The following is a 72089-nucleotide window of genomic DNA, read 5'->3' on the forward strand; positions in this document are numbered from 1 at the left end:
TAAACTCAAAGCGAGAAGTTGCTTTGCCCACCAACACTTTAAAAAAAAATCTGTTGGCTGCTGTTTTGTTGATAAAGTTTCCCTAATGATGATGTAATTACATTTTGTAACGAACCTCTGATAATGCAAGATGCATAATACTCAAAAAGCCAATGTAACAAAGCAAATATAATTAAGAAATTAAGAAAAGCAAAACAAATATATTTCACACAGTCTATTTTGGTCTGAGGGAGGTTAACCTATTAGTACTTTTGTTGCAATCACTTTTATGCCCATTAGAACCATGCAATATTGCAACATTAATTCATTTTTAAGATACACAAAGAAAGTTATGTAAAATTATTTTATGTGATGGAATCCAAAGTTACAGTATAGTATTTTACATTGATAGCAAAAGAGTCCACAAATCATATTCTCCTTCCAGTTTCTGCATATACTTTACATGACTATAATGATATTCAAGAAAGCTGAATATTTACTACAGAAATTAGACATTGTTTTACAACAGAAACTACAAAGAATAATTGAATTAATGCAATGTTAAAATATTGTATTTGAAGAGTTTAACTAAATATGATTTCTGCACCATTTTAAGTATTAGCTTAAAATATAAAACTTAAGTTTTCTGAAATAATACAAGAAACTAAAGCAAATTAGAAAGCAGAATATTAAATACTAATATTTTAATGTAAAAAGTATAACTTTCAGGCTACTTGTAGTTGTTAGATGGCTAAGGTGAGAGCTGGGGAGAATGGCTGGCTTCTGTCTCCCAAACACAAATATCCTCGTCTTTTTGAAAGTGATCCTGGTTACAGGCCACATCCACAAGAAGATGAAGATCTAATTGAAACAAGATCTAATTATTAAACTGTTTAGAATTGTCAAAATACTGTATGAAGCTTGTACATCTATTTTTAATACACTATTTTTACATTGGTTTATAAACAGTTTAGTTGTATAATTTACTTTCACAGCAATTATATTATTGTAGCGGCACACCACATTGTTATATTATGATGAAATAACTTTTTAGCATAGTTAAATACTCGAGTACAATAACCCATTTTCTTAACTTTGGTCATGGATAGAGAAGCATTATAGCAATAATTGAATTATATCTGCTTGTTAAGTTTGTATTTCTTGTAGTGTCTTAGACTGAGATGAATGATACATCCATTTTGGCACTCCTTCATAGTTAAGTGATATTTAACTATATTATAGGTCTCCTGGAATCAAATGTTGCTGGCTTTCTGGGGAGATATGTAGTCTCTTGAGCTAAGCATGCTCAAGCCTGGTCAATACTTGGTCAACTACAAGGACAAATGAGTGTTGTAGAACTTCTACCAGGAAAAACTAAAAATCCAATTGCAAAGTAAATTCAAAAAACATTTCAACATATTGTGGTCATTAAATAAAATGGCTTTTTCAATATTTTAGCAAACAGATAGATGGGAAGGGAAAGGGAAAGGGAGCGGAAGGGAAAATGCATCTCTCAATTTAGCTTTCTTAATCCATTTTAGGGTTTTATATATAATAAAGAAAAGTCTGCTGATAGGGAAAGGATTTAAGCAGATAAATATACTTCATAGATGATAATCCAAAATTCTAAACAATTTGAGGAAATGCTAGAGATTTGTCTAAGCCATTTTTCTGGTGTTAATATTGAATAGATTGCTAGTACCATTTTGTTTCAAATAGTTTCAAAGAAAATGTTCCTTCAGTGCAATGTCCTATGCTCAACTAGTTTCAGCAGCTTCATCAATGAACATCACTAAGGGAAAGAGGATAACTGGAGTGAAAATAGTGTTGCTTAGAAACCAAAGCAGTTTTCTATGTGTGGAGCTGCAGGAAATGGGTAAGGTCCCCAATATTTCTCCTCTGATTTTACTGTGGAGAAAAACATGAAGGCTAGGAAAGTTGGTACAGTTAATGGAAATGTCTTGATGACAGATCGTAGGAGACCTGGTTTTCCTAGGGTGTACGCAGGTTGATATTCAAGGGCGCTGTGGGAAGTTAGAGAAGTAATTGTGGGAGTCCTGGCTCAGATATATGAATCATCATTAGACACGGGTGAGCTGCCAGATGACTGGAGTGTGGCAAATGGTCAGCGTCTATATAAGAACGGCTATAAGGTAAAGCCATGGAACTAGACCATTGAGCCTAAAATATGTGGTACGTAAGTTACAAGAGAGGATTCCGAGGGTTAAAAAAAATATATATATATATGCATTCAGATCGTCAGCACTGTACTGTAGGTGCTAAGTAGGTGGTATCTTAGATAGTAAAGATTGTTATCAACAATTACAGCAGGCTCTTGACATGCTGGGTAAGTTGGCTGAGGAATAGCTAATGGAGTGTTGATCAAAGATCCTATAGCGAGCAAGATAGTCCACTCGACGAAAAAGATGTAGTACGGTTATGGGCAGATTTATGGATAAATTTCGGCCCCATTTCCGTAACCGACTTCCGTCTCCGCCATCTTTGTCCGCCATAGCGGAGCAAAGATACTAGTGTGGAGACAGAAGCCGGTTACGGAAACATCCTCGTAAAATCAAACATCATTGGTAAAAATCTTCTCCTCATTTTCTTTCTGCCCCTCGGCCTCACAATAAAAAGCAAAAAGATGCCTATGTTCCTTCCACAGCGTTTGGGAAGTCTGGCCCGGATCAGCATGGCTGGGACGCCAAGGTAAAGTTGCGGGGAGGTTTGCAATGTATTTTTATGTAATGTTGTCCCTTGTCTGGGCCTTGTGTCCGAAATAAAGTTATCATTATATATAAAAATCTGGAGAAATATATATGTGTGTGTTATATGATTATATACATCTATATCACATTCATATATGTGTGTATGTGTGTTCTTTCCTACACAATCTAATCAGTTGCATGGTCGCTGAATAAAACCATCCTTAAGTTATACATCGTTTTTTAATCTAGCTCAAAAAAATTATTTTCTTAAATACTTCATTTAGATAACCCCACCATTACAGACAGATCTCATTCCACTCTCTGGCTATTGGGCCAGACCCATTTTATTGTTGAAAAATAATTCCATAGACACAAAAAAACATTAAGGAACATTAAGTAACATTCCAAGATTCCAAGAGTAGAGCAACTGGAATCTTCATATTGCTATTATTTTTCCAAATACCGCAGTTGTGAACAGTGTGATTAGATGAATTACAGAGTGCAAGAGTAATACAAAAATCAACTCAAACACAGCGCATGAGCCATTTAAAAGGAAAAGCTTTTAAAAAAAACATTAAAAAAGACAATTAACAGAATCATAATTTGTTAACATATTAATCTTTAACAAAATTTAACAGAATTATGATTGAATAGAATTATGAATCTAACCCTATATCACACACGCAAACTGTTCCCCCGCAACGCTGATTACACTGCGAGAGGGATATACAAAGTCGGGTCGGGTTACTTAAACGGACGAAGAAATGGCCCACGTTCTGCTCTGTTGCGTACTACACGTCAGTCCATTGCATTTAGCAGGAGTATACTATCTTGCTCGCTATAAATCTTTGATGCAGATAAGTGTGAGGTGTTGTGTTTTGGGAAATCAAAAAAGGGCAGGATCTTCATAGTGAAAGATAGGCCCCTGGGAACTGTGTACTTGTACTCTAGGAGTACAAGTACACAGTTCCCTGAAAGAGGCATAATGGGTGGATAGGGTGGTGCAACATTGCCCATCATCAGTCAGGGTACTGAATATAAAAGTTAGGACAAGATGTTGGTGAGGCCACACGTTGTTTTGGTTATTTTGCAAGAGGAAGGAAATCATTAAGCTGGAAAGAGTGCAGAGAAAATGTATGTGGATGTTGCCAGGACTTGAGGGGCGGAGCTAAAGGTAGAGGTTGGACAGGCTAGGACTTTATCCCTTGGAGTTTAGGGGGCTAGGGAGTAATCTTGGAGAGGTGTATAACATTGATGAGTACTCTCTTGAACTTCTACACGTGTACGGTAGAGAACATATTGACTGGCTGCATCGTGGCCTGGTGTGGTAACTCGAGAACCCAGGAATGAAGGAGATTACAAAAAGTGGTAGACACTGTTCCATCCATCATTGGTACTGACCTCCTCACCATCTAAGGAATTCAGAGGAGGCATTGTCTCAAAGAGGCAGACAGCATCATCAAGGACCCACACCACCCTGGCCATGCTTTCATTTCACTTCTGCCATAGGGAAGAAGGTAGAGGACTCTAAAAAACCTGGATATGGGTGAAAGGTGGGCAAATAGGTCTAGCATAGATGGGGCATGTTCATTGGCATGGATGCGTTGGGCCGAAGAGCCTGTTTCCTAGCTGTAAACCCTATGTGATTAAAAGAACCAAATGTAATATTTCCAAAGTTGCTGTGAGAATATGAGTAGTGATGAAGATACAGGTAGGCTTCAAGGGGATATGTAAAAATTAAATGGATGCATGAGAACATGGAATATACAAACATATAAATTAGGAGGAATAGTTGATACAGCCCCTCAAGTCTGCTCTCGCATTTAATACAGCCTTAACTTTGCATACTTGTCTGCCCACAGTAACCTTTAATCCCTTACTCAAATATCTCTGTATATCTGCATAAAAAATATTTTAAGGCTCTGCTTACACTATTCTTTGAGGAAGACTTTTCCAAAGACCTAGGATCCTGTGAGAGAAAAAAAATGCATCATCTCTATTTTAAATGGGTGCCCATTATTCTTAAAAATTCAACACTAGTTTGAGATTCGCTGAAAAGAGGAAACATTCTTTCTACATCTGTCATGGACCCATCTGGATGTTCTATTTAAGGTTAGGTTCCTTTCATTTCTCTAACCTCCAGCAGCTAAAAGTTTAGAATGTCTAACCGTTCCTCATAAGTCAATCCACCCATTCCAGAAATTAAGCTTTTGAGTTTTGTAAATAACCCTTCTTCCGTATCATCCTTCTGTAAATAAAAAAGACTAATACTGCTGACAACAGTCAAGATGTTGACTCACTAATGGCCTTTGTACTTTTGTACTTAATCCCCCATTCAATAAACAACAACATTATGAGCGGTTTCTTAATCATTTGCTGTAGCTGCATATTAGCCTTTTGCAACCTATGCACTACAGTGTTGAAATCTTTATCATCTATATAAATGCTCCTTACTTTTTCTGCCAAAATGGACTATTCCTCATTGTTCTTCTTTATGCCTTATTTGCCAAACCTTGGGTCATTCACTTAATCTTCCAATATTTCTACATAGCCTCTTATGCCCTCTTCACAACATAGTTTTGTTCCTGTCTTTGTGACTTTAAATGTATCACCATTCTTTTAATGCTTTCATCCAAGTTATTTATACAAATTGTAAAAAGTTCAGGCCTTAGCACTGATCCCTGTAGTTATCTCTGGTCACATTCAGCCAATCAAAAAAAAGCGCACTATTGTCTACTCTCTTTTTCCTGTTTTCGTTTTGGAGATACAGCGCGGAAACACGCCCTTCAGCCCAGCGATCCCTGCACAATAACACTATCATACACCTACTAGGGACAATTTTTACATTTACCAAGCCAATTAACCGACATACCCGTATGCCTTTGGAGTGTGGGAAGAAACCAAAGATCTCGGAGAAATCCCCTGCAGGTCACGGGGAGAACGTACAAACTCTGTACAGACAGCACCCCATAGTCGGGATTCATCCTGGGTCTCCGGCGCTCAATTCGCTGTAAGGCAGAAACTCTACCGCTGTGCCACCGTGACCGTCCATGACTGTTAGATAGCCATTGCTAATTGTCATTGCAAAATTACTAATCATGCCTTCTACATTTTCATCCAAATTGTTGATATAAACCACAAACAGCAATGGACCCAACACCAATCCCTGAGGCACACCACTAGACACGGACCTCCAGTCCAAAAAACAACCTTCCACCATCACTCTCTGCTTCCTTCCATGAAACCAATTCTCTATCCAGTCAGTTAGCTCTCCCTGGATCCCATGCAATCTAACCTCCCAGAGCAGCCTACCACGTGGAACCTTATCAAATGCCTTGCTGAAGTCCACATAGACAATGTATACTGCTTTGCCCTCATCAACCTTTTTGATTACTTCTTCAAAAAACTCAACCAGATTTGTAAGACATGATCTCCCATGTACAAAACTATGCTGACTATCCCTAATCAGCTCCGTCTAACCAAATGTGTATATTATCTTACTCCTTACAATGGTCTCCAGCAACTTGCCTACCACAGATGTTCGGCTCATTGTTCTTAGTTCCCGGGCTTTACCTTGCTATCATGACAACAAAGAAAAAAATTGCCAGACTAGTTCCTGGGATAGCACATTTGTAATTTAAGGAGCAAACTAGACCAAGTGGGACCCGTTGGGCCCGGTCCCCCAACACGGGGGGCCGTCATTACATGGGAAGGCTGGTCCCCGAATGTAGTGTCAGCACTCACCCCCGGAGCCAATCACCCCCATCTCCCATTCCCCCAAAACAACCCGTTTCCACCACACCCATTCCCCCAACGCAACCCGTTTCCACCACTCACTCACTGTGCAAGTCCTTTTAAACTTGGTAGGGTGTTGTGACGTCATAACTGCCTAACTGCCAGTGCAATTTTGAAGAAATCCAACTTTTAAATGTCACTTTAAAACTTTAAAATCTACCTCACTATGTCCCTCTCCTTACAACAGAGATCAGCAACAGAGAGCAGCAGAGGTCACATTGTGATGTAATTTTCAGTTTTTGGAATGTTCACTGCAGCGTGTGCCTGAGATGCCATTATGATATCATTTTTGGTTTTCGGAATCTTCACGGCAGCTTGTGTAAATGAGATCCCATTGTGATTGGTGGGACTGTGTGGCATTGTGACATCATCACTGGAAGCTGCTAGAAAAGTCTCACTCTCAGAAGATGTTTTTGGCTTTTTTAAAAAACTTTAATCATCAATAACTTGTAAAATATAGCATTAATTTCAGAAGGGAACCTGATTATGGCGTTGACAGAAAAATGTGAGTAAGAATGTTGAAAATGTTCAGCACTACCGCGTAGCGTTTTGACGAAGATACAAAAAAACGCATACAGACATACACACATACAAGATGAGACTTTTAATAGTATATAGACTAAGTGCAGACCCGGTGTGCATTGGGGAGCTGATGAAGCTGTTTATGAAATGAGGCCCTTCCCTGACGTCACTGGAAGGTGGTGGAATATTCTGTTTCACTGTGTCGTTGCGGGTGTTACTAACCCTGTGAGGGGAAGGGGAGGGGCGGTGTGAATAACCCGTGGGGGGGACAGGGCGGTGAGTGTGAATAACCCGGGGGGGGGGGGGGGGGGGAGTGGCACTAGGCAGCTTGAGAGCCCAATGTGATTATCATCACTAGGAGCTCCTGGTAAAAAGACTCTCTGTGAGAAGCTGCGGTTACCGTTGGCAACGTCCCATTGTGATGTCATTGTGGCACTCGGCAGCTTGAGTGGGATTGTGACATCATCAGTGGAAAGTCCTGGAAAAAGGCTGTCTGTGAGAACCGCTTTTTGCCTTTTTTTAAACCTTGAATTGTCAATAACGTGAAATATAGCATGAAATGTGAAGGGAACCTGTTTATTGCATCGTCCGGGTTAATGTGAGTAATAATCTGTAAAGGTTCAAATGTAGCGCGTAGCGTTTTGACGAAGGTAGAAGAACATATACAGAAACAGGCACACACACACATAGAAGATGAGACTTTTAATAGTATACTAGACTAAGTGGGTGGGTCCCAGCTTCACATGGGAGGGCTGGTCCCCCAATGCAATATTCCACCTCTCCACCAATTCCAATATTGGTTTCCAGTGGGGTGGGGCAGGGGGGCTTTCTGGAGCACTAGTATGGGTGTTGTGAGCTGAAGGGACTGGTGTCCAGAGGGCTAGTATGGACATTGTGGGCCAAGTGGATTCTTGGGCTGGCAGCTCAGTCACTCAAGCCTGGTGTGCTGGCAGCTCACTCAAGGCTGGTGGGCTGGCAGTTGACTCACGGCTATTCCTAGAAATGCTACTTCAAGAAGGGTGCAAGGCCACCAAATTCAAGTGCAGTTTCATACTACTTCAAACAGGGTGCAAGGCCACCAAATTCAAGTGCAGTTTCCTGCCACTTCAAGCAGGGTGCAAGGCCACCAAATTCGAGTGCAGTGTCATACCACTTCAAGCAGGGTGCAAGGCCACCAAATTCGAGTGCAGTGTCAAACCACTTCAAGCAGGGTGCAAGGCCACCAAATTCAAGTGCTGTTTCCTACCATTTCCAGCAGGGTGCAAGGCAACCCAAATTCAAATGCAGTTTCATACCATTTCAAGCAGGGTGCAAGGCCACTAAAGACAGAGAGTCGTGACCTCTCCCTCACCCTTCTTGCAGAGACTGAGCCACACCCACACTTCCAGGTTGTATAGTCCCTCCCACCAGAAGGGGCGTGGCCTTCATGGCATGATTGACAGGAGAGAGAATCTCAACATGGTAGCGTTTTTCCTAAAATCAATATACAGCGCAAACAGGAAGTGGTCAAGATTAGACTTTTAATTATTTTGACGGCAAGGCAACTTTAGCATTCTCAAACCAACTTTTCCATTCGGCAAGGCAACTTTAGCATTCTCAAACCAACTTTTCAATTAGGCAAGGCAACTTTAGCATTCTCAAACCAACTTTTCAATTAGGCAAGGCAATTTCTGCATTCTCAAACCAACTTTTCAATTAGGCAAGGCAACTTTAGCATTCTCAAACCAACTTTTCAATTAGGCAAGGCACCTTTTGCATTCTGGCAAAGCAAGAATTTAATTGTCCTATCCGGGGCACATGACAATAAGCTCTCTTGAATCTTGGGGTCGGGGTCCGTGGCCGGGCTCGGGCGCTGTTGATTTGCTGCTTGGCCATATCCGTCCCCAACCCCGGGTGTCCCGTCTGTCTGGGGGTGTCGACCCAGGCTTGCAGCCGGCGTGGGCAGAACTGTCAGCTGCGCCTCTCTCTTTGTCCGGTGGCTGTCGTTTTGCCCCCTCGGTGCCTGCAGGGGCCGAGCACCAGTCATCAGCGGGGATGCTGATGACTGGGCGGATCAGGCAACATCTCTGGGGAAGGGTCTCGACCCGAAGCATCACCCATTCCTTTTCTCCAGGGATGCTACCTGTCCCGCTGAGTTGCTGCAGCATTTTGTGTGTGTCCCCGTAGATGGATGGTGTTCGGCCTTTTCTCGCACCGGGGGTTTGGCTGGCCATCAACCCCCCTCCAACGCCGTCGAAAGCCGAACAGCCACTGGACAAGGAAAACCGATAGCCACTGGACAATGAGCGAGGTTGCAGCTGACGGACCCCCCGCACCGGCTACAAGCCCGGGCTGACACCCTCGGCCGCCCCCGGACAGGGACGGGACACCCGGGAGGGGACGGGACGGGGATGGCCCAGTAGCAACTCAACAGCGCCACAGCGCCGGAGACCCCCGCCCGACCCCGACCTGGCGGGTTCCTCGGGAGTTGAAGTGGGATTGGGCTGGAGTTGGCGCTTCTTCTCTACACTGGCTGTGGGCCTGTGGGGATGGGACACTCCGGGGCGAACGGTCCAATGGTGGTTCGGCAACGCTTGCAGTGCCGGTGACCAGGGTTCGATCCTGGCTGCGGATGAGGCACGGGTTTGTGTGCGCGCTCTCCCCTGTCCTCCACTCGCATCTCCCCCCCCTCTCGCTCTCTGTTACAGCCCGCTCTCCCGCCTGCCACCCCCGTTCCTCAGATTAAATATATTTTTACAGATAAATTATGAATAAGGATAAGAATTCACACACAGTTTATTCAGCCAGCGCTTTGTTCGCTTTTTCTTTATGGTGAATGAGCTTTGACAAATCCCATGATTCCTTGCGTTTTGTTGGAAAACCAAACTTGCTCAGGGTTCTCATTCTTTGAGAAATGTTGTAAACTTGTTGGGCTGAACAGCCTCATTATATGCATTAAAGAAATATCAGTATGTGAACCATGGATGGTTGCTTATTGGCCAAATGTTTCATGGAAGAACTTCAAACGTTTGTGCCCATCCCAGGAAAGCACTGGCACTAACAGGAAACTAAGTATGTAGCCATATGCTTATCAGAGTTTAATGATGATCATTGTATAGTTGTGCTTGTCTTGGATGTCTATTTGATTAAAAAAAACATGCTTATTTTATAATAATCTAGTGAAGTCAGGAACTCTCCACTGTATGTATAACTTTTATAATCCAACATGTGCTCACCAACAGTAAACCAAATTATATTTTAACCCAATAGCAACATAATCAAATTTTGGACTTTTGTTGGAAGCATCTGTAACTTTTACCAAAAACATTTAAAAAATATTGAGAAAAGATTATGGACCCCAATACATAAATACAATAATAGTCAAACAACATGTTGTCTATCAATTGAGCAAAATGTATTAAAGCTGTAAATGTCTTTGCTATTTTAATGATAAATAGTTCTTCTTCCTATCCTTAATCCTAAAACTTACAGAAACAAGACTTTAGAAACAAGAATTCTGTAACAATATTTTTGAAGTCGTACTTAACCTTTTTTTTAAATTATGGAGAAGTAAAAAAGTACAGAGGCATGACATGCCCATGCATAGGTTCAAGCTTATATTTAATTTTGATTTTCTTACCAGGAGACTTAGCCTGCTGGCTACTGTTTTGTCGTCTTGATTTGATAGGAGTAGATGCAGTAGTGTTAGCTGCAACTGTGTCTTTTGGTATGTCAAAGTCAGAAAGCAGCGCTGAAATAATGGTTCTTGATCGATCAGTGGTCTGGATGGAATCCAAGGAGCCAGTTTGATAGTCAGTACCATGTACCGTCTGCAGGAATGAAGATTTACTTCAATTTAGAAAGCATAAACCAATTACATTGTTACAATTTAAAATAACTGAATTGATTTAAGGCCTTTGGTCTTGAAAGATGCAATGTAAAGCAAGTATTTTATTTGAAACAGTTTTCATCCACACTACTTTGGACTGATTTAGGAATACTAGTTCAGAGATTTCTTGGCATCTATACAAGTGTTTTAATCTGTCAAGAGCGGCACACCATTAAACAATTTATTTGTGGGTCCACTATTGAACATTTAGAAATGCCTGAGGTGCAAGGGGTCAGGCACCACTGACTGAAGATATTAAAATGCAACAGTACAATCTATTTGAAAGACGTATGTAAAAAAAGTTGCAGAAGAAAAATTGTAAAGGTTTTTCAATTATTTTCACGAATGCCAGATTAAAGGAATGTTCATTTATGCTACCTTTTTCATCATGGAATTGTATTATTCAAGTTGATTTCACTCTGCAGGTTATACAAATATTTCTCCCTCTTTTGTAAACAAGGCGATACACAAGCAGAGGAGACAACAACTAATTATGGGGTACAACCAATGTTACGTGATCTTACCTGGATGGAGTTGACAAAGCTAGCCATCATTGGAACAGCTATTGCCATAGACTGCAGAAGATGATGTTACATTTTATATATTTGTTTGCAGATTATGGGCGGCATTGGAATTATCAATATACATTGTGTGCTTCTAATTGCCATTGAGAAGATGGTGGTGTGTTGCCATTTTGAGTCATTTAAGTCCTATAGGTGAACCTAATTCTCCTTCTCATATCCCATCCCAAACACATAGTTTTTTATGGGATTCGCATGCTCTTCCATGAGAGTCAGCCTCAATGCCATGAGTGGGTCACCACCTGTTCGGAGGGATAGCCTGAAATCCCTGGAACTATAGTCTGTAGAAATGTATTTGTGTAAGTACGTGTTTGCAGTTACAATGCATAGCAACCCATAAACACCTAAGAGTTCAAGAAGGAACTGCAGATGCTGGAAAATCGAAGGTACACAAAAATGCTGGAGAAACTCAGCGGGTGCAGCAGCATCTATGGAGCGAAGGAAATAGGTAATGTTTCGGGCTGAAACCCTTCTTCAGACCTAAGAGCTGCCTGACGTTATATTCTGGTGATATTATATTCTGGGCCTGTAAATGTTAAAGAAACCCACCTAACTGAAGCAAGCACAAAGCTGGTTTTCTACTGTAAACTGTAGTTGTGGGTCTCTTGCAGAATCCCAGTATAAAATATAGTTAGAACCTTTTGGAGATACTTGACAATATGATTGAAATTTGCAGGAAGTTTATTACACTCTAACTGGAGATAGCCTTTATCAGGCGCATGTGCAAGTGCAATGTAGCTGTTAAAATCTAAATATACTTGTTTTTTTTGTATACAAGCATGGCTGTTTCAATGATAGATGGAATGATAATAGACCAAAATGTTTTTATGCTTAGATCACTCAAAGGAAGGTCTTCAACAGAAACAGAAAATTATTAGCAGCCACTGAAAGATACCTTAGAACAGAATAATTCATCTATAGCAACGGCAACTATCTCAAATGTATGACTCTAGTTCTCTAATTCCCAGTGACTTCATTTACAATTCCTCCTTCGAGCCACATAGATAAAATGCTTGAACAGGGTTGAGGGACTGAATAGACAGTTCTTCTTGCTCTTCAAAAGAAAACAATCCACGTACTCAATGGGATGTTCTGTGATTTCCTCTGCTTTGGAGTAACCTAATACAGATTTGGTGATGGCTTTGTGAAAAGCATGTATTCAGTTCAAATGAGTAACTCTGATCTTCCATCATGATCCTACTTTGATCTCGTTTATTTTGGCATTTTACAATGATCTAACAAGACATGTTGCAGTCATCAAATCTCAACTTTGAATTCAACAATATCAGATAATCAGCCTTTAGTTTGTCTCCGACCTGGCCAGCCCAATGAAAGATCATGATTTGTAATGTTAACTTAGTTTTTCTCTCCCAACAGACACTGCCTGTCTTGCTGCTATTTTCATAATTCTCTATTATTTCAAATTTCCAGCAATTACCTCACAGTTTCTTACAGCATCAGCCTGATTTCTGTTATGCTCCCACCTCTGTTTTCATTCATTTTCTTATATACGCATTCCTCTGTTTGCATTCCAGTCTCTTAGTTTCCACTTTTTCAACGAGATTCTCTTCTTCTTTCACCTTCTGTGAAACTTGAAATATGCTTCTTTTATAAATGATGATAAATTATCTATCTGAATATTAACTGTTTCTCTCTACACATATGCTGCCTGACCTGCTGAGTGCTACTCACACGTTCTGTTTTTATTTCAGATTTTCAGCATCTTTTTGTTTGTTTCCGTGCTGCACCTATTTATGGTTCTTTAAAATAAACTGGACAATTTCTATCAACAAACGGGATTGCATGCTATTGGAAATGCATTAGCAAATACCGCAATGGATAGACTAGATGGACTGAAGGATGTAACCATATTGCTCAGGTTATTGAGATACACTTGACTCTTGAATACAGTTAAGTGACACAGAATATCATGAATAACACAGCAAGGGATTCAACATCTGCAAGGTAAAGGACAATAAATGTTCTGGATTATTCTCTTTACTCATTTCCAATTTAGGTGGATACTTGTAATACTTGACGACCTTTTCACTTTAGCATTTGTACTATCTATATTTGTTCCAAATATTCGGCATTTGTCCTTTTTCCATTTTTTCGAGAAAGTATGATAGTAAATAAAAACAACACACTCTGTGCTCCATCTGCTAATTCAATAGAGATATTAACATTTTATTTTTTTAAATGGGAGATATTCATATCTGATCAGAAAATGAAAACAAAAATGTTTAAATTATAACTTTGTTTCTGTCTGAATTTCATTCATTTATGTGAGGTCAAAGCTAGTATCTACCACTATTACATACTAACAAATCCAGCTGAGTCATGGCCTTTCACACTTTAATAGAATGGTGAAAATAAATTCCTGTTGAAGAATTTCATAGAATTTTATCCAGACTTGATGTGCAGAATATATGTATTTCTTTACAGCTATTAAGCTGAATATTAATACAATTGGATATAGCATTGTAAAGCTTGTAAATCTGGCTTTCTTGTTTTTCTAGTGATGATATGGTCTATTATTGTAAGAATGATAACTGCTCCTAAACAAATACATTAATCGGTTTGCTTACAATATGTAACTTTTTCACATACTGTGTTAACAATGTTTCTATTATAACTTACTCTTTCAGTGCTGGATTCTGGTCCATCCTCAACAAACACTATTGGGTGCAGAGATGCATTATGGCACAGCTTAGACACCTTGCCTTGAGGTAGACACTGATCAGGAGGTATTGATTCTGGTACAATGCTTACAATGGTTGTATTCTCAGATGGCTGTGAAGTAGCTGTGTGCACGCTGTCAGCAACTACTGGCAGTGAACATGAGAGTGATTGGTCTGCTGTGGCTGCTACCACAAAAGACTTAATCTCTGAGACTGCAGAAGTGAGAGACTGAATTTTCATTGCTTGTACATTGGCTCCTGCATTGTCAGTAAATGTTGGAGTGCTTGAGGTCTGTAGGGTGTTCCGTGATTGTTGCATTGGTGATGAATTCTCAGTGGTATCCATTTTCACCAACTGAATCTTTGGAGAAGCTCTTAATTCATCCACTATCTGAAAGACAGTTTCCAAGTTAACTTCAGACTTTTTGGATTCGTCTGTAGCAGTGCAGTGCCAGGCTGCTGCATTGTTGTGTAGAACATCAACAGGATATGAAGACTGCATGGCAGCATTCTAAGGGTAAGAAAGTTGAAATTTCAATGTGCATATTGCAATATAAATTTGCCTTGAAAAAACTATTCTTGTATTTGTTTAAAATACTGAAGAATGTTTACATTGTCTATGCAGTACTCTATATAATTTAAATGTTAACAATTGTGTACTTCCTTTTTGTACAAATAGACATTTTGTTGATACCTCTCTGTTAATTTTATGTAAATATTATTCCATCAGAAATTCCAGATTCCTGAAATTCCAGGCCCTGGTTCATAATTCAGATGAAAGCCGGTGGGGCAGGGGTAAGTGGATGGTGTAGACAAAAAAAAGAGAGCAGAAAACTCAGCAGACAGGTGAGTATATTATAGGAGTAAAAGATTGAGTGTAAATTAGAAAATTCAATGTCCATACTGTTGGATTGTAAACTACTCAAGCAAAATATTCAATGTTGTTCTTCTAATTTGTATTTGGCCTGTCCATAGCAATGGAGAAGCTGAGCACAGACATATCAAGAAAGGGAATGAGAGTTAAAATGGCATGCACCCACAAGCTCAAGGAGTGCAAGTGCTTTACAGTAGTCGCTTATTCTACATTTGTTTTCTCCAGTATGTTCTTTTCATGTAAATAACAATCACGATTCCACCAGGTCTGGATTTTTCCTCCACAGACTTTGAAATTTTTTACATTAAATTCATCAGCAGAGAAATCTCTTTCAATGATCTTACATAACTTTCATAAACTTAAACTTATCCCCATCCAAATAATATTGTTCTGATAATGGTCATATTTCAAACAGAATGATCTTTAATACAACAGATACTGTATGTAACAAAATCTATCAATTCATGGACTTAAAACAAACAAGATTAAGAAGGTTCACCTAACTACTTGGAATAGAGTGGAGCAGCAAAATAGGTTGTCTATATAAAGACACACAGAATCGCATGGATATATCACATGAAGTGTAATTAAACTGTAGGCAAGGTGTATACCCATCGAGATTGGCTGCAGAGGTTTTGCAGTGCAATCGCTCTACAAAGCCTTGAATGCACTGGGCATCAACGGAATGGAGAGAAGAAGAGCCATCAAGAACACCACAGAGGCAGTGGAGAAAGCCTCGAGATGGCTCTGGATCAGGAGAGGAGTTCCATGGGGAGGAGCGAATGCCATCTGATCAACCACAGCTGGGTCGCCTGGGTGTGGGTGTCTGATGTTGAAAGACCTGAAACACCCAATGACCCCAGGTTACATCACTGATGATGTGTTCAGGAGCATCAATATATGTATTTTTATCAATGGAAGTTAAATTCCCAACAGTAGTAAACACAGCCAGGTTTAGTGGAGCTATTTCACCAACATGGGGGTATATTCTACTTTAATGCAAATATAGTTAGAGAGTGATGGAAGAATTAATGTAAAACTCTAAGAATAAAATAAATAAAAACAGGTGTAGAACATTTATCTCTTCTGTGTTTGCTGTGATAATTAATAAGACCATGCCTGATCTTTTACATTAACATCATTGCCTAGATTAACCCAATAAGCTTGATTCCCATAACATATGAAAAAAATCTATCAATCCCTGCCCTAAATATGATCAGTAACCTAGCCACCACACTCATTTTAGGTTGAGAATTTCAATTTTTCATTATCCTCTCGAGAAGATATTTCATCTCATCTCTCTTAAGAGTCAAGAAAGTCAAGAATCAAGAGTGTTTTATTGTCATATGTCCCAGATAGATAAATGAGTGTGTGGCCAGGATGGTGTGGGTCTCTGATGATGCTGGCTGCCTTTTTGAGGCAGCGACTCCGATAAATCCCTTCGATGGTGGGGAGGTCAGAGCCGGTGATGGACTGGGCAGTGTTCACCACTTTTTGCAGTCTTTTCTGCTCCTGGGTGTTCAAGTTGCCGAACCAGGCCATGATGCAACCAGTCAATATGCTCTCTACTGTACACCTGTAGAAGTTCAAAGGAATCCTTTCTGACATACCGAATCTCTGTAATCTTCTCAGGAAGTAGAGGCATTGATCTGCTTTATTTATAATTGCAGCAGTGTGCTGGGTCCAGGAAAGATCTTCTGAAATATGCATGCCCAGGAATTTGAAGCTTTTTGGCTCTCTCCACCATCGTCCCGTTGATATAAACAGGATTATGGGTCCTCATCCTTCTTCTTCAAAAGTCCACAATCAGTTCATTGGTTTTACTGATATTGAGAGCCAGGTTGTTGTGCTGGCACAACTTGGTCAATTGGTCGATCTCACTTCTATACTCATCACCATCTGTAATTCGTCCAACAACGGTGGTGTCGTTGGCGAACTTGAAGATGGAGTTCGCACTGTGTCCGGCAACCCTAAAGTAATTGCAAATCTGCATATTTCAATTAGATTACTTCTCCCTCATTTGCACTCCTGAAAATGCAGGTCCACATATATTTAAGTATCTGGGATGCAAATATTTTTTTTTATCACAGGTGAATTCTAGTGCTCTAACATAAACTGAGACAGAGTCAGTGTAAAAAGATAATACATGCAGAATTCTCATAAAGAATGATTAAGCAATATAGACAGAAGCATTCAAGGAAGAGACAAGATTCAAATCAGATTTTAGAGAAGTTCATGTTTCTAGAAGGTTCTAGGACTAATTACTCTTGAGATAACAACTGTGATGGTGAATAACCTTCTTAACTAGATGGTTTAGGGAGCTATTCATAGTTTGGTTAAGAGTTAGAGATAAGTCACATTGCTACGGGTCTGGACTCACATATTGGCACGGTCAGATTAAAAAATAGTTTTCATCCTCTGAATGGGAGATAGGACTTTATGATGATCCATCAGTTTGTTGACTGGCATAGCATCTAAATTTAATTCCAAATAATTGAAATATATGCCACTAACATTTAGGGATCAGCACAAAGCTCACCATTGATGTTAAGCTGATTGACATTTTATTACTTGGTCTATTCCTTTCATATCCCTTTCTTCTTAAAAGTACAGTCCTCCAGCCTGTAACCAAAGAGGATTGCAAAATCATGTTCAGAGACTCTGCTATTTTCTTCCTTACCCATTTTACTTGGAGGCACATCCACTTTTAAAGAAATTAAACTTAAAACTTACTCTTACTCTACTTAGGGGCTATGATTAAAAGGTTGGTGATGATATCAAAACTATCTCTGTGGTTAATTATAAGGAAATAGTTGTAGGAATGATCATTTGAATAAAAGAATGGCAAATGGAATTTAATTCAGAGAATTGCAAGATAATGCATTACAGAAATCAAAGTCTGGAAATAGACAATAAGGAGAAAAATACTGAACAGTGTCGAGAAGGCTTTAACATTGGGCCGTCAGCAGAGGCTGTGCTAAGGGTTCAAGGCCCCGACCACCATGGGTGAACAAAGGAGGAAGATGACTGAATTTTATTGCCTTCCATCACAGTGAGGAATGTTGATTCCACTGTGGTGGACGTTTATGTTAAAATTATTATTGTGTATTGCTTTCTTTTTTTATTTGTCTGGCTGTATGGTAACTCAAATATCACTGTAATTGGTGCATGTGACAATGAACTTGAATAACAGAGAATCTTGGTGTGCATCTGCACAGTTCCCTGAGTGTAACAAGTCAGTAGATAAAATGGTGTGGGATACTTAGCTTAATTGACAGAGATATACAACATGAGGATAATTATGTTTTGCTGTACCTATACAAAACACTAGTTAGACCATAACTGAAGTACTGCTGAAAGTTCTGGTCACCTTCTTGTCACCTCAAGAAAGAGATGCTGAAGAATTTAGTTCTGAGCAGAGATCATTTTCATTAGAAACAAAAATTGCTGAGAGGGAATTTAATTCAGGTGTACAGAATGGAAGAGTCAGGCAGGCAGAACCAGAACACTTATTTCTCTTAACATGGAGAAATACAAATCTAATTTTCATGGGTTTAGGGTAATTGGTTGAAGGAAGGAGGGGAATCGAAGGAAAATAATTTCATTCAGAAAATGGTGGGGTCAAGAATGGTGGAGGCAAAAAGCATCAACAGATTGAATGAACATATGGAATGTTATAGAATGAGTCTACAGCCTAAGAAAGCAAACAAAAACAATCAAGAATATAGAGTCTGGAAATCTGAACAAAAAAGCAGAAAATCTCAGAAACACTTACAGTTTAGACAACACCTCTGGAAAGAAAAACAAAGTTAACATGAACAAAGCACAAAGTGCTGGAGTAACTCCATGAATCTCCGCATCTATGGAGAAAATTGTTAGGTGATGATTTGGGTCGGGGCCATTCTTCAGACAAAATTAAGGATGAAAACAAGACTGGTTTTGAAACAATGTGGTATTGTGTAATGTCTGGTCTCTCGACAAAAGGAAAGATATACTTACAAAATAAAGAGTGTAATGAAAGCTTACTAGATTTGGGGCGGCACAGTGGTGTAGCAGTAGAGCTGCTGCCTCATAGCACCAAGACCCAGGTTCGATCCTGACTATGGATGTTGTCAGTATGAGTTTGTACATTTTGCCTGTGACCGTGTGGGATTTCCCCAGGTGCTCCGGTTTCCTTCCACACTCCAAAGGCGTACAGGTTTGTAGGTTAATTGGCTTTGATAAAATTGTAAATTGTCCCTAGTGTCTCTAAAGTCTAGATTATCTCCTAGGATGGTGGGTTTGTTATATAAACAGAGATTAGAAAACTGGGCCGTTGAGTTTAGAAAATTGTAAGTGTTCTCATTAAAACATAGAGCATGGCAGATACAAAGTTGATATTTCCCCAGGCTGGATAGATTGGAAGCTGGGGTCTCAATGTCAAAATAAGGGGTCAACTACTCAGAACAGAGATAAAAAGATTTTTTTCACTCATATGTAATAAATCTTTACAATTCCCTACCCGAGGACTTTGAAGGCTCACTTACCGACTATACACAAGGCAGAGATCAATATGTATTTAAATTGTCATGTAATTAGGGGATATATAGTTCATGTAGGAAAGGGACCCTGAGGTAAAATAATTATAATAATATATTATTGAATAGTTGAGCATGCATGAGGGGCTGAATAGCCTATTCCTGTTTTTATTTATTATATTCTTACAATAGACCAAATGCTGTAAATTTTAAAACAATTCTGTCCTTTGTACCTCAGGAAGTATTGCATGTGATGATTTGGAAGCGCTGTGTTCCATTCTTCAGCCTTCCCCTGCTTCTCATTATTCCACTTTCAGCTGCAATCTTCTCGATTTTGCTATATTGTGCAAGGTGCAGCAGGCCAATATCATTCCTATATTCTATTTGGCATCCTTGTGGGCGAAACTAACAAAAAGCTCAAAATCTACCTAAGCATCTGTAATGTTTCTTTCATATTTTGATGGCTTATGAAATGGCACACCTCGTCGTCATGTGGCTCAGGTTACAGCTCTACTAGCCTACACTGTAGATCTTCACATGCGTTATAAGCCAAGTCTGCCATGGGTATTTCTTGCCTCCTATATCTTCTTAGAACAGAAGTGTATCCAATACTGGATTGCCTGCATATAAAAATCTTATAGCAGATTGTAGGAATTTTAACACAAATCTGCATGAACCCTTTCTTGTAGTTAACTAATCTTGCAGTTCATTACAAGTTCCCATTCCCATGATGGTACTTTGTACCTTTAGGAATCAAATTAGAGAGATGAATCTGGGTGCCTGCATATTGTAGCTATGATCGGTACTGGGCAAATTTACTTCGTACCCTGTTGAGGCAAACAATCCATACATCATCGGCCTTCTGCATTTATATGATGACAAATGTGAAAAGCTTTCCAAAGGTCTCTGGAGCAAAAAAGTAGAAAATAGGGAAATTATGCTACCTGCAGTCATATGTCTAAATGACATTTAAACAGGCATTGCGTCTATCACTATGAGCTGTAGGTCAATTATCATTTCATGTGGCAAACACATCCTGCAGAATCGTTGTTTTTCTAAGAGTTAAAGGAAACTGAGCTGCAGTCTGTAAACATTGTAAAGTGGGCAGTCTGATTTGATCCTGGATTTCTCCTGTGCATTACAGGTTGTAGAGTGGCATTTGAAAATGGCAAAAATTGTGCCAATTTAGTATCACACATTTGATTGTTCAAATAATTTGTTAATTTTGCACCATGCCAATAGTCACTTCAGAATAGTGTCCATAGTGTGCTTCAGAAAACCCTTTCATCAATAGAGCCCCTAAACTGACAGAATTGACACAAAATATATATTTGTTGTTAATACCATAGTTTAGCGATTGCAAGCACAATCCTACAGCCTCTGTCCTAACTTTACACAACTGAATATGTTTTACGACAAAACACATTCATAGACAAGTTAGACTTTTCCCATTCCTTTTGTGCTTGTTTTCCATGTTCATTGTGCAAACTTGAGTCGCTTCCGCAATTATTGCAAATTATGATTGGGATTATTTTGTTACTAATGTATCCATTGCTTCTGTTCTTTCAATCCACTGTTTTAAATGAATGACAGCTTTATTTCAATCAAATTAATTACGGACACTTGTTAATGATTGCCAAATATTCAGTTCCATATGGAACATCTCTGGGAATAAACTAGTGCATGCTTGCATGCAGCAATCCTATTGGCTCTATGGATATAGACTAGCGAGTGACATTGACACAAAGAGCCAGCAGAACATCATCACCTGAAGGTTCCTCTGTTAGTTACACATCCTGATTTGGAAGCATATTATTTTTCCTACATTATCACTTAGTCTAAATAATTAAGATGTCCCAAAATTCTTACTGAACAACATTGTAGGTATATCTTTCTCAGAAAGGATTACCTTCATCACAGTGGTTCAATTAGGCGCCTCATCACCAACTTTTAAGGACAACAATGGATGGATAACATTGATGGTATTGACAGTATTGCTCAACTTCCCCAAATCAAAGAAAGATGAATGAAAGAAACCCCTCTCACTTTCAGCACCCCATTGCTTGCAAGATTTTGGCTTGCTTCTCTCCTCTTGTCTGGCTCCAACCATGCAAATAGTCATTTGCCAGTTTTTTTGCACTGGTGAACTTCAGTTGCCAACCCACAACCAAGTAGTCACTGGTATGTTGTTCAATGATCATTTAGTGTGTCTTTGAACATTCAGATTAATTTCTAAACCAACCTTTCGGTTGCTAATAAATTCACAGGGTGAAAGAGTGATTTTTTCCCCTCTCTTTTTTTGATTAAAACCTCAGGCATCTCTGTTCTCTGTTCTCCACACATACTTTCAGAAATATATGTTGGTGCTTATGACCAAAGGCAATATTAGTCTTAGTTTACAATAATGTTAGATGCAATAAACCAAGAATGATAATTGCTACAACAATAACAGATATAAAAGGTCCTCCAACTGAACTTGCCATTTGAAATGTGACATCATCAGAAGGTTTGACTTTCTTGATTAGAACAGGTTAAGGGGAGAAGGCAGGAGAATGGGGTTAGGAGGGAGAGATAGACCAGCTATGATTGAATGGCGGAGTAGATTTGATGGGCCGAATGGTTTAATTCTAATCCTATCACTTATGACCTTATGACTTAATTTTATTTGCAAATAAAAGGAGACAATTTTTTAAAATGTGCCACCGAAACATTGATTTAAAACTATTACTAAGTCATCTTTGCTTAAATTGTAAAGAGGAGTCAAAATAAATACACTTAAAATCAAATTAATTTGAAAGGAATAATGGAAGGATTTAAGAATAGGGAGGAAGTAGAAAGGAAGAAAATGAGCCAAGGTAACTGAAGCAGGGCTCGAAATTAACGGTTGCCCGGGTGCCAATGGCGACCTAAAATCCCGCCAGGCAACCTAAGAGCCATGCCATTTTGCCCGGAGTGGCAAGCACCCGGGACACCTATTGTTCAACTCTGAGCGGGCCCCCATCTCTAGCTCTCTCTCTGTCACTCTCCGTCTCCGCCCGCCATCCGTATCCGTGTTCAGGCCGCCGGGTCTCCGCTCTCCGCTCGCTCCTCATCCGCTGGCAGGGCCAGCTGCCTTACACATGTGCACTGCCAAGGCCTGCACATCCTCCCCCAGCACATGCGCACAACCACGGCCAGCACATCATCGGAAAATAAAATATAGTGGCACAGCTGATGGACTTGTTGCCTCACACGCCAGAGATCTGAGTTCGATCCTGACCTCGGGACTACCAGTGTTGAATTTGCACATTCTCCCTGCAAGCGTGTGAGTTTCCTCCCACATCCCAAAGACGCATTGGCTTTGTAGGTTAACTTGTCTCTGTAAAATTGCCCCTAATGTGTAGGGAGTGGGTGAGGAAAATGGGATAACAGAACTTGTGTGAATGGGTAGACAAAAATGCTGGAGAAACTCAGCGGGTGAGGCAGCATCTATGAAGCGAAGGAAATAGGCGACGTTTCGGGTCGAGACCCTTCTTTAGACTGATGTGCGGGTGGGGTGGGGGGGGGGGGGAAGAAGAAAGGAAGAGGCAGACACAGTGGGCTGAGGGAGAGCTGGGAAGCGGAGGAGAAAGCAGGGACTACCTGAAATTGGAGGTCAATGTTCATACCGCTGGGGTGTAAACTGCCCAAGTGAAATATGAGATGCTGCTTCACCAATTTACGGTGGGCCTCACTCTGGCCATGGAGGAGGCCCAGGACAGAAAGGTCAGATTCGGAATAGGAGGGGAAGTTGAAGTGCTGAGCCATCGGGAGATCAGGTTGGTTATTGTGAACTGAGTGTAAGTGTTGGGTGAAGCGATCGCCAAGCCTGCACTTGGTCTCACTGAGGTTGATCATACGCTGAATAACCCAACCAGATTTTTGTTTGGAAGTGAAAAGAAATAATAGAAATTGCATTCATTGCAACGTGTAAAAATAGTTGAGATACTGTATTATAATTTTGCTGCATGTTATTGTGGTATATATCATGGCTTGATTGGTGAATATGTTAGGTTTGTGACTTTATTTGAAGCAGAAATAATATGTGAATGCTTCATTGACCATTATTCCGACTGATACTACGCACTTCGTCCAAGCACATTATCGCATGCGTCATGCAAGCCGTCTTAAATGACCACCTAAACTGTCATTTGGCAACCTAAAAAGCTGCTGAGGTTGCCTGGCTGGCAACAAGGAAAAAAAGTGAAGTGAGAGCCCTGTGAAGGCAGGCATTGGAGTGAGACAATCCATTCACCTTGAATAAGAATAGTGCTGCACTGTTTCTAACACTCATAATGGACCATGCATGATTTTTTATATGATATTATAGTGAAGCCCTTCTAGCATTTTGAGCCGATGTAATATGATATTATGCAAGAATAAAAGTTCTCCTGCCATCCTGGAAAATACTTTCCCCTCCAGTAAAAACACATGATCTGGTCACAAGCCCATGCTTTTTGTGGATCTTTGCTGTGTTCAAATTGTTTGCTGTGTTTCCTACAAGTGACTACACCTTTCACAGCAAAACAAAGACTGTAAAAGACAATCTAAATATGTCAATTTCCTTTTGGATATAACAGATAGGACAGTTGGCACTCTTTTAAAACATCAATTGTTTTATTTATCTTCAATACTCTGGATGAAGTATGGGGCAGTTTCTCATCTTATTTAAGCTGTTAGTGTTTGTAGTGGCATACATTGCAAACGTGGGGTGGAGATAGTTTATGGAAACTATTTCATTACTGGAGGTATCAAGAGCTAGTGGAAGGAGATAATTCAAATTATCAGATGTCAAATTCCATTTAACATTTAATTAAAGCAAAAAGGTATATCTCTTAGAATTTAAACAATTTTTATTTGGATGATGAATATTTTTTATTTCAATTGGAACAAAATTATATATTTAGGCAGCTAGGTATGTAAAACAGAAGCTAATGTTTCTGATCAATTATGTTTATAAACCTGAAACGTTAACTGTATTTTTCTTTCTACAGAGGCTGTCTGTCCCATGGAGTATTTTGTGCATTTTCTGTTTTATTTCAGATTTTCAGCATCTGCAATCTTCCTTTTGGATCTGCACTGTTCAAATTGATTGTACTTTGATTCTATATTTTACAGGAAATTCAATGCAAACTATGACATTGACAGTCGTATTGTGAAACTGTGCTTTAACCAGGAATGGGGATCCTCAGAACTTATTCAACCCTTATCTCCACAAATGTATTATGTTTAGGATGTTTGTCTCAAACTCCCCCTCTGCTACTTAAATCACATGTTAAAAAACTCAAAGTAAAATAATTAATCTTTGTTTCAATAAGAGAAACAGGGTTCAAGGCAAGCTTAAAAGGACATAGTTATATTATACATCTTATAAGTAGTTCTGAGCTTATTTTCTAAACTACAGAATTTTCACACTGGAGATCTGTGACCAATGATATTCAACAAACATTAGTGTGGGCATCTATGTTGTTTGTAATATGTTAAATTATATGGGTTAAAATGTTGAGCGGCTGGTTAGTAAGTTTGTAGACAACACGGAAATTAGCAGAGCTATGGATAGTGAGGAAGGTTGTCAGAGGATATAGCTGGGTATAGATCTGTTGGAAATTTGTGTGCAGCAATGGCAGATGAAACTTAATCTGGATAAGTGTGAAGTTGTGCATTTTGGAAGGTTAAATGCAGGAGCAACAGTACAGTAAATGGCAGGACCCATAGCAGCATTGATATACAAAGTGGACAGGGTGTTAAAAAGCAAAGTGCTGAAGGAATGCAATGAATCAGGCAGCATCTGTGACGGAATTGGCTATGTTTCTGGTCAGGACCCTTCTGCAGACTGTTGGAGTGTGTGGGGGGGGGGGGCAAAGTCTGGCAAGTGATAGGTGAATAGAGGATTACAGGTGCAGTTTGAGGGGGTGATTGGCAGATGGGCAGAGTAGTGACAAAGGATAGAGGTGAAAAGGAGACAAAAGGGTATCAGATAAGTAAAGAGAAGTGAAATGTAATGCTGGAGGAGGGATATGGGTGGAAGTGAACCGTGGGTGGGGATAAAGGATGGAAAATATGGGACTGGAGATGGGAGAAAATATGGGAGAAAGATGGTGACTAGGGCAGTGGAAGATAATGGAATATTGTGTGTGGACTGGGGTGGGTGCAGAGGAAAAAGTGTGGGGGGGGGGGGCTATTACTTGAAATTGGAGAATTCAATGTTCATACTATTGGGTTGTAAGCTATCCAAGTACTCCAACAGCTCCTGGTGGACAGAGCACAGTGAAATGGTCGCCTAGGTTACACTTGGCTTCAGCGATTAAAGGAAGCCATATCTGGAGCACCGAATGCATTAAATGAGGTTGGAACAGGTTTATATGAATCAATGTCTCACAAGGAAGGGCTGCTGGGGTTCCTGAAATGAAGTGAGAGAAGAGTTGTAGGAACAGGTGTTACATTTCCTGCAATTGCAGGGGAAATGTCATTGGATTGGGTGGGAAAGGATAAGCGAACCAAGGAGTTACAGAAATAAGAGACTCCACAGAAAGGGGTGGGGAAGGGAAGATGTTACTGGTGGGGGATCACTTTGAAATGGTAAAAAAATATAGGAGAGATATGTTTTGAATGAGGAGTCTGGTGAGGTGAAAGGTGAAGAGCAGTAAACTTAATTCTTGTTCCACCTGGGAGAAGGAAGAACAAGAGCAGAGTTATGGGACAGAGGAGACCCAGGTGAGGACTAAAGAGGATGTCTTGGCTATCCAAGAGCAGAATTGAGAATAAGGGATGGGGTCCTTGGAGAAACAGGGCAGGAGCTCCAGCTAATTTACCAGTAGATATTTGCAATCAAGGTAGCTGTGGGGGAAGAAGCAGAGATGGGATGATGTGACTGATAGTGGGATCATGTTGAAGATGGAGGATATGTCAAATATGATGGAAGCGAAAACTGGTGAGAAAACTGTGGTGAAAGGTGAGGAACGGGAGAATGCTATCCTTATTCTGTCTGGAGGGAGGGGTAGCAAAAGAAGAACTGCAGGACACAGGAGATGCAGCGGAGGGCTCCACCCATATCTGCAGGGGAAACCAGATTTGCTAAAGAAAGGAAACATCTCAGATGTCTTGGAATGAAAAGCCTCATCTTGGAGCAGATGCAGTGGAGACAGAGATATTGAGTGTTAGGGTTGGCATCTTTGCAAGAGGCAAGATGGGAGAAATGTAGTCAATGTAGCTGTAGATAGGGTGGTAAAGAAGACTTATGGCATGCTTCCCTTCATTGATCAGGGTATAAAGTATAAACATTGGCAAATTACGTTGCAATTGTATAAGACTTTTGGTCTGGCCACGTTAGGAGAATTATGTTCTGTTCTGGTCGCCATAAAATAGGAAGGATGTGGAGGCTTTGGAGTGGGTGTAGGACAGGTTCACCAGGATGCTGACTGGATTGAAGTGTATTATTTATAAGGAAAAGTTTGACAAACTTGACTTGTTTTCTCTGGCACATCAGAAGCTGAGGGGCAACCTGATAGAAGCATCTAAAATTATGGAAGGCATGGATACAGTAGATAGATAGAACCTTTTTCCTAGGGTGAAAATGTTAAATACTAGAGGACATAGGCTTAAGGAGAGAGTGGCAACATTTAAAAAAGTTATGTGAGGTAAACCTCTTAAACGGAGAATGATAGATGCCAGGAATGCCCTGCCTGGGAAGGTGGTAGAAGCATATACAATAACAACATTTAAGGGGCATTTCGACAACCCATAAAAATGAAGGAAATGAAGAATATAGACCAGGGATTAGTTAGATTAGAGTGCAAACATGGTTGACTGAAGGGTCTGCTCCTGTGCTGTACTGTTCTATATTCTATGCTCTATTTTCTATGTTATATTAACGCACCTGATAATAGTTGTAGTTAGGATAAGAAGAAGTGTTTGTATTGGGACAACCTGTCATTGGATCCAGGTGGGAGTTAGGAGGACAACACTGCAAGACAGCTAGAAAAAGAAAACCCTTGTCAGTAAAATTTCTTTAAAATGCCGCATGACAAATTTCACAAGGGCATATTGGCCCAAATCACCTGCAAACCATTAATACCCATGCTTTCCAGTCTGCTGCATGCAGAACCCATTCTTACCTTGAGCAGAACCCCCATAGTGTGAAATTCCTTGGGTAACCTGGCTCCAAACTGATGAACAACACTCTGAGTAACATAGGGCCTTTATTTTCATAAACAACAAGCCCCAGCCAGAGAATGGGTGTCAGTTGGTAAGCCATAACTTCAAGCATACTGGCTGTCAAAACTATCAAAGAGATTGAACGTCTGTGATTTTTTCTGATACTATGAAACAATAAATATAAATTAACTCATGTAAAGAAATAAAAATAAATGTTTATACTTAGTTCTTGTGTTTACCATTGTTCTTCCCCATTGAAGTGAATCTGCTTGCTATTTTTGCCCTCACATCTAGCTAGGAATGGAAACACATAGATTTCTCAACAGTAGGACTGCGAAATCATGCAATTTTGTATTCTGGTCGAATGGAAATCCCAAAGTTTGGCCCAATTACAAGTTTTTTTGGGGTGATTTGCTTGGTACTTTGCATTCCAGTGGAGAATTTAAGCAATACGATCAGATGAAAATTTAAAAAAGTTCAGATTTATTAGTTATTTTCTGACTGAACCATTGCTGACTGATTACTATTAATGCCTCCACAATTTCTACACCTAATTTTTCACAATCCTAGGGTGTAGTCCATCTGGTCCAGGTGACCTATCCACCATCAGACCTTTCAGCTTCCGAAGCACCTTCTCCTCAGTAATAGCATCTTGCACTTACTTCTGCACCCAAACTCATTTGAATTTCGGGTATATTGCTAGTGTCTTCCATTATGAAGACTGGTGCAAAAATGTATTCAGTCCATCTGCCATTTTTTTGTTCCCCTCTTCATCTTTCAATAGTCCAATGTCCACTCTTGCCTCTTTGACTCTTTATATAATCTGATCAAACTTTTGGTATCCACTTTTATATTATTGGCCAGCTTACCTTCATATTTCATCATTTCTCTCCTTATTGCTTCTGTTGCCTTCTGTTGGTTTTTAAAAGCTTTCCAATCCTCTAGCTTCCTACTAATATTTGCCATACTGTATGCATTCTTTTGCTTTTATGCTGTCTTTGACTTCCTATGTCAGCCATGGTGGTTTATATCTCCGCTTAGTATATTTTTTCCTCTTTGGGATGAAAAGATCATATGTCTTCTGAATTACTTCTAGAAACTCTTGCCATTGTTGCTCCATCATCAATTCTGCTTGGGTCCCCTTCCAATCAATTTAGCCCTGGACTCACATTTCAGCTAAGCAAAGATATTTGCTCCCCTAAATGACTTAATGTAACCAAATTGGTTTCATGACAATCGAGTAGTTTCTTCATCATTATAACAAAGAATAGCTTTTGTTGTAAAATATTCAAATATTTATTTAAGTGAATTCAATTTCCACAACTGCTGTCATGAGATTTGAAGGTATTGCCAAATTATTAATTGTCAATTGTAAGTTAACTGGTAACCATTTGGGCCACTATTGCTTACAGGGAATATTTGTAGATTGTTCCTTACCAAAGTTAAGGTTAGAGAAAGACTTCCTGGACACTAAAATTCCTAAAACTGCCTAGATGATTATTAACATAGCATAGAACTGCAACAGTAGAAGTTGTCTGAACAGTTGATTATTCAGAAAAGAGTAAACTTAGGCCTGCTATGATTCTTAAAATAATGAAGCGATCTGGTAAATATACAAGAAGAAAATAATCCTAGCCCCTCTCATAGCCTCAGAGAATCCAACCACTTACAGTTAATGGAAAGAAAGAGCACAAGTGTTCTACACTAGGAATGACTTACATAAAGTGGAATTGACAGGGATTGGTTAGTTAGTTAATCAAGCAACATATCATCATTCATGTTGGAGTAGGAAAGGTGAAAATTCCATTACTTTCCTTGCTTTGAGAATCAATTTACTCTAGCTCTAGCTCATTTCTAATGTTTTCTATTCCATTTGAAAGATCATTGGCCTGGAATTTTAGCTTAGCTCATTATTGTCATGTGTACTGCGGTACAGTGAAAGGCTTTTTGTTTTGTGCTATCCATTCAACGAAAAGACTATATATGATTATAATTAAGCCATCCACAGTGTAAAGATACAGGATAACAGGTATAATATTTAGTGCAAGATAAAGTCCGATTAAAGATAGTTTGAAGATCTTCAATTAGGTAGATGAGAAGCCAGGATCACTCTCTGGTGGTGAAAGGACAGTTCAGTTGCCTGACAGCAGCTGGAAAGACACTGTCCCTGAATCTGGAGGTAGGCGTTTTCAAACATCTGTATGTCTTGCCTGATGGGAGAAGGGAGAAGAGGGAGTGACCAGGGTGAGACTGGTCCTTGATTATGCTGCTGTCTTTGCCGAGGTAGCGTGAAGTGTAGATGGAGTGCATGGAAGGGAGGTTGGTTTGCATGATGGACTGGGCTGTGTCCTTGACTCTCTGCAATTTTTAGTGGTCTTGAATGAAGCTGTTCCAAAACCATGCTGTGATGCATCCTGATAAAAATATATTCTACAGTGCATCTGTAGAAGTTGGTGAGGGATGTTGGGGGCATGCCAAACATCCGAAGCCTTCAATGGAATGGTAACTCTGTTTCTCTTGGCACAGATGCTGCCTGCCATGCTATTTCCAGCATTCCCTATTATCACAGCCACAACCAGCATCCTTTGTATAAATTATGACTCAAATCACTTGAGTGCTTTACCATTGTTGACCACTGACATCAGATATACCAAGGGTCCTTAGTGCCATACTCAGTCAAAAGCTACTATAGCAACTACAGAATTTAGGTATTTGGTCTAAATTTAAATCAAGTTTGCGATGATGTTTGAAACTGAGTAGTCTTCATTAAACCCAAACCGAATATCAGTCAGCAGGTTGATGATGAGTAAATGTCAACTAATTGAACTATCAATTACACCTTCCATCTCTTTGCTGATGATAGATGATATAACTGGTTAGCAATTGTCTATTTGGATTTGCCCTAGTATGTGTGGACAGAACATCCCTGGCCAATGTTCTATATTGCTGGATGGATGCCAGTATTGTAACTGCTTTACAAAAATCTCACATGACTCATAGCTAGTTATGGAGTCCAAGTCTTCGGTACTATAGTCAGAATGTTGACTGGTCCAATTTGCCTGTGCTGTTTCAGGTCCTTGAGCTGTTTCTTGTAGTCACATGGCGATTTCATATGGCTCCTGGGATTGTGGGAACGCTGAGTGATGAATGAAAATGTCTCCACCATTTCTGTAACACATATTCTGGGCTACTCCATCACTATAGATATAGATGTGCTTGGTGTCTCCTGTTCCTGTTAGCTGTTTCATTGTGCAGAACTAGATGTGACAAAGCAGAGCTTTGATATGATCCATTGGTTTTGGAATACACAGATCTGTCCACTGCATCCTGTTTATTTATTGCAAATAAGCATGCACATAATTTTAGTTTACAGTTATATCAGATTCACAATTCACAAGTTCATAAGAGCAGGTGTAGGCTATTCGGCCCATCAAGTCTACTCTGTATTCAATCATGGCTGATCTATCTTTCCCTCTCAACCCCATTATCTTGCCTTCACCCCTTAACTCTTGACACCCTTACCAATCAAGTATCTGTCAATCTCCGCCTTAAAAATACCTAATTACTTGGCCCTCTGTGGTAAGAATTCCACAGATTCACCACCCACTAACTAAATAAATTTCTCATCTTTTTAAAGGTACGCCCTTTTATTCTGAGGTAATGCCCTCTGGTTCTAGACTCTCCCACTAATGGGAACATTCACTCTGCATCCATTCTATCCTGGCCTTTCACTATTCTGTAAGTTTCAATGAGGTCCACTTCTAAACCCCATTGAGTACAGGCCCAGTGTCGTCAAACGTGCATCATATGTAAACCCAATCATCCCCGGGATCATTCTCGTAAACCTGCTCTGGGCCTTCTCCATCGCCAGTACATCGTCCTCAGATATGGGAACCAAAACCGCTCACAATACTCCGAATGCGGCCTGACCAATGCCTTATAAAGCCCCAACATTTCATTCCTGTTATTATATTCTAAGGTTGGCAACTTATTTTTAAGTAGACCTGATGCTTATGCCTGCAGCATGCTTTTTTGAAGCATTGTTGGGCCCTGCGCATAACTCTAGTGCCTGTCTGAGGAATGTGCTGGACTACAGGGTTAGATATTGTAGTGGAATACAATTCTACTGCAGTTGATGGCCCACAGAGCCTCAAGGATGCCTAGTTTTGAGCTGCCGGAGCTGCTCAAGTCTATTCCATCTAGCATGAAGATAGTGGCACCCAAAATTGTTATATGGTTATATGGTTATATGGTTAAAACAATAAATGTGTTCTCTGTGTGAAGACATGGCATTTATGTCTAAAAGACCATGTGATTCTTGCTTTTACCAATCCTGTCATGGTAGACTTGCGAGAAGTAGTTTTATGTTTATTCGCTTCCTACATGCCAAAGAGCCAGCTAGCAACTGTCATTTGGGATATGGTCACCTCTTTCTGTGGTGGTGCTAATGAGGCACTCTTAATGATGGACATTAAGGTTCCCCTTGTAGCTATTTCTACTCTCAGTGCTGCTTTCCAGAAATATTTAACATGGAGGTTTACAGATCCATCAGTTGAAAGAGGATGGTTGATAGTAATCAGGAGGTTACCTTAGAGATCTTATGGATTCTGGTCTAATGACGAGAACTCACAAAGTTAGTTGCCCTCCCTTTATATCTTTATATTGTGTTTTTGATTTTTTTGTCTTTGGATCGAATTCTGTCTTTAATTTGTGTATTGATGATGTCTTTATTATTTATTTTACTCCGATTATATGTTTTTTACTCTTGTTAAATTCTGTAAGGTGTCCTTGAGACTTTTGAAAGGCGCCCATAAATAAAATTTATTATTATTATTATTATTATTATATCATAATATTAGCTGGATCTTCCCATACAATGGGAAAAATGTATCTAAGCACTATAATGGTGGATCAAGTCAAGTCAAGAGTTTATTGTCATATGTCCCAGATAGAACAATTCAATTTCTACTTGTTGCAGCACAACAGAATATGTAATCATTATAAATAATATTAAAAAAACTCAGAAAAAAAGTTCAAACAATAACAGTGCAATAATAATTATAGTTTATTGTAGTTCATAGCTTATGAGGTTGTAGTGTTTAATAGCCTGATGGCTGTAGAGAAGAAGCTGTTCCTGAACCTGGACGTTACAGTTCTCAGGCCTTCTTCCCGATGGCAGTGGTGAGATGAGTGTGTGGCCAGGATGGTGTGAGTCTTTGATAATGTTGGCTGCCTTTTTGAGGCAGTGACTACGATAGATCCCTTTGATGGTGCGGGGGTCAGAGCCGGTGATGGCCTGGGAAGTGTTTACAACTTTTTGCAGTCTTTTCCGCTTCTGGACTTTCAAGTTGCCGAAACCAGGCCACGATGCAACCAGTCAGTATGCTCTCTACTGGGCACCTGTAGAAGTTCAAGAGAATCCTCTATGACATACCGAATCTCCGTAATCTTCTCAGGAAGTAGATGCGCCGATGTGCTTTCTTTATGATTGCATCAGTGTGCTGGGTCCAGGAAAGATTGTCGGAAATATGCACGGCCAGGAATTTGAAGTTTTTGACTCTCTCCACCATCGTCCCTTTGATGTAAACAGGACTGTGGGTCATCATCTTCCAAAGTCCACAATCAGTTCGTTGGTTTTTATTGTCAATAGACAATAGAAAATTGACAATAGGTGCAGGAGTAGGCCATTCGGCCCTTCGAGCCAACACCGCCATACAATGTGATCATGGCTGATCATCCACAATCAGTACCCCATTCCTGCCTTCTCCCCATATCCCCTGACCGCTATCTTTAAGAGCCCTATTAAGCTCTCTCTTGAAAGTATCCAGAGAACTGGCCTCTATCGCCCTCTGAGGCAGAGAATTCCACAGACTCACAACACTCTGTGTGAAAAAGTGTTTCCTCATCTCTGTTCTAAATGCCTTCCCCTTATTCTTAAACAGTGGCCCCTGGTTCTGGACACCCCTGACATCGGGAACATGTTTCCTGTCTCTTAAGTGTCCAAACCCTTAATAATCTTATAAGTTACAATAAGATATCCTCTCATCCTTCTAAATTTCAGAGTATACAAGCCCAGCCGCTCCATTCTCTCAGCATATGACAGTCCCGTCATCCCGGGAATTAACCTTGTGAACCTACACTGCACTCCCACAATAGCAAGAATGTCCTTCCTCAAATTAGGGGACCAAAACTGCACACAATACTCCAGGTGTGGTCTCACTAGGGCCCTATACAACTGCAGAAGGACCTCTTTGCTCCTATACTCAACTCCTCTTGTTATGGAGGCCAACATGCCTATCGCTTTCTTCACTGCCTGCTGTACGTGCATGCTTACTTTCATTGACTGATCAACAAGACCCCCCAGATCCCGTTATACTTCCCCTTTTCCCAACTTGACACCATTTAGATAATAATCTGCCTTCCTGTTTTAGCTACCAATGTGGATAACCTCACATTTATCCACATTAAACTGCATCTGCCCACTCACGCAACCTGTCCAAGTCACCCTGCATTCTCATAGCATCCTCCTCACAGTTCACATTGCCACCCAGCTTTGTGTCATCTGCAAATTTGCTAATGTTACTTTGAATCCCTTCATCCAAATCATTGATGTATATTGTAAATAGCTGCGGTCCCAGCACCGAGCCTTGCGGTACCCCATGAGTCACTGCCAGCCATTCTGAAAGGGACCCGTTAATCCTTACTCTTTGTTTCCTGTCTGCCAACCAATTTCCTCTCCATGTCAGCACTCTATCCCCCATACCATGTGCCCTCATTTTGCCCACTAATCTCCTATGTGGGACCTTATCAAATGCTTTCTGAAAGTCCAGTTACACCACATCCACTGGCTCCCCTTGTCCATTTTCCTAGTTACTTCCTCAAAAAATTGCAGAAAATTAGTCAAGCATGACTTCCCCTTCGTAAATCCATGCTGACTTGGACCAATCCTGTTTCTGCTATCCAATGTGCTGCTATTTCATGTTTTATGATTGACTCCAGCATCTTCCCCACCACCGATGTCAGGTGTATAATTCCCTTTCTTTCTCCTGCCTTTCTTAAAAAGTGGGATAACATTAGCTACCCTCCAATCCACAGGAACTGATCCTGAATCTATAGAACAATGGAAAATGAACACCAATGCGTCCACAATTTCTAGAGCCACCTCCTTAAGTACCCTGGATGCAGACCACCAGGCCTTGGGCATTTATCAGCCTTCAGTCCCATCAGTCTACCCAACACCATTTCCTGCCTAATGCGGATTTCCTTCAGTTCCTCCGCCACCCCAGATCCTCTGGCCACTAGTAAATCAGGAAGATTGTTTGTGTCCTCCTTAGTGAAGACATATCCAAAGTACCTGTTCAACTCATCTGCCATTTCCTTGTTCCCCATAAAAAATTCACCTTTTCAGTCTTCAAGGGTCCAACTTTGGTCTTAATTATTTGTTTCCTTTTCACATACCTTTTACTATCCTCCTTTATATTCTTGGCTAGCTTACCTTCGTACCTCATCTCTTCTCTCTGTATTGCCTTTTTAGTTAGTGTCCAAGTGGTCGAGTGCAGAGTGGAGAGCCAGTGAGACCGCATCCTCCGTGGACCTATCGTGATGGTAGGTGAACTGTAGTTGGGTCAAGTTTCTTATTGAGGTAGTAGTTGATATGTCCCATAACCAACCTTTCGAAGCACTTCATCACCTGCCATTATTGTTGTAGATCATGGTTCTGTGAATATCTCTTCATCAATTAGCTGTCTGATTCATTTGTAGAAATCAATGTAAGGAAAATGAAAGCCACATTGTATCCAAGAACTGAAAGGATAGTTGCAAACAGTTTGAGGCCATCTTAGTAAAACTACGATAAGAATAATAGTTTAAGAAGGAACTGCAGATGCTGGAAAATCGAAGGTAGACAAAAATGCTGGGGAAGGGTTTCGGCCCGAAACGTTGCCTATTTCCTTTGCTCCATAGATGCTGCCTCACACACTGAGTTTCTCCAGCATTTTTGTCTACATAAGAATAATAGTTGTGTTTTCTCTATTTTCCTGTCCAAAACATAACTTAAGCCTTGTGACTTTCCTATATTTTACCAATAAGTTGAAATTCAAGCACACTGAGTGAACAGAATATATAACGGAGATGACATAATTATCGGATGGAGTCATTGGAAGGGTCAAAGTGAAAAATGATGTGTGACATGGAAAAAATAAAAAATAAAAATGTAAATAAAAATAACTAGGTTGAAGCATGATATTTGAGCAAGAATATACTGTTAGCCCAAGAAGCATGTCAAAAGATATCTGATTACAAGGTTGGGTGTAATTTTGGAAACTCCAGGATGTCCTGTGGCAGCACAGTGGAAGCAAACTTGACTCAGCTCCTTTATCTCTCCTCTCCTTTTACTAATATTGCTTACAAAATATTTGTTTATTCCTCCTAAGTTATTCCATTATCCATTTGTAATTTAGGTTAAATTAAAATTTTGAATTATTTACCAATAAGTGCACCACACTCTGCTGGTACAATTTCCTCTATTGCTCACCAATGCTGTTTAAATATTCACCATAATTTCTCTTAGCACAGAGGGATAAATATCATACATCCTTAGCACATATTGCCCTAAATTAACTTTATGCCAAATCATTAATTTTGTCACAGTTCCTTATGCAGTCGAGACCTGGGATAACATAATATTTGATAGATTGTGTGCTTTTGAGCAATTGAAAAATGCATTTCATACAATCAAGATGAGAGAAAACAACTTAGTGTATAGCAATAACTAGAAATGTAATGAAATTATACCTGTTGGATAGAAGGCCTGATGATACTGTGAAGGAGAAGTAAGATAACTGGTATATTTCTGGCCAGCACTTCCTATCTCTTGAGATCCTTGTTGGACATGCACATTATTAGGATTTGGTTGCAGAGTATAGGTGACCTCAGTCGGAAATCGTTGTATGACAGAAAATGGAATAGCTTTGTCTGAAAATGGTGATGAAGAGGTGGAATCAATTTGTCCAGCCACTAGTCCAATAGAGCTGTGCCATGTACGTGGGGGAATCGGAGTTCGATCTAGGCCACCAGGATTAGACCCAGATAAATTTTTAATGGACACTGTATGTAAAGGACTTTGATTGTGGGTCGATGAAATAAATGGATATGGTGACAGGTTATCTCTGCGGAAAGTCCGTTGAAGTTGACCAACTGTCACAGGTCCTGCACAAAACACAGTAGTGGAGACAATATTACATGGTGCGTCCTTTATACATACACAAGAAATTCTTGCTTATAATAAAAAAACAAAAATTTGCTATTGATATCAAAGAATAAACATATTAAACTTCTGCACAGCATTACTTATTCACTATTTCAATGGAGCTATTAATGTTAATGCTTTCAATAATATAATTGGCACTGATGTAGCATTTTCTGCTAATATCATCACTTTAATTTCCAGCTCTTGTCTATAATCTTGGTTCACTACTTTTCATAGTGAAATAAATATTATTTCAATCCACTAATTCATATGAGTAAATTCCTGACATCATCAAAGCTTTAATAAATTTTAAATTTACAAATAAGCGGGGTCTATAGAAATATCCCAACAGTATAAAAGGGAAATATTTTTTTGAGAGGTTGGGGATAGAGAAGTCCATTTTTGTGGCTGTACCAAACTTGAGAAATATCTTATTCTGTTTTCTAAATTCTTAATCATTAAATTTTGTGAAATTACAGCAATAATGGTTATGACACACTAACTAGTTATTGACCCTTTAAATCCATGTAACATCCTACTATAACAATCCTTGCTAATTCCATGATCTCATTTTTTTCCATTGTATGAATTATTCACTTTAAAGTACCTATACCATGTACTTTCAATTGATCCCATTTTCACCCTTTTTACAGACAGTGAATTTCAGATCACAACAGTACTCTTCTTGAAATAAACAATATCTCCAATCCCACATCCAATCCATGACTGAAAACAGCTTCCCTCTCTTTACCCTATCTAAACCAATCATGATCTTGGACAACTCCATCAAATCTCTTCTTAAGTTTCTTTGCCACACGAAAATAATCTTAGCTCTCTAGTTTTGCTGTGATCTTTGCTGTGATGTCGAGTTCCCATGTACTCAGCAAGACACCTCCATCCACTGCTATTTGCACCAGTACTGTGGGTTCATTTTCAGCATTCCAGGTAGCGCCAACACTTATCACCACATTTCCACTTTAGCACTTTGTAGAATGTTGATTTCAGAATTCAAAACAGAATATTGTATCAGTTAAATGTATCAGTTAAATGTATTAAAGTCCGTTCAAGCCATTAAAACTGCAATTTTTTGTCAGAATTAGGGTTAACTTAAAATCAATCCTCTGAAAATTGAAAGATGCTTCAAATCTTTCACAAATGTTGAATGGTTGGAAGTGAAATAGAACACAAACTTGAGGCCCATAACTACTGAATCCTCCTTCAAATTTGTATTGAGTGCAGTTTTAATTCTCACTATAATAGGAAAATCTATTCAGTATTGGTTGCTTCACTTTCTATACTTTCAATTTCTTCAATCAAATGGATAATGTTCTTTATTGTAAGTTTAAGATGGCAAAATAAAAGGAATGAGGGTGAATGATGAAAGCCGCCTGAAAGAAGTAGAGTTAGGGCAGTCTTCGTCATGCTGTCTAAAAAAGAGCAGGCATCTATATCTAAATTAGATTATTGTCACTCATACCGAGGTACAGTGAAAAGCTTTGAAAAATTAATGGTATATTTCAAGGCATAGAAAAACTGCTATGTAGTTTACAAATATTTGTGCATGACTTTCTGAAAGTGTTGAGATCTTCACCGATTAATGTTGTTAGAGCATGGGAATTGTGTACTTACACAATTTCCAAGTCAGCGTCTATATTTTCCATCTATCTTTTATTTTTGTCAAAGAACATAAAGTTTTCTTGTCACTGAATCTCCAAATATCTCATACTTTGCAAATCATTCCAATGAACATTTGGCAAATATTCTTTTAAATTGCGGCACATGAGAGTGTTTTCAATTCTGAGGCTCTTTTGCAAAATGACTCATGAGAAGGTTTAATCCACATAATTCACTATGGTCCTGGATTTCTATTGCTAGGACCAATTCATGAGCGACTTTCTCCTCATCCTCAAGCTTTCTTCTCATTTCATTAGTGACTTCTACACTGCTCCAGAAGTTGGGACTGATTTTATAAACTTTATTGCCAAGGATGGTTTCCTCTCAGGAATGGAAACTTGGAAGGATTGACTAAAATTCATTCTTAGATTCTGAGTAAAACTTATGAATGAAAAGAATACTTTTGCCATGACTTTCAAATTTAATATTGGGTTAAGATGTGTTTATCTGCAGGTGAGCATGCAAAGTTTGACATCTCTACCTGCATTAATAACTGCAAGAACACACCTGGAGGAGAATATGGCCTTAAGTACTAAATGACAGAGGGCCCTTTGTTTACTTAGCCATTTGTGAGAGTCCTGAAAAGACAAACATTATATTTTATCTTGATATCAGGAGGCACTTCAATAATGTAAATAATCTAAGATAATTAATCTGTACATGATTACGTAAGAGCCATGTACTTTCCTGCAGTGAATTATTGTTGGTTATATCTTCAATGATGAAATGTCTAACTGGAAGAATTTAATCAATTTTCAGTTGCAACAGAACTGATGATTTGTTTTCAATACTATAAATGCATTTCTTCTAAATGCCTACATGCAATCACTTTAATTTTGAATGGAAATCTCAAGTGTGGTTTAAGAATAGTCATTTAAAAAAAACCCAGTGTGGTCATTATGTAACAATATACAGAAATAATTTTGAATATTGTACATACTGAGTGATGATGGAGGCTGAGTGAGATTCTATCACTCTCTCGGATTGAATATGCTCTATTGGCCAGGCAATTATACACTGAGCCACCAAGATGCCTGCAGGGGACCTACTGAATATAATTTGTTGACATTAGGCAGAACTGGATAAGTGGCTGAATTTTCCCTCAAACTGTTATGGAAAATGTCTGCTAATAAGCTGGAGGTCTTTGGGTGCTGTGGCTGTTTGGACTAGAAAATGCATGGGGTGTTTGGAGTATGATGGGCAATTGGAAAGTGGCTATGAAGAGAGCAAACAGCAGCAGCGGTACAGGATACTGAGTTGGATAGCCATGATCATATTGAATGGCGGTGCAGGCTCGTAGGGCCGAATGGCCTACTCCTGCACCTATTTTTTATGTTTCTATGTGAGCTTCATATTTCAACAGATCAAGCAGCTGGAGAAAGGGTGAAAAGCTGGGGTCAATGGAGGGCATGGGCCATAAATGGAAAAATAAGGTAAATCAAGATGGACATAAAGGTGGAGGGAGCTGAGATGGAGGGGCCAGTAAGAGCAAAGTGGTGAAAGGCAGGGAAGCTGAATGGGAGGAACCGAAGGAGGTAGGGGAGTAGCGGGCACAGGAAAAGGATATTGGCAGTATCATGCATCTATATACATGTATTAATGTGTTACCAGAACATGTCTGCATGTTTCAAATGTCTGTGAGTTGAAATACATATCTACGCTAGGTAAGTACAGTAGAACCTGATCTCCAATTATCTTAAAACTCCTTGCCATTGAACCACAAACTTTCTCCTTACAGACTGCAATTTTCATCTTATGTTAAATAAATTCATGGATAAATTTAAAACGTAGATTTGGCTACCGTTTGGCTGAACATTTGCACTCGGTCCGCCAAGCGCTACTAGATCTCCCAGTTGCTAACCATTTTAACTCCCCTTCCCACAGTGACCTTTCTGTCCTTTGCATCCTACATTGCCAGGCTGAGGCCACATGCAAACTGGAGGAACAGCACCGTATATATTTAGTGTTCAAAAGGGAACTGCAGATGCTGGAATATCGAAGGTACACAAAATTGCTGGGGAAACTCAGCGGGTGCAGCAGCATCTATGGAGCGAAGGAAATAGGCCTATTTCCTTCGCTCCATAGATGCTGCTGCACCCGCTGAGTTTCCCCAGCAATTTTGTGTACCTACCGTATATATTTAGATTAGTTTAGAGATATAGCGTGGAGACAGGCCGTTCGGCCCACCGGGTCCGTGCCGACCAGCGATCTCCGCAAATTAACACCACCCTACACACACCAGGGACAATTTTTACATTTACACCAAGCCAATTTACCTACATACCTGTACGTCTTTGGAGTGTGGGAGGAAACCGAAGATCCCATGGGGAGAACGTACAAACTCTGTACAGACTGCACCCATTGCCGGGATCGAACCCGGGTCTCCAGCGCTGCAAGCACTATAAGGCAGCAACTCTACCTGTGTCTCCGTGCCGCCTTTTGTTTGTAACCCAATGGTATAAACATTGAATTCTCCAATTTAGTTAATTTCTACAATCACCTCCCTCCCCTTCCCCCTTCCTGCCAACCCCCCTCCCTCCCACCCTACTGGGGAGTCGTGGTGAGAATGGTTCCCATGGAAAGCAGAAATGAAGGGAGGGGTAGATGTGACAGGTGGTGTGATCTTGCAGCTGATGGAAATGTTGAATAATGCTGTGTTCGATGCGAAGGCGTGTGGAGAAGGATAAGCTCTAAGGAGACTCTATCCCTATTCTCTCATCATGGGGGTGGGGGGAAGGGGTTCAGCAGTATGAGAGTAGATGTGTGGAAAATGGAGGGTACCATTAATCATGGTAGAGGAGAGAGGAATGAGAACTCCATTGAAAGATGCTGCCTCACAGTTCCAACAAACTAGGTGCTGTGTGGATGGTGCTTGCATGTTGTCCCTGTGCCTACATAGGTATTCTTCCACAACCCAATAATGTGTGGCTTTGTAATGTAAATGGCCATAAATGGCTCCTGTAGATAGGCAATTTGATATTTGGGGGTGACGTGGATGGGAATGTAGAATAGAATGGGTTCAGGTAGTATTAGTGTAAAATTGGGTGCTAGATGTTCCATGTGGATTTTGAGGGTCCAAGGGTTTGTTTCAAAGCTGCATCTCTCTCTTGTTGTTCATCGTTGAACATTGCTCATTGTTCTTCCTGACTTCCAGCTGAGTCCATTCCTGTGGTAATCGCAAGGGGAAGGAAATTCACTCACTATTCCATCTGTTACCAATGCACTTTTAGCTGCGACATGTATATTTTGCAAGGCGCATTTGTGCATTTCTGAAATCCCATGATGCCTACCACTCTGTTGCTATGAGCAGAAGGTGCATGGGATCTTTATCAACTTCCAATTCCATATACCATTTTGACCTGTAGATATTAGGCTTGTCCTTCATTTATTGTAGGTCAAAATGTTACAATTAGAGGATGCTTAATTAAGTAAAATGGAGTAACACATTAAAAAAAAATTCTACCCGTGAGTGGTCAAAATGCAAAAATGAAATCCTGGATCAGTGTTAATAGAAGATTCATCTCTTCCTTTCAAAAGTGAAATCCATTGCTTCTTGGAGAAAATAAAATCTGCACGAGATGTGTAGGAAAGAACTGCAGATGCTGGTTTACACCGACGGTAGACACAAAATGCTGGAGTAACTCAGCAGGTCAGGCAGCAACTCTGGAGAAAATAGGTGAAGTTTTTGGTCAAGACCCTTCTTCAGATTTCAGACAGAAGCAGGGTCTCAACCCAAAACATCACGTATTCCTTTTCTCCAGAGATGCTGCCTGATCTGCTGAACTCCAGTAATTTGTATCTATCATCAGCAGGAAAGATCTGGGAATGGAATTGATGCTCGTGCACAAGGTTAATTCCCGGGATGGCGGGACTGTCATATGCTGAGAGAATGCAGTGGCTGGGCTTGTATACTCTGGAATTTAGGATGAGATGGGATCTTATTGATACATATAACATTATTAAGGGTTTGGACATGCTAGAGGCAGGAAACATGTTCCAAATGTTGGGGGAGTCCAGAACTAGGGGCCACAGTTTAAGAATAAGGGATAAGGCATTTAGAACGTTGATGAGGAAGAGGGTGGTGGAGGCCAGTTCTCTGGATACTTTCAAGAGAGAGCTTGATAAGGCTCTTAAAGATAGCGGAGTCAGGGAAAATGGGGAGAAGGCAGGAACGGGGTACTGATTGTGGATGATCAGCCATGATCACATTGAATGGCAGTGCTGGCTCGAAGTGCCAAATGTCCTACTCCTGCACCTATTGTCTATAGGCTCGATGGGTTGAATGACAAAGACCAGAAGAGGATCAAGGGATCACAGTGGCTCAAGAAGCTGGCTAATCAAAACTTTCTCAAGGGCTATTTGTGATAGGGAATAGTTTCCTAGCTAAACAATCCATATTGCATGAGAATTAAAAAAAAATCAAGATACCACTACCAAAATTATCAAACTATTGTATCCAAAATGACACGATTTATACACTAAACATAATGTAAAGAGAACTCAATGGGTCAGGCAACATGTATGGGTAACATATTGGGTCAGGACTCTTCCTAACCCAAAACATCAGTTTGAAGAAGGTTCTCGACCCAAAACATCACCTATACATGTTATGAGGGATGCTGTATTACCCACTGAGTTACTCCAGCACTTTGTGTCTTCTCTGAGTTTGTAAACCAGCATCTGCAGTGTCTTGTGTTTGCATCATGGGAAGAGTTTCATGTTGTTATGCCTGGCATTCATTTTCTCTCTCCCCACTACCCATTTGAGTCTCTAACTGTAACTCCATCCCTACCATGTCGGTCTCCTTTGTTCTGGCCAATGGAGTCCATGGAATTGGTGAGATATCTCTGAAAACGGTTGGGTGGTCTGGTGTTGACCTGGAGCCCAGCCGCCAACTTGGCTTTGTTAGCACTGGTTAGTCTTTTCATGTTGATGAGAAGCTCCGGATGATCCTGTTTGAAGCTGGGGTTGTGGAAGTGATGAAGGAGCCCGTCCCCTGCCCCCAGCTCGCCGGGCACTGGGTGCTCGCCGCTCCCTTGACCCATCTTTCTGAAGCCATAGAGGTTGAGCTGGCGGATGAAGCTGGTGAAGTTGGTGGTTTTGAAGAGCAGGTCGGTGTCGGGCTCCAGGTTGGCACCATTGTTGACGTTCTTGATCGGGGTGAGGAGCTCGGATTCGAAGAGTTGCTGGTCGACGATGAGCCCTTCACCGCGGGGGTCCCAGCGGATCGAGCGGTACCGGGGGCTGTTGACGATGCGCCACAGCTTGGCCGGGAAGTTATTGGGGTTGATCGGGGTGGAGAGAAGGAACTCCTCCATTTCATGGCTCACGACGGGGCTCATCGGAGGGATTGATCCAACTGATTGACGAAGCATAAAGTGTGGCTGGGGAAAAAGGGGGCGGCGTGGAACAGGGCACTCCTCCTGACAGCTATCGATCACCCGGCCGGGTTCCGATGCCGATCGATCCTTCGATGGAACCGTTGGTCCGCGTTCCCGAACTGCCGTTTAAATTCCAATCCCGGCCAATCAGTTTGTGAGCTCGGGCTCGCGCCCAGCGCCCAGCGCCACGCGAGTAAACGCCCGCAGCACGAGGGCGCGGCGCCCGCAGCCGCCTCGCGGCCACAAGCGCCCGCCCCGGGGGTGCACATGCTTGCGGAGGGCAAAGCTGCACTTCGCACCTCCACGGCGCTGTGCCCCGAGAGATTTCCCTCCGCCAGTTATTATTATGTGTGTATTATAAGTATATAATATAACATAATTTATAATATAATAATAATAATTACGATTATATGTGTGTGTATATATATATATGTGTGTATTATATTATATTAGATTAGATTAGATATAATTAGATTAGATTAGATATAATTTATTGCCACACAGCCAGGCTGGTGGAAATTTGGGTTGTATGTATATACTATAGCATAATAATTTATAATATTAAAATATTTCACTAGGGGATCCTCACTAAATAATCTCACTAGAGGATCCTCTATATCCCGCAGCTCCGCTCTCATGGGCCTGTCCCACTTGGGCGACTTTTCAGGCGACTGCCGGCGACCTTCAACTCAAGTTGCCGGCAATCGCCTGAACGGCAACTGGAACAGCGATTGTCAGAGTGGAACACACACAAACACACAAACACACCGCTTCCTTCACCAGTCCGTTATGCAGGCGGGGATAGGGCAAGCGGCGGGAGAGCAGTCTAAAAAATTCACACGGGGTAAAGCCAAGGTGAAACAGACACACACCAGTATGAACAGGAAGGTTGGCGCTGTAATTAAGATGGTTAAAGCACAGTGTACGGTAAATCCTTTAAAAGAGGGGGGCGGGGGAGGGGGGGGGGGGAGGGGGGGGGATAAGGAGTGGAGACAACTATTGAGAAGCCAGAGACACACGGCTGTGAAGCTCGGCGGACATTAACATTACCGGTCGGTTATCCTTGGTTCTGAAAACTACTGCTTACCTTTGTTTTTCCCAATGAGCCGGTCAACACCGGCTACAACCTACGAGAACCTCCGAGAACCTTCGACCTCCTGGCGACCCACGTACGGCACGAGAATTCTCGCTACTCTCCATGGAGGCTTCATTCTAGTCGCTGCTAATTTTTCAACATGTTTTTCAACAAAATTCACAGCGACCATAATGAGGCCGCGACTAATTCCCAGAATGCGGGAACTCCTCACGACCATGAAGGCGACTTCCCGGCAACCACCCGCGAACATGTGGCGACCTCATAGTCTCCTGCAGTCGCCTAAAAAGTTGCCTAAGTGGGACAGGCCCATTACTCCCTCTCCCCCTATTCGTAACAAGGCCAGAGTCCCCCTTGTCCTCACCTTCCACTCCATCTGCCATCGCATACAACATATAATCGTCCGACATTTTCGCACACCTCCAATGGGATCCCACGACTGGCCACACCTTCCCATCTCCACCCCTTTCTGCTTTCCACATAGACCGTTCCCTCAGTAACTCCCTGGTCAATTCGTCCCTTCCCACCCAATCCACCCCTTCCCTGGTTACTTTCCCCTGCAACTGCAGGAGATGCAACACTTGCCCCTTTACCTCCCCCTTCGACTCTATCCAAGGACCCAATCAGTCTTTCCAGGTGATGCAGAGGTTCACTTGCAGCTCCTCCAACCTCAACTACTGCATCCGCTGTTCCAGGTGTCAACTTCTCTACATCGGCGAGACCAAGCGCAGGCTTTGCGATCGTTTCGCTGAACACATCCGCTCAGTCCGTCGTAACCAACCTGATCTCCCGGTTGCTCAGCACTTCAACTCCCTCTCCAATCCCAATTTGAACTTTCTGTCCTGGGCCTCCTCCATTGTCAGTGAGGCCCAGCGCAAATTGGAGGAACCTCAAAATTTGGTTGAGTAGTTTACACCCCAGCGGTATGAACATTGACTTCTCTAATTTCATATAGCCCTTGCTTTCTCCCACCTTCCCATCCCCCTTCCCAGTTCTACTGTCTCCACCCATCTTCTATCCTTTTCCCGTCCCCCCCACCCCTCAACATCAGTCTGAAGAAGGGTCTCGACCTGAGACGTCACCCATTCCTTCTCTCCATGGATGCTGCCTCACCCGCTGAGTTACTCCAGCACTTTGTGTCTACCTTCGATTTTATCCAGCATCTGCAGTTCTTTCTCATGCATTTAAAAGTTACTTTTACAGGTTCATGGACAAGAGAGGTTTGGAGGTGGGCAAATGGGACTAGCTTTGATGGGGCATTTTGGTCAGCATGGATGAGTTGGGCTGAAGTCCCTTAACTTCTCTGACTGAGCTGAATATAATCAAAGATGCAATTTCACTATCAGGAATTGCCTCGAGGAATAATCAATCAGCTTACAATGATGAAAGGAATTAGTAAAGAAAATGTCTCAACTGGTGGAAGAATTCAAAACAGGAAGGCATGTTTTTAGAAACAGAACCAGGGCACTAATAAGAGTCAAGAATATTTGTCATATGTGCCAAAATGGAATAATGAAATTCTTACTTGCAGCAGCATAACAGGTCTGTAAACATGGTACCCACTAGATAACATAATAAACAAACAAAAAGTAGAAAAAAATAATATTGGTGCCAAAGAAAACAATAGTCCAAGGTCTTAGTTCGAAGATAAGTTGATATTTGTAGTGTTCAATAGTTTGATTGTTGGGAAGGGGCTGTTCATGAACCTGGAGGTCACGGTTCACAAACTCCTAATCTTCCTTCCAGATAGCAGGAGTGAAATGGGAGCATGGACAGATTGGTGTGGGTGCTTTATGATGCTGGCTGCATTTTGTGGCAGTGTGGGTGGGGAGGTCAGTACCCGAGATGGACCGGGCAATGTCACTTTAGTGTCCAGCCACACAGACAGCCTTTAAGTGCCCTGTGCTGATGGTTATTGAGGATGTGTTATTGCCTATTTTTTTAAATTATGTTCTGTTGATGAGGAAGTCGAGGATCCAGTTGCAAAGGGATGTGCAGAGACCCAGTTCCGTGAGCTTGGTAACAAGTTTGGAGGAGATTATGTTGTTGAAAACTGAGATGTATGTGTGTTTATTGTCCATGTGATCCAGTGCAGTGGAGATCTTGCAAGATCACACTCCCTTTGATCTATTATGGCAGTTGGCAAATTGTGGTGCGTCCAAGTTATTGCGAAGGTAGGAGTTGATATGCACCATAACCAACCTCTCAAAGTACTTGTTCAAGAAGGAACTGCAGATACTGGAAAATCGAAGGTAGACAAAAATGCTGGAGAAACTCAGCGGGTGCGGCAGCATCTATGGAGCGAAGGAAATGGGCAACGTTTCGGGCCTAGACCCTTCTTCAGACTGATGCAGGGTGGGGGGGGGGACAGGAAGAAGAAAGGAAGAGGAGGAGCCAGAGGGCTGAGGGAGAGCTGAGAAGGGGAGGAGACAGCAAGGGCTACCGGAAATTGGAGAAGTCAATGTTCAGGCCGCTGGGGTGCAGACTGCCCAAGCGGAATATGAGGTGCTGCTCCTGCAATTTCCGGTGGTGCTCACTCTGGCAATGGAGGAGGCCCAGGACAGAAAGGTCGGATTCGCAATGGGTGGGGGAGTTGAAGTGCTGAGCCACAGGGATATCAGGTTGGTTAATGCGGACCGAGCGGAGGTGTTCGGCGAAACGATCGCCAAGCCTTGGTCGCTTTACCTCCCCCCTCGACTCCATTACACTTTCCCATGAAACTACAAGAGATGCTACACGTGTCGCTTTACTTCCCCCCCTCGACTCCATTCAAGGACCCAAGCAGTCGTTCCAGGTGTGAGATAGGTTCACCTGCATCTCCTCCAACCTCATCTATTGCATCCGCTGCTCTAGATGTCAGCAGATCTACATCGGTGAGACCAAGCGTGGGCTTGGCGATCGTTTCGCTGAACACCTCCGCTCGGTCCGCATTAATCAACCTGATCTCAGACAGCTTCTCTGGAGAACATGGATGGATGACGTTTCGGATAACACTGCCTAATTGTATAGACACAAAAAGCTGGAGTAATTCAATGGGACAGCAGTTTGTAGTGTGAAAACGAGATTCTAGACAGTGCGACTTGGGTGGGGAGAGATGGAGAGAGGGGAATGTCATGGCTATCTGAAGTGAGAGAAATCAATATTCATACCACTGGGCTGTAAACTGCTCAAGCGAAATTTGAGATGCTGTTCCTCCAATTTGCGTTTAGCTTCACTCTAACAATGGAAGAGGCATTGGACAGAAAGGTATGTGTAGGAATGGGAAGCAGAATTAAAGTGTCCAGTAACCGGGAGAGTAGGTAGGTTCAGGCAGGGCTGAACTTTTTTAATTACTACAGCTTTTTGTGTCTGCGGTATCTTCGGTTTAAACCAAAGATCATGGTTTAAATCAAAGATGATACAGCTCTGGTATCTTTGGTTTAAACCAAAGATCATGGTTTAAATCAAAGATCATACAGCTCTGGTATCTTTGGTTTAAACCAGCATCTGCAGTCCCTTCATACACTGCCTAATTGTATTATCGTTTGATCAATAAATGTTTAAGGTAATGGGGCTTCATTGGGCAGTACCAAAGGCTCCTCTAGTATCTTTGCTTTAGGCAGTACCAAAGATACTAGAGGAGCTAATCTTTGGGCAGTACGTTAATTCTACGGAAGTGACGTTAAAACGTAGGACGGAAGTTTTGTTGCTGGAAAAAGCGTAGAGTATTTTCTCATCATGGCCGCCGCGCTGGAGACGGTGCCGAAGGATCTAAGGCATTTACGAGCCTGTCTTCTGTGTTCATTAGTGAAGGTAAGTAAGTATACGGAAATAAGTATTAGGAGGTTACCGCATCGAGGTTGTGTTCACTTTATTTTGAGAGAATTATGGCCTGATTCCGCGTTACACGGCGGAGTCTAAAGGCCGATGCGGCTTTGTTTCAGTTGTTCTGACTGGCGAGAGCACTCCGTTTTGTATTTTTTTTAAATTTCAATTTGCATGGAATGTGATGTGGTCACTGTAACACTACAAAAAAAGCTAAAATGTTTTGGGTGTTACAATAATCCTTCTCTGATTCTGCGGAGTTCGTGTTTTCATCCTGAAAATGACAGCATACAATTGGCATTGTATTATCACGTCGTATGTGTCCTAGTTACATTTATTGTCACATACACCAATTGGTGCAGTGAAAATTGAGTTACCATGCAGCCACACAAATAAAATAAAATGAACACAACACTATACAATTTAACATGAACATCCTCCACAGCGGAATCAACGTTTCCCACTGTGAGGGAAGGAAATAAAGTTCAGTCATCTTCCTCTTGACCGAAAAGGCATTGACAGCCAAGAAAGAGAAAGTTTGCCCCTAGTCCTCATTTTTACTTTACTAACTACATCCAGGGCGTTGGGGGTCATGGAGAGAAGGCAAGAGAAAGGGGTTAGGAGGTAGAGATTGATCAGCCATGATTGAATGGCAGAGTAGACTTGATGGGCCGAATGGCCTAAGTGCTCCTATCACATGACACCACCCTTTGTCATTTCCACCAACTGTAATTGGATCCAGCACCAGCAGCATCTTCCACTCCCTATCCCTTTGTCTTCTGAAGGGGCTGATTGCTCCATGACTCTTTGGTTCATTCATCCTCCCTGGTGCCTTCCCCAACAACTACACTTGTTCCTCTCTTGCCACCACCAGCCACCTAAGTCGCTTTTCCTGGTGAACCAATGATTTGCATGCACCTCTGCTCATCTACTGTATTTTTAAGAGGACATGGGAGGCATTATCTGTGCAGAGGGTGGTGTTATCTGGAATGAAATGTCAGAGAAAGTGGCAAAGGCAGATACAACTGATATTTTGAAAGACATTTGGACAGGTAAGGGCGACACATTGGCGCAGCGTTAGTGTTCCTGCCTTACAGTGCCAGAGACCCGGGTTTGATCCTGACTACGGGTGCCATCTGTAAGGAGTTTGTATGTTCTTCCCGTGACCGCGTGGCTTTTCTCTGGGTGCTTTGGTTTCCTCCCACAATCCAATGACGCACAGGTTTGTAGGTTAATTGGCTTTGGTAAGTTTGTAAATTGTCCCTGGTGTGTAGGATAGTGCTAGTGTGCAGGGATTACTAGTCATTGCAGACTTGGTGTGCCAAAGAGCCTGTTTCTGGGCTGTATCTCTACACTAAACTAAAGATATGTGGATAGGAAAAGTTGAGAGAGACATCAAACAAATATAGGCAGATGGCACCAGCTCAGAAAGACATCTTGGTTGGTATGGATAACCTTGAGTTGGTGACTGCTTTGCAGGGCGCTTAAGCCCTATCCAAAATGGCCATTCTGAATTCCTAGTTGCATGCCATTTCAACTACCCTCTCCATTTCTGCACTGATATGTCTGTCCTTGGCTTCTCCATTGCCAGGGTGAGGGTCAACATAAATTGAAGAATCTACACCCTGTATTCTGCATTGATTGACTACAACCTAATATCAACAATGAATTTTCCAATTTCAGGTAGCCCTTACCTCCTATGTTCACCTCTCCCTCCTCATCTGCTTTAGCTCCTCCCATTTTAACACTTCCCTTGAACACCTCGTCATCTCCCCCCCCCCCCCCCCCATTACCCATTTTCAACCCCTCCCCCCTCTTGTTTCATCCTTCTGCACCTTCACCCACTGGAATGGACTTGTCTTCCCTCCCCCCTCTCAAAGAAAATATGATCCCGACTGCCCTTCATCTCTTCCCCTCTGCTTTAAATCCATTTAAATCCAATTTGCATTATTTTTCAAGAGAAGCTGCATCTTTAATTGCAGTCAAAAACCATGTTTAATTTCAAAACCTAATGCTTGTGTTTGTCTTTTTACTTTAACTCCTACTCCCAACTCCCTTGAAGACCATAGATCAGTTTGAATATGATGGTTGTGATAACTGCGATGCCTATCTGCAAATGAAGGGGAATCGAGAGATGGTGTATGACTGCACAAGTTCTTCTTTTGATGGGTGAGTTAACAACAGTACAATGCCCTCCATAATGTTTGGGACAAAAACCCATCATTTATTTATTTGCCTCTGTACTCCACAATTTGAGATTTATAATAGAAAAAATCACATGTGGTTAAAGTGCACATTGTGAGATTTTAATATAGGCCATTTTTATACATTTTGGTTTCACCATGTATAAATTACAGCAGTGTTTATACATAGTCCCCCCATTTCTGGGCACCATCATGTTTGGGACAAAGCAATGTCATGTAAATGAAAGTAGTCATGTTTAGAATTTTGTTGCATATCCTTTGCATGCAATGACTGCTTGAAGTCTGTGATTCATGGACATCACCAGTTGCTGGGTGTCTTCTCTGGTGATGCTCTGCCAGGCCTGTAATATAGCCATCTTTAGCTTATACTTGTTTTTGGGGGTTAGTACCCTTTATATTTCTCATCAGCATATAAAAGGCATGCTCAATTGGGTTCAGAGCGGGTGATTGACTTGGCCACTCAAGAATTGACAATTTTTTAGCTTTGAAAAACTCCTTTGTTGCTTTAACAGTATGTTTGGGATCATTGTCTTGCTGTAGAATGAACTGCCGGCCAATGAGTTTTGAGGCATTTGTTTGAACTTGAGCAGATAGGATGTGTCTTTACACTTCAGAATTCATTATGCTACTACCATCATCAGTTGTATCATCAATGAAGATAAGTTAGCCAGTACCTTCAGCAGTCATTCATGCCCAGGCCATAACACCCCCACCACCGTGTTTCACAGATGAGGTGGCATGCTTTGGATCTTGGGCAGTTCCTTCTCTCCTCTATACTTTGCTCTTGCCATCACTCTGATATAAGTTAATCTTCATCTCATCTGTCCACAATACTTTTTTCCGGAACTGTGGTTGCTTGTTTAAGTGCTTCTTGGCAAACCATAACCTGGCCATCCTATTTTTGCGGCTAACCAGTGGTTTGCATCTTGCAATGTAGCTTCTGTATTTCAGTTCATGGTCTTTCGTGGACACTGGTCATTGACACACCTGACTCCTGAAGAGTGTTTCTGATCTGTCGGACAGGTGTTTGGGGATTTTTCTTTATTATAGAGAGAATGCTTCTGTCATCAGCTGTGGAGGTCTTCCTTGGCCTGCCTGTCTCTTTGCGATTAGTAATCTCACCAGTGCTTTCTTTCTTCTTAATGATGTTCCAAACAGTTGATTTTGGCAAGCCTAAGGTTTGGCTGATGTCTCTACAGATTAATTCTCTAAGAATTTGATTGTTCTGTTTCGGGAGATATGACAATAAAGCACTCTTGACTCTTGATGCACACAGCATTGGTGGAGGTGTTGTAGGGTCAAACAATGTGAGAGTACTGAATGATTCAGAAATGAAGTTGATACAAGGGCGATAAACCATTTATTATAGCTGCGTTCACTGAGATACAGTGAAAAGCTTTTGCAATCAAATAATGTACATGAATACAACCAAGCCAAACACAAATATAGCAGGTACAGCAAAGAGAAAAATACCAGAGTGCAGAATAGTCAACATTATAGTGTAACAGTTCCAGAGAAAAACTCCAATGCCAGCAATGAGGTAGTTTGGAAAATCGGGATTGTACCCGAGCTTATGGCAATACCATTTGGGAGTCTGATAAGAGGGGAAGAAACTGTTCGTGACTGTAAATGTCTCCTTTTCAGGATCATAGCAATGATGAGTCCTGATGACAGTTGGGTCTCTAAGTGGCAGCGGATCAGTAAGTTAAAAGCTGTTTTGGTGCATGTTGTTATATTTCTGCATTCCAAGTTTGTATTTGGACCATTCCAGATGGGAATATTGGTGCAGCAGGTCAACACAAAATTGTCCATTTTGGTTATCATGTGTATGTAATTACTGAAATATTAAATGTATGATTTAATCGAGATGCATTCATTATTGACTTATCAGTAATATAATATTTGGAGATATGAACCTGCAGTTGCTGGAATCTTAAACAAAATACTGCTGGAAAAATGTACCAGGTTAGGCAGCATCTGTGGAGGGAAATGGACAGAGAATGTTTCAGGACTCTTCTTCAGACTGGGTAGTATTTGCTTTAACTTGTCAGCCCATTCAGAGTCAAAAATAAAGATCTTCTGCAGTCTATCAAAATGCTGCAATATTCTGTGAAAACTGAAACAATTTCATGGTATAATCTCTAAAATGAGTAAATTTAAAACATTATCTATAGAAAGCCTGTGAAACTTATTTTATGATTCCAATCTTCAGCACTCACTGATAATTATGTGGCTGTTCATACTACATATTAGAGATGTAATTCTTCATGGCTGTAGGTCTAGCCATTGGAATTTAAAATTAAGATTTTTTTGTTTCATTTATTTCCCATTCTCTCTCTACATAGGGTTTCTTGGCATTTTCTGATTGTTATTGTAAATTCTGCAGTTATTTTTATACCACAATAGGAGTCCCCCAATATGCTGGTACAGGTGCACAACCTTTTATCCGAAAGCCTTGGGACCAGACACTTTTCGTAATTCGGAATTTGTCGGCCTTCGGAATGGAAATTTTTTAGCGTAGATTTTAATGGCTGGCTCAGTGGTAGAGTGCTCGGCTCATATCCGCAAGGTCGCGAGTTTGCGCCTTGATCCCGGCAGTTCCTCGGTCGCGAGTTTGAGTCTTCAATGTAGTTTTTTCTTGCAGAATAAATGTCTGTATGAAATGCAGTGTGTTGAATGAATTCCTGAATTTGTAAATGTGACCGCAGCATTGAATCACCTCTCGCACTCATGTCACCCTAGCGGGGCTACATGCCCTTAGGCGGCCTAAGGCGACATTTTCACACTCTTATATCCGTGTGCAGCAGAGGCGACGTGCGTTTGGCGCCAAACGTGAGCTTTGGCGTGCCATGTTTAGCGCCAAACGTGAGCTTTGGTGAGCTTTGGTGTGCAGACGACTTCCTGGAAAAAATGTCCGGTTTCTTCCAGGTAGGCGATATACCCTCCCGGGCAATATACCCTCCACTTCTCTTTTATGAAGGGGATTTAGTTCCCCTTTCTTCCAGGACCGACCGGAGGTTCCGCTGTCACCTCTGCGGGCCGTCCTCGGTGAACGCTCACTCAACTTTGTCTTGGGATTCCTACTCTCCCGCGCAATGTACCCTCACCTTCTCTTTTATGAATGGGGATTTAGTTCCCCTTTCTTCGAGGACCGACCGGAGGTTCCGCTGTCACCTCTGTGGGCCGCCCTCGGTGAACGTCCTGTCTCCCTGTCCCTGGGATAGTAGGGGGCGATCAAACAGCACAATACCCCCCTCCCCCTCCAACTCCAGAGGAATCAGCTCCCCGATGGGCCGCTACGGCGACAAGTGGCAGTTCGCCCACAGCCCGAGCTGCGCGACCCCAAGAACAAGACGTACCTTGCACACCATCAGCTTCTGCCCATACGGGGAGCGTGTTCCTCTGGAGTTGGAACGGGGCTGGGCTGGAGTTGCTGATCTGGGATCTCCGTGCTTGCAGTGGGCCTGGGGGTCGGTGTCCCGATGAGGGGGCACAGCTCGGGCTGTGGGCGAACTGCCACTTGTCGCCGTAGCGGCCCATCGGGGAACGGCTTCTGGTGGTCCTGACGTCTCCGGCCAGTTTGCAGTTTTCCTCTGGAGTTGGAACGGGGCTGGGCTGCTGCTGGCTGTGGGTCTCTGGGATCTCCGTGCTTGCAGTGGGCCTGGGGGTCGGTGTCCCGTTGGTCCTGACGTCTCCGGTGACTGGCACTGACCTGCTGGCATCGCCGACATGAAGACAGTGCAAAGCCCCCGCGCCGGTGCAATGGGCAGGGAGCTGGGGAGGGGAGGGAAGGGGTCACACACATGGCCGGGAAGCAGATGGGTGTAGGTGGGGTGAAACTGAAGGGAGCGACAATCTGCTGCTGCCTGCCGGCTGAGTTAAAAAGTTCCCACGCAAGACTCACGAAACACTGTGTATCGTGAGTCTACCGTGGGAACTTTTTAACTCGGCAGGCAGCAGCATATTGTCAATTATTAACCCTCCCGCGCAATATACCCTCACCTTCTCTTTTATGAATGGGGATTTAGTTCCCCTTTCTTCGAGGACCGACCGGAGGTTCCGCTGTCACCTCTGCGGGCCGCCCTCGGTGAACATTTTCAAGGACCTTACTTCAAGGACCGAAAAAATGTCCGCTATTCGGAGGTTTTCGTTATTTGGATCTTCGGATAAAAGGTTGTGCACCTGTACTAGTCATTCAGCCTGGGAGAATTGGAACATTGTAATCATAACTTATGCAGCTTCCTAGTGTGCCACTTTTAACAGCTTTGGAAATGTCATAAATGCTAAACAACACTTTATCTCTTGCCATGCTTGTCCCATCTTATATTTTCATAACTATAACATTGGCAACACCCCCATCTTTTACAACGATAGCGGCCAAATAATCAGAATCTTGCCTTTGAGCTTTCTTTCTGCATACAGATTTTGCGTCCTGAATGGTCCCTACTTTTTCTTTATTGTATTATTATTTTTGTACTCATAAAAATAGATTTTTTATCAATATTTTCATATCCCCTCTATTTTTCTAAATTTCCATTTAATTTCACTCCTACATTTCTGCAGAGGAGCTTGTATATCTGACACAATAGGTTATGTCATTACAGAATCCATGTGACATGGTGTGCCTTTGGGATCGGTGATGGATACATTTCTGTTTGTGGTATAAATCAGTAATTTAGATGAGACTGTACAAGCCATGAATAGCAAGCTTGCAGATCTCACAAAAGTGGGTGGCAATGTACATAGCAAAGTGGTTGGCAGACAGGAAACAAAGAGTAGGGATTAACGGGTCCCTTTCAGAATGGCAGGCCGTGATTAGTGGGGTACCGCAAGGCCCGGTGCTGGGACCGCAGCTATTTACAATATACATCAATGATTTGGATGAAGGGATTCAAAGTAACATTAGCAAATTTGCAGATGACACAAAAGCTGGGTGGCAGTGTGAACTGTGAGGAGGATGCTATGAGAATGCAGGGTGACTTGGACAGGTTGGGGAGTGGGCAGATGCATGGCAGATGAAGTTTAATGCGGATAAATGTGAGGTTATCCACTTTGGTAGCAAAATCAGAAAGGCAGATTACTATCTAAATGGCATCAAGTTGGGAAAGGGGAAGTACAACGGGATCTGGGGTTCCTTGTACATCAGCCTATGAAAGTAAGCATGCAGGTACCGCAGGCAGTGAAGAAAGCGAATGGCATGTTGGCCTTTATAACAAGAAGAATCGAATATAGGAGCAAAGAGGTCCTTCTGCAGTTTTGCACTGTACAGAGCCCTTGTGAGACCACACCTGGAGTATTGTGTGCAGTTTTGGTCCCCTAATTTGCGGAAGGACACTCTTGTTATTGAGGGAGTGCAACGTAGATTTACAAGGTTAATTCCCGGGATGGCGGGACTGTCATAGGCTGAGAGGATGGAGCAGCTGGGCTTGTACACTGGAGTTTAGAAGGATGAGAGGGTATCTCATTGAAACATATAAGATTGTTAAGGGCTTGAACACGCTAGAGGCAGGAAACATGTTCCCGATGTTGGGGGAGTCCAGAACCAGGGGCCACAGTTTAAGAATAAGGAGTAAGCCATTTAGAACGGAGACGAGGAAACACTTTTTCTCACAGAGAGTGGTGAGTCTGGAATTCTCTGCCAGAGGGCGGTGGAGGCAGGTTCTCTGGATGCTTTCAAGAGAGCTAGATAGGGCTCTTAAATATAGCGGAGTCCGAGGATATGGGGAAAAGGCAGGAATGCGGCACTGATTGGGGATGATCAGCCATGATCACATTGAATGGTGGTGCTGGCTCGAAGGGCCAAATGGCCTACTCCTGCACCTATTGTCTATTGTCAAAGATGGAATCAGAAATTCTTGATGAATGTTTGAACAAGCATCCTAAAACTGAAAAACTAATAGCTTATATTTATAACACCCTACTAAATAACGAGGTACCACCGACCGAACCATATAGATACAAATGGGAAAATGAAATAGGTCATCCTATCACGAAAGATATGTGGGACGAAAGTTTACAACAAATACATCAATGTTCATTAAATGCCAGACATACTTTAATACAATTCAAGGTCTTACATAGACTACACTTCTCTAAAATAAAACTAAATAGAATCTTCCCACAAATCTCTCCTATTTGTGATAAATGTCTACATTTAGAGGCTAATTTAACACATACGTTTGCAAACTGTATAAAACTTAAACATTTCTGGACTGATATTTTTGAAATAACTTCAGAAGTTATTAATACAAAACTGGACCCAGACACAAAATTAATAATACTTGGAATATCAGAACAAAGCTTAACACTCACAACAAACCAAAGAAATTTCCTCAATTACAGTATAATAACCGGAAAAAAATTAATATTAAAATTTTGGAAAGGCCCTACAACCCCCACAATTAAAATGTGGATTACGGAAACGTCGGAGACCCTATACTTAGAAAGAATTAGACTTGTCTTAATGGACAAACAAGATCTTTTCCATAAAATTTGGGCTCCATTCATTAACTATCTGAAGGGATAGATGGGCACAGCACGAGGACCCAGCTGAAACTTGAACTCAGGAATAGATGGAAAAACTATACTTTATAACCTACGAACCTATCTCCATTGATGTATTACAGGTAACCCATTCCACCTCCCATGTTTTTCTGTTGTGTTTTTTTTTGCTTTCTTTTTTATTTGTAACTTTCTACCCTCTCTTTTTCCCTCTTTCTATAAAAAATAAAAACACTAGAAGCAGAAGTAATTGATAATGGAAAATTTTAATAATATATGACTGATGTATATGAAAAGTTTTTTTACTATAATATGTAACTACATTTTATAATATGTCTACTTCTAATAAATAAATAAATAAAATTTAAAAAAAGAAAAGAAATTGCAGCAGAATCTTGATCGATTGGGTAGGTGGGCTGCGGAATGGTTCATGCATTTTAATACAGATACGTGCAATGTGTTGCATTTTGGGAATAAACTAGGGCAGGACCTACACAGTGAATGGCAGGGCTCTAGGGAACGTTTTGGAATGGAAGGATCTGGAACTGCAAAAGTGGTGCAACAGTTAGATAGGGTGGTCAAGAAGGCTTTTGACACGTTGGCTTACTTCGCTCAGAATATTGAGTGTAGAAGTTGGGAAGTTATGTTACAGATGTTCACGACATTGGTTTGGCCACATTTTGAATATTGTGTTCAGTTTTGGTCACCCTGTTATAGGAAAAATGTTGTTAAGCTGGAAAGGATGCAGAGAAGATTTACGAGGGTGTTGCCAGGACTCGATTGTCTGACCTAAAGGGAGAGGTTGAGCAGGCTAGGACTTTATTCCTTGTAGCGCAGGAGGAAGAGGGATGATCTTATAGAAGCATATAAGATCATGAGAGGAATTGATAGGGTAAGTGAGTCTTATACCCAGAGCAGGGGAATCAAGAACCAGAGGATATGGGTTTAAGGGGGGAAAGATCTAATAGCCTGAGAGGCAACTTTTTTACACAAACGATGGTGTATATATGGAACAATCTGCCAGAGGAGATGGTTGAGGCAGTTATTATCACAATGTTCAAAATGTATTTGGACAGTAACATGGATAGGATAGGTTTAAAAGGACATGGGTCAAATACAGGCAGGTGGACTAGTGTAGATGGGACATGTTGGTTGGTGTGGGCAAGATGGGGCGAAGGGCCTGTTTCCACTCTATGAGTCCATAACAATATCTGCCTTGTCCTGCAATTTGTCATTCACAGAGCTTTGGGTTTTGTAGTTACGTAATCTGTAGGTGCTGTTTGAATCATGTCCTGAAATGCACCGCATTGGTTCAAGGCTGAGTTTTGTCATCAACTAGCTGTTTGCAGTCGTGTTTTGCCAAATAATTTCCTTGTAAATTTGGCCTAAATCCCATTTTAAACACATACTCCTATTTTATTGACCCTTTGCTTAACTGTGCATTTACCTGATTAGAATCTGATAGCCTAAATCTGTTGCTGATTAATGTTTTGTACTTTTTCAGGTAACTTCAAGCCAGGTATGTACGCAGTATCAGTGACAGGACGGTTACCCCAAGGTAAGATATTATAGCTGTAAAGTTACATTTCAGACATTGAGACAGTCACAGAAATGATTTCAATCTATAAAATGTAAGTTAGAAAGTTGATGAGTTTCTCACCAACCATGTGATAAAGGCCAAACATTCATCTTCGAAATGAATGAAGATGCTGTATCTGTAATTGACCAATTTGGCAAAGCTCTTCATGCATATTCCATAGTGTAAATGTTGTGGGATTACTGAAACCTTGTACTCAAAGGTTTGGCATGAGGGTGGAGAAATCTTGAGGTTGCTAGCACTTGTGTGGAAAAGCAGCGAATATTTAATACTTTAACTTCAGTTTGGTTTACTGATCTGTTTTACAGGTATTGTGAGGGAACTGAAAAGTCGAGGTGTTATCTACAAATCGAGAGATACTGCTATCAAATCTTAATAGGCCAATTTGTACTTCCTATCGGAATGATGATCTCTACAATAGGATTCTTCTATTTGTAACTGGAATCATTTGTACTGATCTCAAAATGTTGTTATGTATCCTGTAATGTAGTATCTAAATCGGTTACATTTATGGTCGTACACGCCAGCAACGTTGCAGAGTCTGCATTCTGCAAACGTCATCCTCCTTGGTTAAGGTGAACTTTTATCTAAAGGTAAATAATAAAATACAGCAGGAATACTTTAATGTGACTTTTGTGAATATTAGAATAAAGTACCAGTTATATACTAGCCAAGTATTTATGGAATATTTGGATAATTAAGTGTAAGACACTTTTTCTTTGGGGGTTGGGGGAGGAAAAAATGAAACATCCAGGAATTTTTTTTTTGAGCTAACAGAGCAACCAGTATAAATGGTATTCATAATTTTTAATGTCACATTTTTTTTGTCTGAAGTGATTTCTGAGGATTGATGATAACTTGCTTCTACTTCAGGTTGTGTTACACCTGTGGGGATGGTGCTGAAAGTATTGAGGGTATTTGGAGCGTATCAGAGAATGAGGCTAGGCTTGATAGTTGAGATGGACCAGGATCAGTTAGACTTGCTCGATTGGGCAGTATTGCTTGTCAGTAGTTAGCATGGAGGGGGTAGATGTATTGTAGTATGGGAGGGGTTCACACTGCTGGTTGTGGTAATTAGATTTAATTTGCATGTTGCCTTGGCAGTATTGTCAGAAGAGCTTGTCCAATTACCCTTGGTGTTGAGTTGGCAATAACTTTGGTTGGAGGTATCTCTTTGTTTGTGTATCTCTGGAGACACTATTTGAGATTTTTATATTTTAGTTATTGGGGTCCTGAATGGGTGCGAGTATTTCTAGAGTGGAGTCTGTGTTGGGGGTCCCAAAGACTAGTTAACTATTAAGCTTCCAGCACCAATCTAGGATCAGATTTGACAGGCTAGGCTCCCCTTTAAGTCATACCGAATTGGGGTTTTCTGTGATGTGCAAACCTGCTTCTCTGAGCGGTCTATAATGCTGAAGGCAATACAAGTATGTTTGGAAATTACAGAAGTGACATCCAGATGCACAGACCACTGGATCTGATTGTATTTAAAATACGTGGAACACAAACTACTGATTTTAATTGCAACCTCCATAAAATCACCAATTTTCAATTGATTTATCTTTTATTGTACAGTGAATGGAAATGTGGCATTGCACAACCAATCTTTCTTTATTATTCACAAAGATAGACACAACAAGTTGAACTAACTCCAGCATCTCTGGAGAGAAGGAATGGGTGACGTTTCGGGTCGAGACCCTTCTTCAAACTTCTATGGTAGTTATGCCCTTCAGAATCTATCCTGACTTGCTCAAGTTGGTGTTACAAAACAGGTCTTGGTAATGGACATTATGCTCTGTACCTCTACTACTGGTTTGACATTGAATAGTGCTGATTCATCAGATGGATGAAAGTCAGATGATAGTGAGCAGAGATTTTGCCAGACTCTGGTGAAACGGTGAGAAGGTAGCAGCGTGCAAAGCAATTTATTTGACAGTTGTACTGTAAAACACAAAATGAATTGCTCAGCTACCAATATTCTCACACCATAAATTCAATGAGGCAAAAAACACATGATAACAGGTTTCAAATCACATCTGCAAGTTAAAGCGTTCCATATTACATGATCTTAATAAATGTTTTCTTGAAACAGATTTAATTTTCAGTGATTCATTGTTATCGAGGCATAAATTATTCACTTTTTTTATTTAAGCAAAACATTGCATTTAAAACTTTGAATTACAAAGAAACCTGAAAAAAAATGTTGTTTATGCCTTTCTGTGGAGTATACATGACAAAAGTATAATTGTAATGATTTTCATATAAGTTCATCATTTATCTGAAGTAGTTTTGGGAACTTAGTCTCCAACATGTTTCATGGACTTTAGAGATACAGCACAGAAGCCGGCCCTTCAGTTCACCAAGTCCACGTTTGAAAACCAGATTTGGAGATTAACATTTAAAAAAAAAAAAAGGTTTTTATTTGTTAAAACAAATAAGACTTTTAATTGTTAGTGCTGTTGAGAATTGGTCAGTTGGTCATACTTTTTTTAAAGTTAAGAGCATTCAATGAGAGCATGGAGATATTATTTGTTATCCCGAGTATTTCACTGGGTAAGCCTGACAACAAGCTCATCTCAATGCTAATTACTTTATCATGAAAATATTCCTGGCTTAGCTCTTATGTGAGAATTGTTGAGGTAATACAGATGCATGGAATCTTCTGTTTCTGGTATCTCCTTATAATACATACCCCCTTGTCTTAAGGGCCTGTCCCACTTTCATGTACTAATTCACAACCTTTTTTACTCGTGGACATTTTTCATCATGCTAGAAAAACGCCCGACATACTTGATGCCACGAGTACCTACGACTAGCATCATCGCCTGCTACGACTTACCTATGACCTTGTGACGACCATGCTGCGAGTATGAGTCTAGGGCAAACTCGGCAGAGGTCGTGAATTAGGTCGTGAAAGTGGGAATCTGCTCATCCCCTGTAGTTCCAGTGTCTCTAAGTTGGGTGTGTGGGGTGCCAAAGATAGTGTTTAAGAAGGAACTGCAGATGCTGGAAAATCGAAGGTACACACCAAAACCCTTCTTTAGACTGATGGGGGGTGGCAGGGAGAAGAAAGGAAAAAGGAGGAGTCCGAGGGCTGAGGGATGGGAGGAGACAGCCCGAGGGTTGGGGAAGGGGAGGAGACAGCAAAGGCTAACAAAATTGGGAGAATTCAATGTTCATGCCCGCAGGACCCATTCAAGGACCCAAGCAGTCGTTCCAGGTGCGACAGAGGTTCACCTGCATCTCCTCCAACCTCATCTATTGCATCCGCTGCTCTAGATGTCAGCTGATCTACATTGGTGAGACCAAGCGGAGGCTGGGCGATCGCTTCGCCGAACACCTCCGCTCGGTCCGCAATAACCAAGCTGACCTCCCGGTGGCTCAGCACTTCAACTCCCCCTCCCATTCCCCATCCGACCTCTCTGTCCTGGGTCTCCTCCATGGCCAGAGCGAGCAACACTGGAAAATGGAGGAACAGCACCTCATATTCCGCTTGGGGAGTCTGCATCCTGCGGGCATGAACATTGAATTCTCCCAATTTTGTTAGCCCTTGCTGTCTCCTCCCCTCGGGTTCCTCCCCTCCCCCTCCCATCCCTCAGCCCTCGGGTTCCTCCTCCTTTTTCCTTTCTTCTCCCTGCCACCCCCCATCAATCTGAAGAAGGGTTTCGGCTCGAAACGTTGCCTATTTCCTTCGATCCATAGATGCTGCTGCACCCGCTGAGTTTCTCCAGCATTTGTGTGTACCTGCCAAAGATAGTGATTGACCATCGCCATCTCCCCTTTGTAACTGGAATCATTTGTGCTGATCTCAAAATGTTGTATGTAGTATCCAAATCAGTTACATTTATGGTCGTATTCCAGTAAAATTGCAGTTGAATTACGTCCATTAACCCTATTACAGAATATCATCTTAGCTGGAAATTGTGATCCATGATATTAGATGTTAATTCTGTTGCATAGGGTTATTTGTTTTCCTTTTGCAGTATAACAATTTGTATCTCTTGCTAGCCATTAACCCCTTTGTTAAATCAAGATCTGAATGTTTTGTTGGATGAATGCTTTAAAATGAAAAGATTTTACATAAAAAAATTTGGGGAATTGGATACTAAAGTTGGGAGGACACTAGAGAGGTGGAGTGGGATAAACACTCGGCCTCCATGGGGTAGACATTCCAGTTGTAGCAAGAATGAATTGTGATCCCGGACACTTGACGCTCACATATTTGTAGTACATTAAGGGTAACATTAAATGTAAGTAAGAAGTGATGTTTTATGTGGTATGATTTTTGATACATTCGTGCACAGACATTGCCATTGAGAATTTATTGCTTTCAAAAAAAGGATACTTTGTTGATAACTATTGTTACTTAGCTAAAATATGAAGTGCCTCCAGATACTATGTAATATACATTTAGAGATATAATTCCTATGCACAGACTCAAGGAACTTACATGATAAAAATGTAAGAAATCTGCACTTGTTAATCCATTTTAAGCATTTCAAAGATTTTGTGCTATGGGGGTGCTGTTTTAAATCTGGCACGTGTTTTTGATTGTGCATACTTTCTTGGCTGTGTATTCCTTTCTTATTCTTCTGTCAGCAGTCTAATGTAACTTCTGTTTATAACAAAACCTAAGACATTCTAATACAAGAAAGACACAGATTTCAGTCTCATTTACAGGAACTGTTGACAGTGCAGTTATAGAATAAAAGCAGAATAGTAAAGCTCAGTTTCCTCCAAGGCCTGCTAAAATAGATGTTGTCAAATGTCAAAAGTACATGCAGTATTGTGTTTATCCACAATGGGGCATCATTACCCAAAACATCATTCTGTGTAGGTGATAGTTAAGGCAGTTCCCGGTTTTAGTATCAATATGCCTGATTCCGAACATTACGTCGCTGGATATTTTACTATGAGATTACTGATATACTGTCATATGTTGGATACTAAAATAGTTTATAATCCGGTTAGATTTGTAACACACTGTTTTGGCAAATATCTTGAATTTCACAAAACTATGCAAATTTAATTTTATATATGGATATTCTGTCCTCCGGGGCTTAAAGACCACTCGTACCAATGTTTTCTGCCCTTTATTGTTCCCTTTCATCATCCAAACTAAATATGCATCCTGAGTAGGAGTAAACGGGTCCTTTTCAGATTGGCAGGCAGTGACTAGTGGGATACCGCAAGGCTCAGTGCTGGGACCCCAGCTATTTACAATATATATTAATGATTTGGACGAGGGAATTGAATGCAACATCTTCAAGTTTGCGGATGACACGAAGCTGGGGGGCAGTGTTAGCTGTGAGGAGGATGCTAGGAGGCTGCAAGGTGACCTGGATAGGCTGGGTGAGTCGGCAAATACATGGCAGATGCAGTATAATATGGATAAATGTGAGGTTATCCGCTTTGGTGGCAAAAACAGGAAAGTAGACTATTACCTAAATGGTGGCCGATTAGGAAAAGGGGAGATGTAATGAGACCTGGGTGTCATGGTACACCAGTCATTGAAAGTAGGCATGCAGGTGCAGCAGGCAGTGAAGAAAGCGAATGGTATTGGCATTCATAGCAAAAGGATTTGAGTACAGGGTATTGGTGAGACCACACCTGGAGTATTGCGTACAGTTTTGGTCTTCAAATCTAAGGAAAGACATTCTTGCCATAGAGGGAGTACAGAGAAAGTTCACCAGACTGATTCCTGGGATGTCAAGATTTTCATATGAAGAAAGACTGGATAGACTCGGCTTGTACTCGCTAGAATTTAGAAGATTGAGGGGGGATCTTATAGAAACTTACAAAATTCTTAAGGGGTTGGACAGGCTAGATGCAGGAAGATTGTTCCCGATGTTGGGGAAGTCCAGGACAAGGGGTCACAGTTTAAGGTTAAAGGGGAAATCCTTTAGAACCGAGATGAGAAAAACATTTTTCACACAGAGAGTGGTGAATCTCTGGAACTCCCTGCCACAGAAGGTAGTTGAGGCCAGTTCATTGGCTATATTTAAGAGGGAGTTAGATGTGGCCCTTGTGGCTAAAGGGATCAGGGGGTATGGAGAGAGGGCAGGTACAGGATACTGAGTTGGATGATCAGCCATGATCATATTGAATGGCGGTGCAGGCTCGAAGTGCCGAATGGCCTACTCCTGCACCTATTTTCTATGTTTCTATATACTGAGCCCAGAACCTTTTTCTTTTCTTAATGCCGTATTGTCAGTGTTTCCTCTACTATTATATTCTGCCAATCTTTTCAAAATCTTAAGTGACCTGGACTATTCTGTTCACATTCTTGGATGCATTGCGATTCAGTTTCAGTAATGACCATGTGATCAATTCAATCTATTTCTATTTGTTCCACAATGTTTTTGACCTCTTCAATTTAAGGTGCTTTTGGATAGGTACTAGAATATGCAGGGAATGGAGGGATATGGATCATATGCAGGCAGAGGAGATTAGTTTCACTTGGTATGTTCGGCATAGACATTGCAGGTTGAAGGGCCTGTTCCTGTGCTGTACAGTTCTACGTTCTGTGTTCATCTAGTTTATATGAACTCTTCAAGCAGTCAGATTAATTTCTCTATTTTAACCCTGTTGCTATGCAGTTATCATTGTGTGGTCTATTGCGTTCTGTCACGCAATACTTGCTGATTATCCATCTAACTGCACTGCGCTTTTTTTTTCTAAATTTGTAAATTTCCCCTCACCTGGACCCACCCTGTGAGAGAAAAGCAAGAGTAGTGGAAAGGAAGTGGTAGTGAAACTACAACAGAGACGCCCATTTTGTGCCAGGCCTCTGCAATATCAGATTATTCAAACATCGGTAAATTAAAAAACATTTCCACGTTCACAAAAAATCCTGCACTGCCAACATCCCTCTCACTAAACATCACATTAACTGAAATAAAAGCAGTAAGAGCACATCGAAGGTACACAAAATTGCTGGAGAAACTCAGCGGGTGCAACAGCATCTATGGAGCGAAGGAAATAGGCGACGTTTCGGGCCGAAACGTCGCCTATTTCCTTCGCTCCATAGATGCTGCTGCACCCGCTGAGTTTCTCCAGCAATTTTGTGTACCTTCGATCTTCCAGCATCTGCAGTTCCTTCTTGAACAAGAGCACATCCAAGTCTGGTTTTATATCATCAGTCGTGATAAAATCTGTATTAAAAAAAATAAACAAATATTCTTCACACTATTTTTGTGCCTGTCTTTGCATGCCATTTCCTTTCTGTTCCTAGATGGTCCTGGTTTAGAAGACATTGACTTTGAGCAGCTGACCTGGAAAAACAAGCATTAACTACAATTCTTCTCTGAGACTACTGCAGTCTCGGCTGACTGGGATCAGCAGTGCACTGTTCTAGGGTGAGAGCATAAACTGCTGTCATTCTGAGGGAGGTCAGCATGTCCTTGGTCATGGCAACACCTCAGCAATGTGGGTGCTTTGGTGGAGAATGGGACAACAGATTGCTATAAACCATTGAAAATATCTTTGAACAGTGATGTAAAAACATCAGATTGAGCTTGCCAGGCTGCAGATTGGGGAATCCATTGCGGAATTCAGACTTTTAATTACATTGATTTTACAATACAGTATTGGAAGCTGTGACCTTGCGGTGCCTTCCACAGATTTGCTCCCGATGATGGCCTCCCAGTCTATGTCAGAACGAATTAACCAAGTTGCAGCTGCAAACCTCTGTGCCCCTTGACCATGCAGGGCTTATGGGCAGCCTAATATAAGCACCTGTCTGTTGTCCTCTTGTCTAGGCTAGATCATCAAAAAATTTATATACGTCCTCTGTAGTTGAAGTCAACTGAGCAGTCCCTCCAGGACCTGAACTCTTCTTTAAACATTGCCCCTGGTTACTGCCATATAGCTTTTCAATCTTCTAACTGGTCCTTTAGATCGAGGATGACTTTCACAGTTCCAGTTCTGTGGGTTCTGATGAAGCTGATGTGGGAACGTATGGACCAGGAAATGCCTGATGGGGTGAGGGATGGCTTGTTTTTGGAGATGTGTTGGAATTTGGGAGGGGGGAATGGGATTTATGGGAACGTGAGAGTTAGCACAGATTAGATGGGCCTATTAGCTTTGTTCTGAGTTGAAGAAAATATCAAAGATATTGCTACTTACCATGACTGACATCATGTCCGCTCGTGGATAATAAGAAAATAATGGTCTCCCTTTCTTCTGTTCAGTCATTTTTTAGCTTTTCACGGCATCTATATATTTCCGTGCTGCACAACATCACTTCCCCATCATCAACAGTAAAAATAGAGGAGATGGAGAGGCTTTTCAGAAGACAGAAAAGCCAGAAATCTCCAGGACCGGACAATGTTTTCCCCCTCTACTCTCAAGCTCTATGCTGAACAACAGCCACCAGTCTACACAGACATTTTCAACCAGTCCCTGCAAACCTGTACTGTCCCTGCCTGCTTCAAAGTTCCCACTATTGTCCCTGTACCCAAAAAGGCAAGGATTACTTGTCTTAATGACTACAGGCCTGTTGCACTGACCTCTCGTCATGAAGACCCTTGAAAGGCGTGCTGGTTCAAGCTGAAAAATATCAGAAACCCCCCTGCTGGACCCTCTGCAGTTTGCATACCGGGCCAATAGATTTGTGGATGATGCAGTCAACCTGGGCCTGCACTTCTTCCTCCAGCACCTAGACCGCCAGGGGACCTATGCGAGGATTTTGTTTGTTGATTTTAGCTCTGCATTCAACATCATTGTGCCAGAGCTACTGCACGCCAACATTCCCAACTTGCCCACACCGGCCAACAATGTCCCAGCTACATTAGTCCCACCTGCCTGCACTTGGTCCATATCCCTCCAAACCTGTCCTATCCATGTACCTGTCTAACTCTCTTAAATGATGGGATAGTCCCAGCCTCAACCACTGCCTCAACTACCTCCTCTGGCAGCTTGTTCCATACACCCACCACCCTTTGTGTGAAAAAGTTACCCCTCGGATTCCTATTAAATCTTTTCCCCTTCACCTTGAACCTATGTCCTCTGGTGCTCGATTCCCCTACTCTGGGAAGAGACTCTGAGCATGTACCCGATCTATTCCTCTCATCATTTTTGTACACCTCTATAAGATCCCCCTCTCATACTCCTGCGCTCTATACAATAGAGACCCAGCCTACTCAACCTATCCCTATAGCTCAAACCCACTAATCCTGGCAACATCCTCATAAATCTTTTCTATATCCTTTCAAGCTTGACAATATATTTCCTATAGCATGGTGCCCAGAACTGAACACAATATTCTAAATGCTGTCTAACCAACATCTTATACAACTGCAACATGACCTCCCAACTATACTCAATACTCTGACTGATGAAGGCCAAAATGCCAAAAGCCTTTTTCACCACTTTATCTATCTGCGACTTGACCTTCAAGGAACCATGCACCTGTACTCCTAGATCCCTCTGCTCTACAACACGACCCAGAGGCTTACCATTTACTGTGTAGGTCCCACTCTTGTTCGACGTCCCAAAATGCAACACCTCACACTTCTCCGTATTAAATTCCATCAACCATTCCTCCATCCACCTGGCCAATCGATCCAGATCCTGCTGCAATCTTTCACAACCATCTTCACTATCTGCAAAACCACTCTCAAACTTGCTAATCTTGCCCAAATCATTGATGTTGATGACAAACAGTATCGGGCCCGGCACCGAACACTGAGGCACACCACTAGTCACAGGTCCAAAAATCAACCTTCCACCATCACCATCTGCTTCCTTCCATGGAGCCAATTTGCTATCCATTCAACTATCTCTTCTTGGATCTCATGCGATCTAACCTTCCAGAGCAGTCTACCATGCGGAACCTTGTTGAATGCCTTACAAAAATCCATATAGACAATAGGTGCAGGAGTAGGCCATACAGCCCTTCAAGCCAGCACCGCCATTCAATGTGATCATGGCTGATGATCCACAATCAGTACCCCGTTCCTGCCTTCACCCCATATCCCCTGACTCCGCTATCTTCAAGAGCCCTATCTAGCTCTCTCTTGGAAGTTTCCAGAGAACCGGCCTCCACTGCCCTCTGAGGCAGAGAATTCCACAGACTCACAACTCTCTGTGTGAAAAAGTGTTTCCTCATCTCCGTTCTAAATGACTTGCCCCTTATTCTGAAACTGTGGCCCCCGGTTCTGAACTCCCCCAACATGTTTCCTGCCTCTTGCGTGTCCAAACCCTTAATAATCTTATATGTTTCAATAAGATATCCTCTCATCCTCCTAAATTCCTGAGTATACAAGTCTAGTCACTCCATTCTCTCAGCATATGACAGTCCCGCCATCCCGGGAATTAATCTTGTGAACCTACGCTGCACACCCTCAATAGCAAGAATGTCCTTCCTCAAATTTGGAGACCAAAACTGCACACAATACTCCAGGTATGGTCTCACTAGGGCCCTGTACAACTGCAGAAGGACCTCTTTGCTCCTATACTCAACTCCTCTTGTTATAAAGGCCACCATACCATTCTCTTTCTTCACTGCCTGCTGTACCTGCATGCTTACATACACATCTACAGCTTTGCCCTCATTGACCTTTTTGTTCACGGCTTCAATAAAATTAATCAATTTTGTAAGACACAACCTCCCATGTACAAAACCACTGACTATCCCTAATCAGACCTTGCCCATCCTAATGCCTGTATAACCTAACCTTCAGAACACTCTCTAGTATCATTCCAACTACAGATGTTAAGCTCACCAGCCTATAGTTCCCAGCATTCTCCCTGCAGCCCTTCTTGAAAAAAGGCACAACATTTGCCACCCTCCAGTCCACTGGCACCTCTCCTGTATTTAAGGACGACTCGTAAATTTCAACCAGAACTCTGTAGTTTCAACCAATTTCCTCTAGTTTCCCACAATGCCCTCGGATATATCTGATCAGGCCGTGGAGAATTGTCTACCTTCATACATGACAGTACCTTCAGTACTGCTTCGACGGTAATGAGACACTTCCATTGACTGCCCCAAGCTCCTCCGTCCTATTGTCTTTCTCCTCGGTAAATACAGAGGAGAAATACTCATTGAGGACCTTGCCCTTATGTATTTATAAAATCTTTTGGGATTGTCCTTAATGTTACCCATCAGAGCTATCTCCTGGCCCCTTTTTGCCCTTCTGATCTCCTTTTTCAGTTTACTCATTAGTTCCCGTAACTCCTCCAGGGATGCACTTGATCGCAACTGCCTATACCTGTCCCATGCGTTCTTCTTGTTTTTGACCAATGCCTCAATTTCCCTCGTCAACCAAGCTTCCTAACGTTTGCCTGCTTTGCCCTTCACTCTAATGGGAATGTACATATCCTGAGCTTTCGTCAGTACACTTTTAAAAACATCCCACTTGGCCGATGTTTTTTTCCTCTCAAATAACCTGCTCCAGTCAATTTAAGCGAGACCTTCTCTCATATCCTCAAAGTTGATCTTACCACAGTTAAGCATTTTAACACGTGGACCCTCTCTGTCCCTATCCATAACTATTTAAACTAATCGAACTGTGGTCACTGGTCCCAAAAGTCTCCTCCGCAAACACTTCATTAACTTGCCCTTCCCAATTTACAAATACTAGATACAGTGTTGCCCTCTCACGTGTGGGGGCCTCTACATACTACTTGAGAAAACTCTCCTGAATACTTTTGAGGAATTTTGTCCCATTTAAACCCTTCACCCAGTCTATATTGAGAAAGTTAAAATCACCAGTTAAACGTACTACAACAACATTATTTGACCTGCAGCTGTCTGCAATCTCCTTGCATATTTGTTCATCCAATTCCCGTTGACTATTTGCGGGTCTGTAGTACACCCCCAACAAGGTGACCATCCCTTTCTTGTTCCTCAGCTCCACCCATATAGCCTCACTAGACGAACCGTCCATAATGTCACCTCTGATCACTGCCGTGACATCCTCCTTAACCAACAATGCAACTCCCACTCCTCTTTTTCCCTCACCCTCCTGTACCTCGGAACATTGAGCTGCCAGTCCAGCCCCTCCCTTAACCAGGTTTCAGTCATGGCTACAACATCCCAGTCGCTCGTACCTATCCATGCCCTAAGCTCATCTGCCTTACCTGTCAGGCTCCTTGCATTAAAATATGTGCAGTTTAAACCAACCCTCCTTCCTCGCTCTCTGTCTTTATTCTTTATCTTTAAAACAAAATAAGTTTTAAAAGTAGTTTTGGAATACATCAGTGTTGATATTGGACTGACACAACAGGGAACAGAGGAATATGGGATAAGAAAAGGTCATTCAGCCCTCTTCCACTGTATGATGATCTGACTCCATATGCCCATGTTTGAGGATATTTTATGTAAAATGGGCATTATCTAGTACTTCAGTGCTGCATTTATTGCTTGTGAGCATGTTTGATTATTATGCTGACCATCATCCTTCTCCATGCACTGATGCAGGGTCTTGACCTGAATCATTGATAATTCCTTTCCTCCCAAATAAATGCTGCTTGACCCACTGATTTGCTCCAGCCATTGTATTTTTTTTTTGCTCCAGTTTCCAGCATATGCATTCTCTTGTGCCTCCAACTATTCTTACCTGTTCCATATAGCATTAGCTTTTCAAAGTATTTAGCACAGTTCATGCTTTATACTTTGCAATCCATTTTACTGTTCTGATTTCTTCTCTTAATTACTTAATATGTTGAAATAGTGGCCATTTCCAGAGGTCTGACAAAGTGTACTCGGCAGTGGGGAGGAAGATGTGTGGGGCAGGATGGAATATAGGGCATTGCAGTTGTGCAGCTGGTATTGGTGCCTCACAGCTCCAGAGATCCGGATTTGATTCTGACCTGGGGTGCTCTCTGTGTGGAGTTTCTATGTTCTCTCTGTGACTGTATGGGTTTTCTCCAGGTGCTCCAGTT

General features: G+C 41.5%; 2 protein-coding genes and 1 long non-coding RNA gene across 3 annotated transcripts; 2 read left to right on the top strand and 1 right to left on the bottom strand.

Moving 5' to 3' along the window:
* Positions 1 to 730: 730 nt before the first annotated feature.
* On the bottom strand, positions 731 to 43960 carry hsf5 (heat shock transcription factor 5). The gene is made up of 7 exons (XM_033046394.1): positions 43411 to 43960; positions 36491 to 36892; positions 27420 to 27517; positions 14094 to 14645; positions 11397 to 11447; positions 10624 to 10813; positions 731 to 840 (listed from the first exon to the last, which is right to left on the bottom strand). Exons 1-7 carry the CDS (start codon positions 43958 to 43960, stop codon positions 731 to 733), a joined length of 1953 nt encoding a protein of 650 aa, XP_032902285.1.
* A 4808-nt stretch (positions 43961 to 48768) lies between these two features.
* On the top strand, positions 48769 to 61291 carry supt4h1 (SPT4 homolog, DSIF elongation factor subunit). Its single transcript, XM_033046116.1, has 5 exons — positions 48769 to 48884; positions 50959 to 51065; positions 52745 to 52800; positions 59106 to 59159; positions 59507 to 61291. The coding sequence occupies exons 1-5, from the start codon at positions 48810 to 48812 to the stop codon at positions 59572 to 59574; spliced, it is 360 nt and encodes a 119-aa protein (XP_032902007.1). The 5' UTR covers positions 48769 to 48809; the 3' UTR covers positions 59575 to 61291.
* Positions 61292 to 65368: 4077 nt separating this feature from the next.
* Positions 65369 to 66387, top strand: LOC116989208. Its single transcript, XR_004416174.1, has 2 exons — positions 65369 to 66121; positions 66322 to 66387. It is a non-coding gene; the product is annotated as an uncharacterized LOC116989208 (long non-coding RNA).
* The last annotated feature ends 5702 nt before the right edge of the window (positions 66388 to 72089 follow it).

The sequence above is a fragment of the Amblyraja radiata genome, chromosome 28 (assembly GCF_010909765.2).
Source record: "Amblyraja radiata isolate CabotCenter1 chromosome 28, sAmbRad1.1.pri, whole genome shotgun sequence".
NCBI classification, from domain to species: domain Eukaryota; kingdom Metazoa; phylum Chordata; class Chondrichthyes; order Rajiformes; family Rajidae; genus Amblyraja; species Amblyraja radiata.

Bases quoted from the DNA above. Each gene is read 5' to 3' on its own strand.
- hsf5 (XM_033046394.1), bottom strand. From the start codon at position 43,960: ATGAGCCCCGTCGTGAGCCATGAAATGGAGGAGTTCCTTCTCTCCACC. The intron at 36,893-43,410 runs GTAGGGATGGAG...GACCTGTGACAG, and splicing joins GAACAAAGGAGACCGACATG to TTGGTCAACTTCAACGGACT. The intron at 11,448-14,093 runs GTAAGTTATAAT...CATCTTCTGCAG, and splicing joins CAGAATCCAGCACTGAAAGA to TCTATGGCAATAGCTGTTCC.
- supt4h1 (XM_033046116.1), top strand. From the start codon at position 48,810: ATGGCCGCCGCGCTGGAGACGGTGCCGAAGGATCTAAGGCATTTACGA. The intron at 51,066-52,744 runs GTGAGTTAACAA...TCTCCTTTTCAG, and splicing joins ACAAGTTCTTCTTTTGATGG to GATCATAGCAATGATGAGTC. The intron at 52,801-59,105 runs GTAAGTTAAAAG...GTACTTTTTCAG, and splicing joins CTCTAAGTGGCAGCGGATCA to GTAACTTCAAGCCAGGTATG.